Below are 72,089 nucleotides of genomic sequence, written 5' to 3'. Positions count from 1 at the left end.
GTACCTAGACAGCGGGTGTTCAAGGCATATGACAGGAGAGAAAGCTTTGTTCCTTACCCTTACCATGAAAGATGGAGGAGAAGTGAAGTTTGGTGGCAACCAAACTGGAAAAATCATTGGTACAGGTACTATAGGTAATTCCTCCATCTCAATAAATAATGTGTGGCTTGTAGATGGTCTGAAGCATAACCTATTGAGCATTAGTCAATTTTGTGACAATGGGTATGATGTCATGTTCAGTAAGACCAACTGCACACTAGTCAACAAGGATGACAAATCCATTACATTTAAGGGAAAGAGAGTTGAGAATGTCTATAAGATTAATTTCTCTGATTTGGCTGATCAGAAGGTGGTTTGCCTTCTGTCAATGAATGATAAAAAATGGGTATGGAATAGAAGGTTGGGACATGCTAATTGGAGATTAATTTCTAAAATTAGCAAGTTACAACTTGTCAAAGGATTGCCTACCATTGATTATCATTCAGATGCACTTTGTGGTGCATGTCAGAAAGGGAAAATTGTGAAAAGTACTTTCAAATCCAAAGACATTGTATCAACCTCCAGACCCTTAGAATTACTCCATATTGATCTTTTTGGACCAGTTAACACTGCATCCTTATATGGAAGTAAATATGGATTAGTCATTGTTGATGATTACAGCAGATGGACTTGGGTAAAATTCATGTAAAGATTATGCATGTGAAGTGTTTTGCATCCCATTTTTGCCTGGATCGCCCTTTCGGGTTTTCGATCCACCGGGGAAATAAATTCTTTTCATTGCCCCATTTTTGCCTGAACTGCCCTTTCGGGTTGTCAATCCAGCGGGGTGCTCATTTTTGCCTAAGCCGCCCTTTCGGGTTTTCAACTTAGCGAGCCTATTCATTTTCATGCATTTTCATTCTGTTTTTTTTTCATTCTTGCCATTGACCACAAACTATCCTGGAGGAGAACCTGCTTGTAACATATATTGAAATAGACACCAATCATACCCTCGCTCATGCATGTTCGTTTGAATGTACCCTGTTGCTCAGGTTTGCTTTCAAAAACTTTTTCAATTTTCAAGATGTTTGTTTCGAGCATTTGTCATTATTAAAAATAGAAGGAAAATGTTTTTGTACATAACTTTGAAAGTAAAAAGAAAATAGAGTTTCAAACAAAAGCACAGGCTCAAATTGATGTATAAGAGTGGTGGTCAGCCGAAGGCGTGACTCCACGGATTTACAAAGCTTGGAAAATGGTAATTTTTATCGGTTGGTGGTACATTGAACACATCAATCATTACATTTCCTAGAAACTTTGAATTCACAAGCATAGGAGCTTTTGATGAAGATGGTCATGAACAGCTGCAGATGTCCCAAGGGAACGGTGGTTGGCCAGATATAGTTACTTGCCTCTTGTTTCAATCTCATTTTTGCATGAACCGCCCTTCCGGGTTTTCAGCTCATCGAGACGCTCATTCTTGCCTGAGTTGCGTACAATCTCAGCGAGCTCTTTCATATATATTTTTTTGTCCCTTATTTTTGCCTGGACCGCCCTTTCGGGTTTTCGATCCATCGGGAAGCGATTTTTTGCCTAGGCCGCCCTTTCGGGTTTTCGACCTACCACGCTGTTCTTTTCATATATCTAGGCAAAGTATTTCTTGACTATATCAGCATTCACAGGATTTGGAAGTTCTACACCATCCATGTGTGTAAGAATTAAAGCACCACCGGAGAAAGCCTTCTTGACAACATATGGACCTTCATAGTTAGGCGTCCACTTGCCCCTTGGGTCGGGTTGCTGGCTTATCCTCCTTTTCAATACAAGTTCCCCTACCTTGAATTCTCAAGGATGGACTTTCTTGTCAAAGGCAGTCTTCATTCTTGCTTGATATGACTGTCCACAAGCCATGGCATCCATACGTTTTTCCTCAACCAAATTCAACTGATCGTACCGGCTTTGACACCATTCAGCCTCAGATAACTTTGCTTCCATGATTACACGGAGAGATGGGATCTCCACTTCCAAAGGAAGAACTGCTTCCATGCCATATACAAGAGAGAAAGGGGTTGCCCCGGTTGAACTACGCACGGTAGTACGGTAGCCATGTAGAGCATAGGGTAACATCTCATGCCAGTCCTTGTAAGTGGTTACCATTCTCTGAACAATCCTCTTGATATTCTTGTTGGCGGCCTCAACAACACCATTCATCTGAGGTCTATAGGGAGAAGAGTTATGATGCTCAATTTTGAATTCTTCACAAAGAGCTTGCACCACATTGTTGTTCAGGTTAGTACCATTGTCGGTAATAATCTTGCTGGGAACACCATATCGACAGATGATATTGTTCTTGATGAACTTAGCTACCACTTGCTTGGTATAAGATGCTGCTTCAACCCACTTGGTGAAGTAGTCAATTGCCACTAAGATGAAACGATGACCATTTGAAGCCTTCGGTTCAATTCTTCCAATCATGTCGATGCCCCACATTGAGAACGACCATGGGGATGAAATAACATTGAGAGCGTGCGGAGGCACATGAATCTTATCAGCATAGATTTGACATTTGTGGCACTTTCTGGCGTGCTGGTAGCAATCATGCTCCATGGTCATCCAGTAGTAACCTACTCGTAACAACTTCCTTGACATAGTATGCCCTGTAGCATGGGTCCCGAAGGTACCGTCATGTACATCACGTATTAACTGCTCCGCTTCGTGTTCATCAACACATCTTAACAATACCATGTCATAGTTTCTCTTGTACAGAATATCTCCATCTAATAGGAATCTACTGGCCAATCTTCTCAGGGTCTTCTTGTCTTTGTTGGAAGCACCCGGCGGATACTCACGGCTTAGCAAGAACTGTTTGATGTCGTGGTACCACGGTTCATTGTCAACCACATTTTCACCAGCCTGATCGATCACATCCCCAATAGCGAACACATGCGAAGGCCTTTCAAGGCGTTGCACTTTGATTATTGGCACATCATTCCAATGATTTACTCGAAACATGGAAGATAGAGTAGCAAGAGCATCAGCCATTTGGTTCTCATCACGAGGGATATGGTGCAGCTCAACCTTTGTAAAATATGTCAGCAAACGCCTTGCATAATCACGATAAGGAATCAACTTGGCATGGTGAGTCTCCCATTCACCCTTTATTTGGTTGATGACGAGCGCAGAATCTCCATAGATGTCGAGGTGTTTGATTCTCATGTCAATTGCTTCCTCGATCCCAAAGATACATGCTTCATACTCGGCCATATTGTTTGTACATTTGAACAGAATCCGGGCGGTAAAAGGAATGTGATGCCCCTGCGGGGATACAATGACTGACCCGATTCCTTTACCATAAGCATTGACAGCACCATCAAAGACTAAACCCCACTTGCTATTGGGATCTGGACCTTCACCAATCAACGGTTCTTCGCAGTCTTTTGATTTCAAATACATGATCTCTTCATCGGGGAAATCGAACTCAATTGGTTGATAATCATCAAGAGGTTGGTAGGCAAGATGATCGGCAAGGATGATACCTTTGATTGCCTTTTGAGTTTTGAACACAATATCATATTCAGACAAGAGCATCTGCCAGCGTGCAATCTTCCCAGTAACAGCAGCTTTCTCAAAGATATACTTTATCGGATCCATTCTGGATATCAACCAAGTTGTATGATTCACCAAATAATGACGCATGCGTTTAGCGGCCCAGGCCAGAGCACAACAAGTCTTCTCAAGCATTGTATACCGAGTTTCACAATCGGTGAACTTCTTGCTTAGATAGTAGATAGCATGTTCTTTCTTTCCAGTCTCATCTTGTTGACCAAGTACGCATCCCATGGATTCATCAAATACTGCCAAATACATAATCAAAGGCCTTCCTTCCACGGGTGGGACAAGGATAGGTGGTTCCAGCAGGTAATTCTTGATGCTATCAAAAGCTTCTTGGCATTCATCGTTCCATACAATAGGCTGATTCTTTCTGAGTAGCTTGAAGATTGGCCCGCAGGTTGCGGTCATGTGAGATATGAATCGGGAGATGTAATTCAATCGTCCGAGGAAACCTCTGACTTGTTTCTCGGTCCTTGGAGCTGGCATTTCTTGGATGGTCCGGACTTTATCAGGATCGACTTCAATGCCCTTCTGGCTGACAATGAAGCCTAGTAACTTTCCGGATCTGACGCCGAACGTACATTTGTTAGGGTTCAATCGAAGCTTGTACTTTCTCAACCTTTTGAACATCTTTGTCAAGTATTCAACATGTTGCTCCTCATCTGTTGACTTTACAATCATGTCGTCCACATATACCTCGACTTCTTTGTGAATCATGTCATGAAACAGAGTAGTCATCCCTCTTTGGTAGGTAGCACCAGCATTTATTAGGCCGAACGGCATCACTTTGTAGCAGAAAGTACCCCATGGAGTGATAAAAGACGTTTTTTCTCTATCTTCAGGGGACATTTTGATCTGATTGTAACCGAAGAAACCATCCATGAAGGAGAACACCTTGGACTGAGCAGTATTGTCAACAAGCACATCAATATGAGGTAATGGGAAGTTGTCTTTTGGACTGGCCTTGTTCAGGTCTCTGAAGTCAACACACATCCGGACTTTACCATCCTTCTTTGGCACAGGTACAATATTGGCAACCCATTCAGGATACTCAACCGTCATGAGGAAACCCGCATCAATCTGCTTTTGAACCTCACTCTTAATCTTGAGAGCCATATCTGGATGAGTCCTTCTCAATTTCTGCCTGACGGGGGGACATTCAGGCTCTGTGGGGATCCGATGCTCCACAATCTTAGGATCTAGACCTGGCATATCTTCATACGACCATGCAAAAATATCCGGGTATTCTCGGAGGAGCTGGATGATCTTCTTTTTAACCCCTTCCTCTAGAGCAGCACCGATCTTGATTTCTCGCTTGTTCTCCTCGGTACCTATGTTGATGAGCTCAATCTCTTCCTGGTGAGGCTGAATGGCTTTCTTTTCTTGCTCAAGTAGTCGAGTGATCTCATACGGTATGTCATCACCTTCCTCATCTTCGGCTTCATACACCGGGAATTCAAAATTCGGAGGGAATGTAGGGTTACTGTGCCCAACGGGTTTATTATAGTTCAATCTGCGTAAAATGGTTGGATGATTTTAGAAAGAGGTTTTTATGCAGATTTTTGAAATTAATAAGAAAATACAGATGTTTTGGTTTTTTCTGGCATTACCATTATTTCCAAGGAAAAAAAAAAGCACTAAAAAAATAAAAGTCGTGAAAGAAACGACAATTTTTATTAATAACGGCGATGCCGAAACAAACATGCCCCTACAGAAAATATCACTTTCGCTTCGGGCCGAGCGAGATGATTGTTATTTTGAAACAAACAAAACACTTAAGCAACAAGACACATTACTCGGAAACATGCATGATTGAAGGAATGATGATGGCATCCCAATTTCTCGCAATGCCTCCTGGTATAACAAACATAGGCCTAGGACCAAATCCAGTCGCCTTTTCAGTAATTGCATTAACAAACCCAGCACTATGGAAGGTTCCTGTGGAGACTCCTGAAGTTGGGGAATATCCGTCAAGACTAGGAACTTCTTCATAAGTCTCGATCATGTTCACAGCAGCGTGATTCGGAAGAGGATTGTCAAGGACATGAGGAACATTGTTCTCAAAAGTTAACTTTCCTTGATCAATGAGCTTCTTCACAATGTATTTCAAAGCGTAGCATCCTTCAACATCATGACCCAGAGCACCTTGATGGAAATCACACTTGAGATCAGTACGGAACCTGGGAGGTAACGGATCAGGTGGAGGCTTGCCCTGTCTGGTTGTGCAGTGCCCTCTGAGAAGTAGAGTCGGGAGTAATTCAGCATATAACATTGGTATTGGAGGAAAAGTAGGTCTAGCTTGTTGATGCTGTTGCTGTTGAACTGGTGGTTGTTGTTGCATTTGTTGAGCAATTGCATTAACGGGTACCTGAGGTTGACCCGATGGCAAAGGATACTGATGATAGAATGGTGGAAAGAAAGGATGCTGAGAGTACGGTGCATATGGGTACGACGGAGGCATTTGGGCAGCATTAATAGGAGCAACAGTAGCCATGGATTGACCGGCTCCGGCAGATACCATCCCTACTTCCGTTTCTTTCTTCTTATGATGTCCGTTACCATACCTCTTTGATGCATTCACGGAGGATTCAACTTTCTCGAATACAATAATTCCTTCTCTGACAGCTTCTTCCAGACGAGTCCCCATGGTGACCATCTCCGAGAAGTTATTTGGAGCAGCAATGATCATTCTTTCAACATAATCCTTTTTCAAAGTCTTCAGGAATGTCTGAGTCATCTCTTCTTCATCAAGAGCGGGAGTAATGCGGGCAGCTGCCCCCCTCCATCTCTGTACATATTCGCGGAAGCTTTCATCCTTCTTTTGGGAGAGAGATCTGAGAAATTCCCTGTTTGGCTTCAATCTGGTATTAAACCCATAGTGGCTTTTGAAAGCAGCGGCTAATTCATCAAAGGTATGAACGTCATTTTTGCTCAAGCTAGTATACCATTCTGCAGCATCTTCCATTAAGCTATCTTGGAAGCAGTGAATCATGAGTGAATCATTGTCTTTGTAGTTACCCATCTTTCGGACATACTTGATGATGTGGTTCTGGGGACAAGTCAGCCCATTGTATCGGTCGAAATCCGGGATCTTGAACTTCTTGGGGACATCCACCTTTGGTACCAAGCAGAGATCATGAGTCTTAAAAGAGTCCCCGTTCCCTCGGTTAGCTTTGATTTCATGACGGAGTTCTTTAGCAAGTTCCTCCATCCTTTCTTCCATGGTTTTGATCACGGGGATGCTTCCGTGATGTGCGTTGATGTTAACACCTTGAGATATGGCATGCACAAGAGGCTCAGTGACAGTTGTCGTTGTCTGAGGCAAAGTAGTATTGATGGAGACAGCGTTTGTTGCAGGAATCGGACCATTGTTAGCAGTACCAGAAGTGCCTGCTGCAGTACTAGGAGTGAAAAACGGTGGAAGTCCATACGGAAACCCAGTTGGCATAACGAAGCGAGCATCAGTGGATGCAGTTGGGATCACACTTGTAGTTATAGGGATAGCTGCGGCTATAGGAATAGCTGTGGCTGATTGTTCCTGGGCGGCTAGCAGAGCAGTCATGGTATCATTGGCCTTAGCCAATTCTTCCCTCAGAGAAGCTAACTCGGTACGGAGCTGAGCATTTTCCTCTTCCATAGCTACCAAATTCTTCTTTCTGTATAGTCTAGTCTGATGTATTCTGTCAGGTTCATAGACTTTCCGAGCACGAGCCACCTTTCAAACTGTGGCAGAAGAACCAGGAGGCAGTGAGCACTTGGAAACCTTTTGTGACTTGATGAATGATGCACATGATGCATGATATGTACAAATGCAAATGCAAAAAAGTTTCTTTTTTGGACATCGAAGGATTTTTAGACAAATTAGGAGCTTTATAAACAATATCTAAACGAGCAAAGCAAAACGAAGTGTTTACAAGGCGAATCCCTTTGAAATACTAAGCCAAGGGAAGACTTTGAAATATAAACAAATAAAAACTCTCAAGCATAGGAAGTGGTGGTATGATCCTCAGACTCAGACTCCGAATCCGAACCGCAGTATCTATCATAGAAGTTGCGTCGTCCTCTAGCTCTCTTGGAGTCCCGCATAAGTAACTCATCTTTTTCTTCAAGTTCCCTTCGGACCTTAACCAATTCCTTCTTCAACATCAGGTTCTCATGAGTCTTCTGCTCATCCTTGCCATCCAAAGTCATGATTAGATTCTCAGCTTCATTGTATCGGGCTTTCCACATCTGTCTCTCACGACTCTCCATGGCTAGATGCTCCTGATACATCTCCTGAGTTGTGGGAGGTAGAGGTAAAGGTATAGATGGAGCAGATGCAGACACATATCTCATAGCAGGGTAAGGCATACCAATCTCTTCAGCTCGATTTATTACCCACTGAGTATAGGCCTCATGAGCAATACCGGATCTCACACCCAAATGCTTCACACTCTTCCTACGGACCTTAGACCAAGCCCCTATGAAAGCCTCCCTTTGTCCGGTGGGGGCGTTCGAATAGTAGAAGAACTCTGGAGATGTAGCAAGATTGATGGGCTTTGCCTTCATTGGAAACCCAAACTGTCTCATAGCAAGCTCAGGATTGTAGTTGATTCCCCCACTGGTACCAAGAAGAGGTACATTGAGAAAATCTCCACAACCGGTAATAATTTCCTTAACCTGAGCGGCGGGAGTGATCCAGACCTCCTCGTTAGGAGTGAGAGCCATAATCCGCTGTGAGTAGGACCAATTCTCCGAGTTGTCATGGAAAGAGCTCGGAAGGTGAGAAATAAACCACCTATATAGGAGAGGCACGCAGCAAAGGATATACCCGCGACCTTTGAGAGTCCGGTCATGGATAGCATGGTATGTGTCAGCTAGCAAGGTAGGAACCGGATTCTTGGAATGGAAGATCTCAATAGCATTCATATCCACAAAGTTGTCGAGATTCGGAAAGAGAATGAGCCCATAGATAAGCAATGCAAGAATAGCCTCGAGCGTGTCCTGACAAGTAGTTTTGAGATTAGCCTGTTCAAGTAGATACTTCGAAGTGAACCCTTGGATGTGAGACTTGGTAGTAAGATGATTGGAGACATCGGAAGTCTTGAGATAGAGATCCTTAGCAATAACCAAAGGAGTAAGAGAAGTCCCGGGACCGGTGAAAGGCGTCTTCTCGGCTATAGGTGAATCCAACAAGTGGGAATAAGCCTCAAGAGTAGGGACTAACTGGAAATCCGGGAAAGTGAAGCAACGGAAACTCGGGTCATAGAATTGCACTAGAGTGTGCACTAGCTTCTCTTCAACATTAGTCCTGAGGATAGTAAGCAAACCACCATATCGGAGTCGGAAACCTGTTTGATTCTTGACCTTGAGTGCCAAATCTCTCAAACTAACCAAATCAACCTCCTTGAACTTGTAGGATTTAGTCTTCTTCATACCTGTAATGTTTACAAAGTTTTTAATTTGTCCAATCCTTCGATGAATGCATGAGAAAAAATTTATGCATGAATGCATGTATGCATGATTGCTTTTTTCAATTACAGAGAAAACATGGAGGGTTGAGATTAAAGTCGAGGAGCCACGGGCGGACACGGTGCCCGGTAAACTAAGGCTTAGGATAATAGTAACTAAGGTTCTAATCAAGTTCCCAAACTGCAACCTCTCTTACGTATATCATGGTAGCACGGGACAACGTCCGTTCCATGTTTATTCGTAAGAAGGTCTAGTTTGAGTGTAGTATCGCGTGACGACTAAAACTCGAGACAACACTCGGCTTAGCCACCGCACTACGTCCTAAAAAGGCCAGGGATGGGTTTGGTAACTACGGTCCATAGCATCGTCGAACAATTGAAAGCAAAGTGCCTAAGCATGACAACACACGCCGACAATATTACTTCCAAAATGCCTCAGCTATGTGAGATTGATCGCATAACCCAATACACGAGGCAACCCTCGGATCGAATTGTCGATTATATCTCTACCTATTCATAAGTTCACTCAGCCCGGGTATAGGACTTTTGATATTCTCACCCCACACGTCAAATGAAAATAAACAAATATTCACATATGTAAACAATAAAACAAAGCGTAAACATAAACTACGAAAAACTAGGCGTGACCCGCTTAAAAAAAAGTCCCCAGTGAAGTCGCCATTTCTGTTATCGCGATTTTCGGGTGTCAAGTCATTAATTAGGCTTGAACCTTTCAATCTTTGATATTCTCTATTTTTTCTTGGGAAGGGCAAAATTGAGAAAAAACCCTTTAGAGTCTAAGTTCGGGGGTCGTTTTCGCTACGGGAAGGTGTTAGGCACCCGGAACGATTATGGTATTCCATAAGAACCGTTCTCCTAAGTTTATTCTTACGCTTTATTTTTATTGCCTACTTATTGAAAAAAGAAGTTTTATTTGAGTGAAGAATGGGGGAAAGAAGATGATTGAGATTTTATTTTACTTGGCTTGGAGGAGTTTTAACTCATTGCCTACGTACCCTTTTAAGGGATCAAAACCAAACGTAGTTCATTCTCGAAAATTGTTTTTTCGTTTTTATTGGTTGATTTTAAGTTTGAAAAGAGAAAGAGGAATTTTGAAGAATGGAGATGAGAGGCCTCAAGGGCATGAGATTTGGAAAATGTGAGGTGGAATTAGCTATTTTTGCAAAATAAAGTCTGAGTATGATTAAAATTCATTAAGATTTTTACTTAAGAAAATAAAAGGAAAATGAGGAGTTTTGACTCCTATTTTGGAAAAAAAGGTTTTCAAGTGAGGTTATTCACATTTTTTTTGGGAAAATGATTTTTGTCTAAGCGTTGTAAAACCTAAGCATACATCTAAACATACATTCCCTAATCATGCATCTAGAATATCCATGTGGGGTGTGTGCATGTGTCGGTGCTTGTGTCGGTGTACATCACTTATAGTGTCCATAGTCCTTTACATCGAGTCCTAAATACATGCTATGGTCTTGCAAGAATTTAAAAGATGAATTTAAACTAGCCTAAAACATTACATAACCATCTTAACATAGAAATTAAGAAGAAAAGAAAAAAAGAGATAATGCCTAAACTATGAGAAATTGAGATGAAAGAGGTGAGATGCTCATGGGATGAATGAAACATGAAATGAAATGGTTAGTGATATAAGGCATAAAAATGGTAAAAAAGGTAAACAAAATTGAATAGGATAGCAAAAAAGAAAAGAGCAATGAAATGAAATAAAATGGCAAAATATACCTAGAATTGGTTATAACACTTAGACATGCACATGGCCTATAATTCTCTCATCATAGCAATGTTAAAGAGGTTTGATTTTGAGCTATAATGTGAGCAGTGGCGGATCTTGGTGGGGACCTGCAGGTGCCACTGCATCCCCTAACTTTACTATAATTATCATATTATGCATGATAATTCAAACGGAGCATTGTTGTTGCAGTGGATTGGTGAGTTTCGAAACCCCCCAGCTGCGTGGGTTCGATCCTCGTTAGCTGTTTTCTTTATATTTTCAATTGTATTATTACAATTTTAATACTTTACTCAAAAAAAGAGGTCCTAATGGGAATCGAACCACCATTCCCTATAGTTGTTCCAGGAAAATAAACCACTAGGCTAATTCATTATTTCATTAATTTTTTAAAACTGATATATATATATTCTAAAAATATTTGGCACCCCCAGAAAAAAAGTTCAAGATCCGCCACTGAATGTGAGGATAATAAGGACACATACAAGCCAAGCATTATAACACAATTATAGGAATATTTTATACTTTATTTCTTGACAAAAAAGCACATATTTTTATCAATTTTAACATGAAAAAGAAAAAGAAACAATCAAAAAGAAAAAGAAAAAAAAAATACATCAAGAAACATATAGGAATTTTTAGGAACTTTTCTAAACACAAAAATGTCAAAAAGGTGTAAAAACAGTATTTAAAAATAAAAAAGAAAAAACAGTTAAAAAAAGAAATAAAAAAAATAAAAAAAATTTTTTTGGCTCAGCAGGGTTTAATCTGGACCATTGGATGAATCCAGAAGTCCAGATTTGAACCTCAAGATCTCATCACAGCCATAAGATCTAAGATCCAACGGTTTAAAAAAGAAAAGGAAAAAGGAAGGATGCACTGGAAGCACAGTGACCGTCAGATCAACGATCTGACGGTTCAACAGCAGGCACGCAGTACTCCCACGCAAAGAAACAAGCACTCAACCACATACGGGATGCATCATTGGCCGTTAGATCTAACGGCCTAGCTTTAACCGTACATGATAACACCATGGAAAACACACATGGAATTAAAATAAATAAAAAGAGGCTATATAAAGCACTTCACAAAAAAAACACACACAACACAAAAACCTTCTCTCTCTAAGTCACACTTAGAGAGAGAAGCTCTCTTCTCTTTCCTTTGATGCTGGCCGGAGAAGAAGGAGGAGGAAGCTCCGGCGCGGCGCCACCGCGCCGGAAAACTCAAACTACACTTTTTTTATATTTTTTTTTTGTGGATCTAGTTCTTCTCCTTCTTCTTCATCCGAATCTACACTCAAATTTTTGAAAACAGTTCACATAAGCCCTAGATCTAGAAAAAACCTCACCAACACAAACTTTTTACAAACATCACTTCATCTTCAAACATGAACACGAAACGAAAGAGATCGAGGAAAAGAGAAAGTAAGGAAGCGTTACCTCAGTGTTTTGATCTGAGAACAATAACTTGTTGACGGAAAATTTTTTGCTGCTTGGCTCGTGAATCCGATTCCGTTCTTTGCACCACCGCGGCTCCGTTTCTTGCGTCGTCGCGGTTCCGCTTCTTGCACTGTTGCGGTTCCGTTTCTTGCACTGTTGCGGTTCCGTTTCTGCTTTTTCACCTCCTTGATTTTTCTTTCCCTCTTCTTTTTCCTCAAAAGAGTCTCTGCGATCGTGCTTGAGTTTGCCGCTTTCAGTGGTGAATTCGCACTCGAATTGCAGAGCAACGATTCAATGATGATGATTCCGTGATGAATCTCTGAGAATCGAAGCCATTTCAATGGTTTTGGTTCTGGAAATTTCTAGGGTTTTTGGTTTGTTCTTGGTGATTTTTCTGTTTTGATCTAACAGAAAAGAGAGAGAAAATTGAAATCTGTTTTTGGTGATGTGTCAATGATTGTTTTTTTGGATCTGTGCAGATTAATGCTATTTATAGGCTGCCATGTGTATTCCTGGACCAATGGGGGAATGCCACCTGTTTTGGACTTAGGGGCTTTCCTGCAAAAATAAGAAAATTGGAGGACTGGACTGCAATTAAAAAAAGGACTTAAAAAATGCAATTTTAAAAGTTTTGGACTAAAAAAAATGCAATTAAAATAAAATCGGACTAAAATTGGTAATTTGAAAAAAACGTAAAGTGAAACCAAAAATAAAATCGACAAAAGGACTAAAATGAATCAGTTACAAAAATGAGGTATTTTAAAATACCTCCCTACTGAAATTTTGACAGGAAAAGACCAAAATGCCCCTAGGGACTAAACTGACCCAAACTGACTCAAATGCAATTTTTGAAATGATTTTTAAACAAAGAATCAACAATGATTTGTACAGACAAGTTGAAAAGACTCAGAGGCAAACACAGGGACTAAAATGGGTTCCACTGCAGGAAATGACCAAAATACCCTTTTTGTATGATTTTTGAGATAAAATGCGATGAAAGTAATGCAATGATTCAGAAAGTTTTTCAAATGACTTGTAATGCAAGAAAAGACACTTTGAATAGTTTTATGCAAGAAAATCGAGCTTGAACGTACTCTGAGACAGAGATAGTAAAATATGCAGATGAAAAGAGAGTAAAGATTTAGAGTAAAACAACAGCGAATTGACAAATATCAGTGTTAAAAAAAGAAATTTGAATGAGTATTTTTAGGTCCAAAATCAGGGTATAACAGTCATGGTACCTAGACAGCGGGTGTTCAAGGCATATGACAGGAGAGAAAGCTTTGTTCCTTACCCTTACCATGAAAGATGGAGGAGAAGTGAAGTTTGGTGGCAACCAAACTGGAAAAATCATTGGTACAGGTACTATAGGTAATTCCTCCATCTCAATAAATAATGTGTGGCTTGTAGATGGTCTGAAGCATAACCTATTGAGCATTAGTCAATTTTGTGACAATGGGTATGATGTCATGTTCAGTAAGACCAACTGCACACTAGTCAACAAGGATGACAAATCCATTACATTTAAGGGAAAGAGAGTTGAGAATGTCTATAAGATTAATTTCTCTGATTTGGCTGATCAGAAGGTGGTTTGCCTTCTGTCAATGAATGATAAAAAATGGGTATGGAATAGAAGGTTGGGACATGCTAATTGGAGATTAATTTCTAAAATTAGCAAGTTACAACTTGTCAAAGGATTGCCTACCATTGATTATCATTCAGATGCACTTTGTGGTGCATGTCAGAAAGGGAAAATTGTGAAAAGTACTTTCAAATCCAAAGACATTGTATCAACCTCCAGACCCTTAGAATTACTCCATATTGATCTTTTTGGACCAGTTAACACTGCATCCTTATATGGAAGTAAATATGGATTAGTCATTGTTGATGATTACAGCAGATGGACTTGGGTAAAATTCATGTAAAGATTATGCATGTGAAGTGTTTTGCATCCCATTTTTGCCTGGATCGCCCTTTCGGGTTTTCGATCCACCGGGGAAATAAATTCTTTTCATTGCCCCATTTTTGCCTGAACTGCCCTTTCGGGTTGTCAATCCAGCGGGGTGCTCATTTTTGCCTAAGCCGCCCTTTCGGGTTTTCAACTTAGCGAGCCTATTCATTTTCATGCATTTTCATTCTGTTTTTTTTTCATTCTTGCCATTGACCACAAACTATCCTGGAGGAGAACCTGCTTGTAACATATATTGAAATAAACACCAATCATACCCTCGCTCATGCATGTTCGTTTGAATGTACCCTGTTGCTCAGGTTTGCTTTCAAAAACTTTTTCAATTTTCAAGATGTTTGTTTCGAGCATTTGTCATTATTAAAAATAGAAGGAAAATGTTTTTGTACATAACTTTGAAAGTAAAAAGAAAATAGAGTTTCAAACAAAAGCACAGGCTCAAATTGATGTATAAGAGTGGTGGTCAGCCGAAGGCGTGACTCCACGGATTTACAAAGAAGGAGTATATGTTCATCAGACAAAATATACAAAGGAGCTTCTGAAGAAGTTCAAGCTAGAAGATTGTAAAGTGATGAACACTCCAATGCATCCAACCTGCACCTTAAGCAAAGAAGATACTGGAACTATAGTAGACCAGAAGCTATACAGAGGTATGATTGGTTCTCTGTTATACCTCACTGCATCTAGACCTGATATTTTATTCAGTGTATTCTTGTGTGCAAGATTTCAATCAGATCCTAGAGAATCTCATTTAACTACAGTTAAAAGAATCTTCAGGTATCTGAAAGGAACAACTAATCTTGGACTCCTGTATAGGAAATCCCTAGATTACAAGTTGATTGGATTCTGTGATGCTGATTATGCTGGTGACAGGATTGAAAGAAAATCAACCAGTGGAAATTGTCAATTCCTGGGAGAGAATCTGATATCCTGGGCAAGCAAAAGACAAGCAACTATTGCTATGTCTACAGCAGAAGCAGAATACATTTCAGCTGTAAGTTGTTGTACACAACTACTTTGGATGAAACATCAATTGGAAGATTATCAGATTAATGCTAACAGTATTCCCATCTTTTGTGATAATACTGCTGCTATTTGTTTGTCAAATAATCAAATTCTACATTCTAGAGCCAAGCATATTGAGATCAAACACCACTTTATCAGAGACTATGTTCAAAAAGGAATTTTAGATATACAATTCATTGATATTGAGCATCAATGGGTTGATATATTTACAAAGCCTTTATCCGTTGAAAGATTTGATTTTATAAAGAAAAATTTGAACATGCACTTTGTGTCTGATTAAAAAATTTGCTTGTCTTTGAATAAGAAGTTTGGTTCTGAAGTCTATTCAGAAGCATCTGGTCCATCAGAAGCTCTTAACTGAGGTTCTGAGGAAAATGTGCTTCTGAAGATAACGTCAGCACTAAAACTTCAGAAGCTGTATTCTTTGCTTCTCAATAGCAAGGCTAGTGGAATCGTTGGCAGTTACTTTTAGTAATAGCTGTCCCATTAACCAAAGGTTAGTTTTCTGAAAAGTTTCTGACGTGGTCTATTTGTATTGGAGTATAACAAAAAGGGCAATGATGTTTTATAGGCTTTTAAATGTACTAACACGCGCCCTCAATTTGTCATTAATGCTATGTTTGTTTGTCTCTTTTGAATTGCAAACGTTTTGATAAAAACACTTAAACAAACACACACAACTCACTTCACAACTCACACTTTCATTTCATCTTAACCTTCTCTGCTAAGAAACTCTCAAACCCTAGAAACCCTTTTCGTCTTCAATCAATCAAAATGGCTTCATCTAGTTCTGCACCTGGATCATCTTCAAACATGCAACAACAAGAGGCTCCTGCCTACGAGATTAAAGGAAGAACCATGTCCTTGGAGGAATGGGAACTGAATGTACAGTCAGAATGTCTGGTTGATTTCAACTCTTTGGCTGCTCACAACTGTGACGTTGGAAAATTCTATGAAACACAAGGCCTGGGAAGCTACTTCAACTTTTTGAACGGTCCAACTTATCAAGCGCTGGTACGACACTTCTGGGTCAGAGCCAGCATTCATGATAGAGAAGCTTCAAAAATTGAAGAATCTGAGAAAGTGCTCCTCAATCCATAACTTATAGGAAAATCCAGAAAAGAAATGGGATTGGAACCTTTCTCTCAAACAGAGATTAGGTCAAGCATCATGGGGATTCCTGTATGCATTACAGAGGAAGTTATAGCTTTTATTCTCAGAAGGCCAGTAAAAGGAGAATACAAAGCTGGTATCACTAAGCCCAAGGATAGCCCCTGGACTGATATTGTGAATCACACACTCTACAACAAGCTCAAAAACTATTCTTATTCTGATATGTCACCTCACACTAAAGTGATGCTGAATATTCAGAACGAAAATCTGCTACCAAAAGGTGGTGGTAGTGATCAACCCTCTCTGGAGCACAAGATCCTCCTTCATTACTTCATCACTAGTGTAGAAGCAAATGTGCCCAGATACATTTTCAGGCACATGGTTTAACAGCTCAGAGAGAGCCAGCAGAAGAATAGGTGCTGGGTGCCCTATAGGAGGCTTCTCTCTGAAATCTTCCACCAAGGAGGGATTATCAAATTGCTGAAGGAAGTGGACTTCTTCACTGATAAACAGTTGGGAACTGTTAGAGGGAAGATCATAAATGCAGAAACTCTGAGGTCCATGCATCTGATTAAGGCAAAGGATCTTAAGAAGCTGAGCACAGATTTGAAAGAATCTGATGTCAAATCAGCTTTGATGCCTAACTTTCCCCCCATCTGCAAACAAGACCCCCTAGATGTTCAGATGAACTACATCAGGGAGCATTTTGAAAGGACAAAGGAGAAAATCAGCTTGAAGGATGTGCCTGAGGAAATGTATGGAGGAGTTCTTCCTGTTGCCAAGAGCAGGAAGACAAAAAGCAAAGCACTGTCCAAAGAAGAATACCTGGAAGAAGAAGTGCCAAGAAAACCTTCCAAGAGGTCAAGAAAAGCTGATCAGGTTGAGGTTGCAGCACCAAAACCCAAGAAAGTTAAATCTGCCAAAACTGAAAGCTCAAATGTTCCTGCTTCTGAAGAAGTTGTTCTGAAGAAAAGAAACAAAGAGCCTGAGGTTCAAGCTGATGCTACCAAAAGGAAAGCTGCTCCTGATGCAATCAGAAGCAATAGAGCAAAGGGAGAGAGAAGCGTTCAGGAGCGTATGAAAGAAGCTGCTGAACAGCTCAGAACTGAGGACAAGGAACCAAGCCCTAAGAAAGCTAAGAATGCTGAGCCTATGGAGATGCCTTGTTTCAGACTCACTCCTGAACAAGAGCAAGAGGCTAGGGATTATGCTGCTGCTGAGATAGCAAGGAGGAAGGAAATGAGGAAACAGTATGAGAAGCAAAGAGATGAACAGCTCAAGGCAGCAGGGTATGAGCTTGCTCCTGAGAAAGCTGCAGAAATTGCTTCATTGGCTGCTGAGATTGCAGAAGAAACTGTCAAGGAAGGAGCAGCCTTGTTAAGACAAGCCTTGAAAGGAAAGCATGCTTCTGAAGCTGCTCAACCAGAAGCTTATTCTTCGGGTATTCCTTCTCAGCCTAAAGCTAAAATCAATATTCAGATTCCTGACCTTCCATCTTCACCATCATCATCCTCTACTGACTCAGATGATGTTCCTCTAAGTCAGCACCTTAGTAAATTTCTTACAGGCTTCAAACCTACCAAATCTAAAATTTCTGGTACCATAGATTTTGAGCAGACGCAAATCAATTTCTCTGAGCAGAGGATAAAAATCTGTGAAAAATTGAATTTGCCTGCTGATCATTTCTTTCAACCTCCCTTGATTGAACCCGTTAGTATCCAACACCCAGAAACCAATCAAGAAACCAACCCACAAAATAACCAAACTCCACAAAGAGCCTCTGAAGTAGCTCCAGAAGTAACTACTTCAGAAGACCCCCAACAACAAGAAACCTCAACACTTCACAATCTAGAAAAACATTTAGGAGGAGAAATGCAACCAACCCCCACAAAGACCTCTAAAACAGTTCCTGAAAAGACTGTTTTGGAAAACCAACAAACAAACACCCAACTAGAAACTCAAACCATTCCTGAGCAAACTGTTCCTGAACCTACTGTTCCTGAACAAGTTGCTTCTGACCAAGAGCAAAGTGTTCCTGAACAAACTGTTCCTGAACACATTGTTTCTGACCAACCAGAACAAGAACAACAACCAGAATCACCAACCATCAATCTAACTTCTCTAGAACAACAAACAGCTTCTGACCAACCTTCTACATCTCAAACAAACATTCCTGAACCTACACCTATCCCAGACACCATCCTGGAATCTGAATATATTGATGAAGAGCTTATAAGGTTAAGTGATGAGATTCAGAGACTGATTCTTCTCAGAACAGTTCCTGTACCCCCAATTCACTATCTTGATCAATGGATGGATCTGAAGAAGGATTTTAATGAGTTGCTGGATCAACTTAGTACAAAATGCATCTCAACTCATTCTGAATGTTGAAGAAAATGTTGGATGAACTTCATGAAGCTGCAAGAGTGAAAGAACTTGATTATGTGCCTCTGTTAGCCAATACTCCTTTCTATCCAGAGAGTGACTACATCTCAAGGGCTGACAGAATTCGTGAAGGGCTGAGAAGAAGACTGAGAGCCAAGGAAGAAATGGTAAACAAGCAACAAGAAGAACTCAAGAAGCAGTCTGAGCAGATTAAGTACTTAATGGAACAAGTGTCTAAGCTAGCCAAACCTTAGTTGCACACCAATTTTTCTTGTTTAGATTTTGTTTTAAGTATTATATTGCTTTGACTTGTACTTTGACTTGTCTATCATTACTTCTGAATCAATTGATAATTTCTCATGCTAATTACAATTTTATGCTCTGATTATAATTGCTGTATTTTTTATTTGTTTTTGCTCTCATACGTATGTTAATTACAGTTTTACACAAACTCTTTCTTTTGTTTTATTTACTTTTTGTTGATGACAAAAGGGGGAGTAGTTGTATAGTATTTTTAGGCTCTGAGCCCCATTAAATTAACTTGATTAAGTTAACTTTTTGATGAGCTTTGCTCTGAACCATTTTTGTGCTCTGAATTTTTTTTTTAAATACTTCTGATATTTCATTATCCTGTGCGTATTTTATTGAAATTTAATTAATGAGTATAGAACTCAGGGGGAGCTTACAAACCTCACCTTAAAGATCTATTAGAATCAGGGGGAGAGCTTACAAACCTCTATCCCAGTAGTCAACTTATTAATTAGATCAACAACAATTGAATATTTTAAATACTATTGTTTGTCATCATCAAAAAGGGGGAGATTGTTGGAACAAAATGTGTTTCACAATAAACCTTAATAAGTTTTGATGATAACAAGGTATTAAAAATTGTCAATTGGTTATTGCTAATAATTGTTCAAGTGTACAGGACCAAAGGCAAGTCAATAAATTTCAATAGGTCTTGGAAGAACAATGAAGAGCAAAGGAATTCGAAGCATCTGAAGAAAACTGCGTCTGAAGCTAAAGTGCTTCTGAAGCTGAAGTGCTTCTGAAGCTGAAGTGCTTCTGAAGTGATGACGTCATCAGAAGCAAAAGCTCATCAGAAGCAGATGGTCATCAGAAGCAAGGTTTTCATCAGAAGCGAAATCATCACCAGAAGTTACATTTGATCAGTAAAATTCAAACTGAAGATTCAAAGTAGCTGTTTAACATTTCAACCTTGTCTAAGAAGAACGAAGAATTGAAAGGGAGGCATCAACGGTCATTTGGAGAACACTGAGTACTTGTCCTTCGTTAACAGAGTTGACAAAGTACAAGGGTACAACCACTACCTCCACTACTCTGTTTTTGTCTACGCTACAAGACAAGACAACAGCCATGCCTGCAGAATTGTTCCTTCAAGATGGGAATGAATTTGAAGCTAATTCTTCAAAGGACTACACCCAAATCAGGCAAAGGATTACTGGTGGATGATCAAAGGAACTCAACGACTCTTTAGACGGGCTAATCATCTCAACGTCTCTTTCACGCCTCTATATAAAGGAGTGAAGACTTGAAGATTGAAAATAGACACATACAAGTTAAAAAGCGCCAAAACTCTGTCAATTTGATTCTACAAAGCACATTGAATTTCTGCACTTATTTGATACATCTTAGAAATTCACAAAGTCTAGAGTCTTTATTGTATTGTATTGTGAACACCACTGATTGTATATCAAGTGTTCAAGTCAAACATTTTTCCCTGTATTTTTTGTTTGATCAGAAGACTCTTGCCTGCGTGCTTGAGCATTAGAAGACTCTTGCTTAGTGCTTGAGCATTGGAAGACTCTTGCCTGTGTGCTTGAGCATTTTGAGAAGTCTCATACTTAGAGAGTATTGAGCATTTGTAATCTTTGTGATTATAGTGAAATCTCCTTTGAAGTGCAAGGGGGACTGGACTACTTCCGATTTGTGGAAGGAACCAGGATAACTGCTTGTGTCTTATTCTTCTTTTCTCTGCTTTGATCTTTTCCGCTCCATATCTGATTCTGGTCATTAGATCAGAAGCATTCCCAAACTTCTTCTGAAGTATTATCAGAAGAAGTAATTTTTTGAGAGAAAAAGAAAACACAATTCAACCCCCCCCCCCCCCCCCCCCGTCTTGTGTTTTTCTCACCTTCATTAACTGCCGAAGAAAACCTCGGTAGTTAACTGCCGAGGAAAACTGAACATCCAAAACTTCACAAAATTCTCAATTTCTCTCCAATCTTCGCCAAATCTTCTTTCATGAATTGCAAGCAAATCAACGGGACACTTATATTATATAGTAGTGTTCAGGTTTGACTAGACAACTAAAACTTTGTCGTTAGTAATAAAATACTACTACTACACTCTAGAAAAAAAGTAACGATCACGTCTCATTGAAAATTGCTTATTATCAATACATGAAGTTACAAGAACAAACTTTAATTTTCATGCCGATTAAATCTTCATCATTCTAAAAAACATTTCAATATCATTCTAAATTATTTTGAAAGCCGGATTTTTACACAAACGTTTAAAATTCATCATAACGGTTCAAATAGCAAAAAAATATTGGTGCAAATGCACAACTTAATTAAACCAACATTTTTGTACATTAAACAAAGTAAAAAAAAGCCCATGAAATTAAAAATAATGTCATCAAAGTAGAAATATACAAATATACATAACTCAATGTGATCAAAAGACTAAAACTAAAAAATAAGTCATAAAAAAGAAAAATAGTATTACTGGTCCTGATCCTGCTGATGGTGCCTCCTCCTCGGCCTCTGGGCTCTCCTCCTGGTCAAAATCGGCGCGATCTGCTCCCTCATATGGGTCATGGCCTCAAACCACTGCTGAGGGGTCATGCTCATGACCTCCTCCTGGCCTAACTGCGCATCAGCGTAGGCAACAGCGCCACTAACCATGTCATAGGTGTCAGGCGAGCTTCTCGCCTCATACCGCTCCCACTGATCTGCAATGATCTGCTCTTCATTTGCAGGCCTCGGAAGATCTCCTGGAAGAGGTGGCAAGATCTGAGGGTGAGACACCCTAGTGTACCACAGGACATAGCCATCCGCCATCCGCCATGTATCCTCTCCTGCCTGCTCACCCCGATCGTCCGCCCTAAGCGTGTGAGTGCGGAAGTCGACGAACATCTGCACAATGGAAGGCGGTGGGAAGTCCCTAACATCAGTCGGATGTCTGGGGATGGTCTGCACGTATCCGTACTGCCTCAAAATCCTCTCGGGCAAGTGACGGTACACCCTACGGACACCGCACATAATCCACCCAGAAAACCTCCTCGAAGTCCTGGATCTCTCTGTTCTCCTCGTACGGCCTCCAGCATACATCATCTAACTGTATACGATCGAGCAGTGACCGATACGTGATCCCCTCCCCATGACCCTTCTGGAGCTTCCACCTCGCTGCAACCGGATAGTTTTCCAGGTAGTCAGTGTTGAGATCAACACTGAAAAACCCTGGAAAATGCGCCAAAAACCATGCCTGCACAAACCAAACAAATAACATTTATAAATTATTACGCACGGAAAAATATAACAAAAAAATAAAGTTAACATAAATATAAAATTTAAGTTTTCTTACAGTGAGCAGTGTCACGCTCCCCCAAGAGCTCTGTGTCCAGGCCTACATGCATCAGCCAACTCGCCGTATAGATAGGCGAGGGTCATACCTCCCCAGGAATAATTACGCATCCCTGCGTAGCCGTCCGCCATGGTCGTCAAATATATCAGCTCGATGCGCTTGTTGCTTCTATCGCCAAACAACAAGCATCCGACCAAGTACAGAAGGTAACACCGGACGCAGTATGTCCTAACCCTCGCCAGCTCCTCAAGCTCCTCAGGATCCTCCGTACCCGCCAATACGTTGGCCCTACCAAGGTACGAGGTATAGAAGTCCCTCAGCCTCGGGTAGCTAATGTACCCACCGTACTCCTGGTTGCAGATCTTTTCAGCCTCCTGCTGGGACACACCCAGATACCTCATCAGCAGTGCCGCTCCCTCATGCTTGGGCATCTTCTTCCCATGATCCAACATCCGCCCCTCAATAGGAAGATGCGTGAGACATGCGACATCATCCAATGTCACAGTCATCTCCCCCATCGGCATGTGGAAGGTGCTGGTCTCCGGATGCCACCTCTCGCATAAAGTCAGCAGCAGGGCATGAGGCACGGTGGAGTACCCCAAGTAAACCAAATCATGTAGCCCGCTCTGCTTAAGCGGATCCCAAAACCAATTCTCATTCCCGTTAGGGCGACCGAGAGTGAGAATCTTGGCCCCATGATTAATCGGTTTAAGCACGCGGATCTTACGAACCTGAAATAATAGAAAAATAAATATGGTTTAAACAAAAACACATATAAAGAAAACAATTAAACATAAAAAATAGAATTAAAAAAATATTTATATAACAGTGTATATAATAATTAAACAAACACACATTTAAAGAAAAGAATTAAATATACAAAATAGAATTAAAAAAAAAAACACATATAAAACTGGATATAATAATTAAACAAACACACATTTAAAGAAAATAATTAAACATAAAAAATAGAATTAAAAAAAAACACATATAAAAGTGGATATAATAATTAAACAAACACACATTTAAATTAAAGAAAATATTTTAACATAAACAAAAAACATTTAAAAAAAATACACTTACATTATTTGAATTATACCAGAGTGGCAACGCCACATGACCGGCATAAGAGTGGAGCAAAGACAAGTCAGTCGGTCCACCAGGAAAGGGAGGGTCCACAGGTAACACCTCCGGTGCAGCAGCTGCTGCAATGTCATCCTCGTCTCCTGCATCCTGCTGCTGTGGTATATGATCCTGGTCATATCCACCATCCGTCACATCATGCTGTACCTGATCCTGATAGTTCAGGTACTCCACCCCAGTCTGGTCAACAGGCTGTGACGGGTCAACAACCTGTGACTCCTCAGGCTGTGTAGCCTGAGAGCTTCCTGAGTCATCTCCCCTCCGACCTCTACCCCTCTTTGGGATGTGGCCGCTCTGCCTCTCCCTGCGGTGGCTCTGAGTCATGGCACGCCTACCACCAATCATCTTCGATGGATCAATGGGGTCCTGATCGGCCATATCTACAAAAAATAAAAATAAAAAATTAATATCATTCAACCACTTTATCAAAAACACTAAACCTAAACAAAATCTAGACTTTCACATTCAACCTAAACATAACCACTTTCACATTAAACCACTTTACCAAAATAAAGACATTGATTGAACCTATACATTATCATACACATTATCATTAACATTCAAACGTAAAAAATCAAATGCATTATCATACACATTCAACCTAAACTAAACATAATTCAATATACACATTCAACCTAATTCAATATACACTTTTTCAATATGCATTCAACTTAATTCAACATACACTTTTTCGAATTACAATCAAGATCGTATCCAATACCTAAACTAACTAAATAATCAATAAAATTGTCATTGACACATTTTATCAAACACTTTGTGTGCAAAGTATCAAACATACTCAAAATGTGTTCTTTTGCCACCATTCAAAACCACATTATACTCTAACATCATTCAATCATCAATTAAACCAACTACATTCAATTATAAACTACATGCACTCATAAAAAATTCAATTCCTACATCAACCCTAACCACATGAAAACTACCATTTTTTTTTAAAAAAACCTACCCAAACTAACATTATGATTAAAAATGAGTCAAGATACTTACTTGTGATTAAATGGAGATGATGCACTTGATTTTGTTGAAAAATAGAATTTGGAGAAGTTGGATGGTTAGGAAGAATTTTGAAGAATGAAGCAATACTAGAAAACTGAGTTTCTGCGTTCTGGTTATGTTCAGTTTTCCTCGGCAGTTAACTGCCGAGGAAATCCTCGGTAGTAAGCTGCCGCCGGTTTACTAAAAACTTCGGCAGTTAACTGCCGAAGGGCATTTAGGTAATTTACTCGTGTGGCACAGCCAAACCAAATGTGGGAACAACAATTCTCATTTCCATTAGCGGTGATGGAAAGTCTAGCCAACTCCAAAATGGTCTATTTAACCATTTTTACTATATCCACCAATATATCTCAACAATTACAACATAAAAATCCTTCATGTGGTAGAACCATATAAACTGACTCCCTACTAATCAAAACCATCTAATAAACTAGATTGAGACTTGTACATGATTAAAATTGTATGAAATTATCCCTTTTCATCAAAATATTCGTTAGAGTTGTGTCAAATCTACGTGGTTATCAGTAATTTTAGGGATGGCAATTGGACCCACGTTCAATGGGTATCCGCAAAAAATATCCACAATGGGTAAGGTAAAACCCCGCTTTCATGGGTCTGGACACGGGTCCGAGTAATACCCACAAATTTTAATGGGTATGAACACAGGTAAGGGTACTATACCCTGCATATATATATTTATATAATATCATAAATAATTTATTTATTTTTGGTGTATAATTAATTAATTTATTTTCCTTCAAAAAAAAAAATTATTTATTTATTTAGCTATTTAAGCGTAAACCTAAACTTAAACCAAAATACTACTTAATACAATAACAACTCCATCGTGCCGTTGTACACTTTTTTAAGGATTTTTTTGGATGTTTTTTATTTCACTAAATACTACTATTGGAACTACTTTGAGTTAATTTTAAAAAAATTGGACGGTAGTTTTATTTCAATTGTGATGTTTTTATTGTCTTTTCATAATTAAAGTGTGGGTAATAAGTGCGGGTATGGACACTTAGGTACCCATAGGTATGGGGAAGGACACTAAAGTTGTTCCCACGAGGGTACAAACACGGGTACGGGTATTTTTTACAAATACGGGTATGAGGATGGGCACTGTAGTACCCTACCCATAGGGTGCCCATTGCCATCCCTACGTATCACCACCTTTACATCGACATCTATAACAGGAGAATTGGCGGTCCTCAAATGTCAACCATGATGATTGTCCTCGTAATCTTATCATAGTATCAATAAAGAAAGATCATTTTGAAACAACAAATTGTTAGAAACGGGTACCAAAATACATTTTAATAGTAGAAATTGATTTTTACTGATTGCAGAAACGTTTAAAACAAACAAAATTAAACACACTATAGATAATATAGAATTCACACGTAAAATAAGGAAAGAGATATTATACACAATTACTATCCAAGAAATTCAAGAGTCTGTCTCTCCCTTCAAGAATTCGAGAGCTTGGTCTTTACCTCTCAAAACCATTCAAAAACTATCCCATGATAATTTTCTTCTTTCCTTTCTATATTTTTTCTAAAACAGAAACACACAACCCATAACTTCTATACATAACTGACACATAATAAAAACATAACAGCCCATACCCGCCATCATAAGAAGTCTTACACAGTCTATTTTAAAACACATAACTTTCAAGCCTGTAAATTGAATCATTCCCCATTTTTTGAAAGACCAAGAACAATTGGTATCAATATTCCCTCACAAGAGAAAATCATTATGTAAAGTCTTCCAAAATAACTTCAGCTTCTCCCGACGCTCTTTTGAACCGAATTAGTCCTCTCATCAACTCCGGTATGAAGTTTTCAACAGGCTTCACAGTCATCTTTTCTAGCACAGGAGAATATAGAAGTAGAAATTTGATAAAATCTAATTCCAATTTGTTACCAAAGATGCCATCTATCGTCACATGTCGCACTCGAATGGGCATGGCTGGCGCCGAAAAGATTTTTTCCCAACAATAGGCAGCAGGTGTCAAAGGGACAGTGTGCACCTCAATCTCTTTCTACATGCAATTGTTACAAATCCATGGATCAAAGCGGGAAAGATAGTATGCATAAGAAGGCATAGAGCATATTAAAACTCTAAGGGGTCAATTTGAAATTTTTGAAAAAATTGAGGACCAAAATGCAAAATTTGAAAATTATAACAATCAAGAAATTTGAAATTCTTAACTTTTAGGTGTCATTTGAAATTCTCTAAATTTAACTTAAACAAAATACTTCATAAATTTCAATCATTTTGAAAATTCTTCAAATTATCATCCAAACAATGGAATTCACATCAAAGTATTTGAATTCCCTCAAAACATTCCCCATCCAAACACACTCTAAAGGTACACTAGTCTCTCTTTATTTTATTTTTTTTGAAGGAGGTACACTAGTCTCTTATTTTACAGGAATCTACTGCACTGACAATGTAGCTAACTATAGTTAAAATGCAACTGATTCATAACTTTTTGCTAGCAATATCACAACTCACAGCTACAAGTCTTAGAAACTAACTTCCAAATCTAAATGACAGACAAATATTTGAAGTAAAAAAGGTTTGCAAATTCTAGAGCTTAATAACTACAACAACCAAGTCTTATCACACTAAGTGGGGTCGGCTATCTAGAGCTTAATAACCACATAAAACAAAAAACATGATGTGCAAGTGCAACCACAAATCAGCAAGCAAAGTGAAACCAAGCTAAACTAAATGAGTACTCACAAATATTTCTAATTTTCGAAGATTAGGTGAGCTTCTGAGCAAGCAAAGAGCAGCCGAAATTTCCTTCAAGTCATCGAAGTTTATGCTCAAGGAAAGATGACTTAGATCCATACAAGGTGTAGGAAGCTTTTTTGGCAAAACACCTGCAGTCAGATACTGAAGCGAAACAGAAAAATGGCATTAATTCAGAATATTAAGTTTTTAATACATACAGATCAGAAGTTGCTTACACATGAATGATTCATATTAAATAGTATTAGGTGAGTCAGTCCTAAAGTCAAATTCAATATTCAGATGTTCGAGCTTTATACCTTTAAAAAACAAGAACGAATTACTAGGCATTGTATGTGAGGTCGATGATCGAAAAATTTGAGCATGTTGCTAGAGTGTCCGCGCGATCTACCTTGATTGCTGTTTTCAAAGTTAAAATCCCACCATAAATCAATGACTAACGTAGCTAATTGGAAAGTGTTGTTAAAGTTAATACCCTCATATTCGCCATGGATTTCCAAAAACTTGAGATTTGGTGCACAGATATCAATTTGGGCGAAGCCACCAACTTCGGTCAATTTCAATTTTTCAAGCAGGGGGCAGCCAGATATCAAGTTTTCAAAAGCATCTTGAGCCACTGCTACATGATTCAGATCAAGACTTTTCAAGCTCCTAAAGCCTTTAAACAACGTTGGAGGTTTAAGACAACAGAAATGTAATTTCAAATGATGTAAACTTTGACAAGAGAATAAGCACCAAGGTATCTTGTAGAGTTCCTCTGTACAAACATCCAGCACAAGCTCTTTAATAGACTTCCTACTTAGATATAGAATCCACTGATCAACATCGGACACAAGACTCTCATCAATGGGAGCACACATAGAGAACTTGAATATGTTGATTGGCCCAGAATGATGTAAAAGTACACTATTAACAATTTTCAAAAATTTCATCTGAATAACTAACGTGTCTTCGTAAGCTGCAGCAGAGAGACATTGTCTATCAAACACAAGATTTGGGAGTGTGTACCATTTGTTCCTCCATTTTTTAGATAAAACACTTGTTCTCACTGCTTCCCTAATTGGCAAGTAAGTCAGAATCTGGTCTATTACATGACCTGGTAAGCAACTTATTCTATCAGGATCCGGTTCCGGTTCTGGTTCCACATCAATCACTTTTCGGGGAGTAGACTTTGTTTGTTTTCTTCCCTGGAGATAGATATATTCATATTCAAACAAAGGTAAGTACACAATTCAGAAAACAAACTAGGTTAGTGCATATAGGTATCTATGTATGCATACAAGAATCAGGTCCACTATGAGAGAACCTTGAAACTCAAACTAAGGTACCTTCAGTAAATAAATAAATAAAAACACCACAATAATTTACTCTTACGAGTTTAAATTATAAAATGGCGTGGTTACACTTGCAATACAAGAATGTTTTACAATAATGTCATACTCATATATAGGGCATGTTTGGATTTTCTTATTTGAGCTTATCTATTAGCAGAAGTTTTGTTATTTGGGAGAACTTATGAAAACAGTTTATGACAATTTTCATAAGTTTTCCAATATAGCTTAGAAAAACAACTTAGAGCATATATAGAAGCAATTTAACATTATTTTATCTTTTGTTGTAAAAATAGATTATGCAAGCCTATACATAAGTGCTTATGATAAAAACTACAAATAAGGTGTTTATCCAAACAGACCCATAGTGTCATAATTTGGCACGAGAACAAATATAATGTTGTGTGATAGGTCAGTCCATACAGAATTAACACATGAAATGCAAATTGAACTCAGAAAGAAATTAGAGAGTTACCATGTGAAGTTACCGATTGAGTAGTTCCAGGAAAATAATATGCAATAATATTCTGAATGTGTTACGCCTACGACAAACAAAAACATTAATTAATTTGAAAACATAATAATAAAGAAGTAAGGAATTGAAATGAACGAGAAGTAGTGGAAGAAAGAAATAATGAAGAACCAAAAATCTTCTTACCGAAAAATGGAATGGGAATAAGGAGTGGTTCCAATTTAGGGTTTACACAGTAACTGTACGGTCAACGAGTCAACAGTAGGGAACAACTCAAAACTAGACATATATTTGTAGAATTATTCTTTAATGGCTTGAATATCTCTTTGGTCGACGCACTTTCACCTTATTTTGACTCTGGTCCTTGCACTTTTTAACTCACGTTCACTGTGTGCAACATGCTAGAATAGGAAAAAACATCTATTTTCCTTAATTTTTTTCATTCCCTCATTCATTCATACATTCATTGAGTCAATTGCGTACATTTTTTATCATTCACTCAAGCATTCATTCATTCAATCAAGCAATCACTCATAATTAAAATAACGAAAAATAAAGCAATCATTGATACTGTGTCGAGTCCACTGTCTGGAATAGACTCGTTTGTGACAATGATCCCCCACAACATCAACTCTACCAAGTCTCGTTCCCCCTCGACCTCGACGAGCCAAAGGAGGGCGTAGTGCATCCTTTTTCCTCCGTGCACCTACTAGTAGAGGACTGCACTCTCCCTAACCTAAGTCTGTCACTCCTCTTCTCAAGCCTCTGAGACATATTCCTCCGAGACATATCTACACAACATTTCAAAAAGCAAAAAATCAATGAGACATTTTCATACGGACATTGTATCATTTCTAACAATTTAACAACAACACTTATATTTCAGCAATGTCATTTCAATCCGTAAACTAGAGCTGTCAAAACGGGTCGGCCCGTTTAACCCGAATAAATATAAGGCTTGGGCCTAAAATATTGAGCCCGAATTTGAATAGGGCTTTTTAGCCCAGCCCCGGTATCCGTTAGGGCTAGCCCGAATGGGCCGCGGGTAGCCCGTTAGCCCGCATAACAAAAAAAAATTCTATAAATTATATATATTTTTCAAATAATTATTTACTTAGTTGATTATCTAAGTAAAAAACAAAAGTGAAAATTCAATGAATTAACACAAATATAAATGTAATATAAAATTATATTTATTCATTTCGTTATTTATAGTTTTAAAGATCAAATATATAAATATCTATAACCATAACATATCTAATTTATTTAAAATCATTTTCCTCGTCGTTTTAGTTTACGACGTTTGTACGAAAATGTTTACAATTTACTTTTGTGCTAGACATTATTTAAACATATTAAAAATATTATTTATAAAAAAATTATAGTAGTGTTTTATAGTACTTTTTAAAATAAAAAATATAATTTTTAATACGGGCCGACCCGTTTAGCCTGCGGCCCGTGTAGGACCGGGCTCGGGTAGTATATTTCAAGCCCGTTTTGTCAACCGAGCTTTTTGGCCCGGCCCGCTAAAGCCCGAAGCACGCTAGGGCCGGGTCGCCCGTTTTAACAGCTCTACTGTAAACTACCACATTGCAATCAAACATACTATAATCAACATTAACAAACCATATTCTAACTAATTTTATCATTAGTAATCCAAAAAACAAAAACAAAAAATTCATTGAGACATTTTACCAAACACATAGAGTGCAATTTTCAAACAACTAAGAAATCTAACGATTTCTAATCCCTAAACTACCACATTGTACTCTTTTTTTAGAAGAATAAAAAATGGAATATATTAACACCGACGATAGTTTCTCTAGAGCACAAGGTGTACTAAAGAGGTCACCCCAAAAAACAAACAGTCACTGTATAATTACAAAGCAAAGGTCAGTCGATACCCAAAAAGCTCAAAAAACAAAACATCGGAAATCTCGACCTAAAAATCGAATTTTGAGGGGATTTTTTTGCAAATACATTTATAAAAATACATAAAAGATTTCTGCAAAGTTATTGGAAGATGTTTCGATTTATTTTAATTTTTCAACCAAAACGTGCAAAATTAGAGAAAGTGTATACTCACGAGTTAAATTTTGTAGGCATGATTATAACATCATAAGAACTGTCATAATGAATTTTTGGATTAATTATGAATTGTTTGAGAAATCCATAATTACAGTGAATAAAAATTCATAGTTAATCTATCCTTAGTTAAAAAAAAAAAAAAAATCTAATTTTGTGTTAATATTTTAAAAAAATCATGAAAATCTTGAACGTCAAAATAACTTGTTGAACTATGCGTACATCTGAGGATGTTCAAAATCGAACCAACCCAAAACAAAAATCGCAAACCTAATCAATTCAAACCGAACCAATCATTTTTTCAACATTGCCTATAATATCGTGATGTGAATTGTGAAGTTGATAAACCAAAACCCTTAAACCCTCCCCTTTTCCTTTTCGTTTGGAGCAGAAAAGAAAATGCTGAAGTTAATTGGGTCGTCAAGATCAAGATGGAACCATTACAACACCACCCTTTTGCGTTTCTTACATTCCTCTTCGACCCCTACTGATACCCTCTTCCTTCGAATTTCCAGAGCCGGTGACCCAATCATTCCCATCACTTCTATCCTCAATCAGTGGATTCAAGAAGGCAGAGATGTCAGCCATTCTGATATACACTTTTTCATCAAACAACTCAGAATCCGTCGTCGCTTCAAACAAGCCCTCCAGGTCCAATCACATTCATGATTCAATGCTTTCATTTTATAATAGTTTATGATATGATAATGTTATTTAATTTCCCTCTATGATTCAATAGTTTAGACTTTAGAATGAGCGGAGCGGAATAGAGTGGAATACATCAGTCATAAGGTTTTGAATAACTGTCGCGGTCAGGGTTTCGCGATTTCGTGCCATTTGGCTGTTACTTTACGAGTGCTGCGATACAGATCGCGGTTGTCGCGGTGTGAATTAATCACAACAATGCACATAATGTAAATAAAATAAACTAAATAACAGTGCCGTCCGCTACCTATACCTTTTTGGCGCGACCTTTTTCTTGGTAACGGACTGTTTTTTAAAACCTTATGACTGGAATGGAACAAAATTCTCACTTCAGTGTTTGAAAAGTGAACGCAGCAGAATAAATTATAATTGTTTATTCCTCTTTTATCCTTTACTTATGAAACATGCTACCTATTTGTAGAAAATAATTTGCTTGCTTTGTTTCTCGAAAGTGAATTGCAGTCGTAGCATCGGTAAATAAGGATGATTGTTGAATATTAGCTAACAACATGAATGATTTGTCACTCTCTGATTTGTTACTCTTTTTTAACTATACTGTTTATGGCTTCCTATGCTTGCTTGTTTCTAAGCTTGTTCTAAGATCAAAGATCCTTTTTTAAACAATTGTTTGTTTTGCTTGTGGTAGATATCAGAATGGATGAGCAATGAAAGAAACCTTCATTTATTATCAGGAGATATTGCGACACGTCTCGACTTGATAGCTAAAGTCCACGGTCTAGATCAAGCAGAGAAATATTTTAACAGTGTTCCACACACTTCAAAAGATTTCAAGGTCTATGGTGCTATGTTGAATTGCTATGCGCAATACAACTCTGTTGAGAAGGTAGAATACATCATGAAGAAATTAAAAGAGTCTTCTTCCGATGATAATGCACAAGACTATCCTGTTCTGTTAAAGCTCTATTATCGGACAGGTCAACGAGAGAAGTTGGTTGCTCTGATGAAAGAAATGAAAGACAAGAAAATTTACGACAGTTCTACACTTAATAGTTGGCTCAATGCTTATGCGATTACTGGAAACATAGACGAGATGGAGAAATTATTGGCGAAGATCGAAGTTGATCACAGCATAACTTTGAACTGGCGAACGTATTCTGCTGTTGCTGATGGATATATTAAAGCTGGCCAATTTGACAAGTCGTTGATAGTGTTGAAAAAATCTGAACAGTTGATTAGAGGAAAGTCGAAGAGAGCTGCGTATCAATCTCTTCTAACTAAGTATGCTGCTACTGGGAAAAAGGACGATGTGTATAGAATTTGGAATATCTGCAAAAGCTTAAATGGTTCCCAAAATTCAACCTACATTTCTATGTTAATGTCATTATCCAATCTAAATGACATTGATGGTGCTGAGACGATTCTAGAGGAATGGGAATCTGGGAATACATGCTTCGATGTCAGAATTCCAAGTGCGATGGTGGGTGCTTACTGTAAGAATGGTCTGTTGGAAAAGGCTGAAGCATATGTTGAGAAGCTTTTGAAAAGAGGAGGGGGTAAATTAGATGGAAGAATATGGGATCGTTTGTCGTGTGGCTATTATATGTATAACGATACGGATAAAGCAGTTCATACAATGAAGAAAGCAATATTGGCAAGTCCACAAGGATGGAAACCTTACCCATTTACTTTTGCTGCATGTATTGAGCACATGAAAGAAAAGAGAGATTTCGGGTTGGCATTGGAGATTCTTGGGACATGTAGGGAACAAGGTCATTTTTCTCAAGCTACCTGTGACGAGTTGATAAGTTATGTGCAAGGTGAAAACTCAGAAACAAATGCATGGAAACTACTGAAAGAACATTATCATCTGAGGACTGACGAAGTGCCGGTGGATGGAGAGAAGCAGCATGAAATGTAGCGCCTGGGAAAGATCGGCTACTAATTTTTTTATTTATTTAACAATTAACAATAATAATAAATTCCTCTCCCTCCACCAAAACAAAGTTCTTTATGTCTGATATAATTTGTTTTGTTATATCTTAGGAGTTTATATCATCATTATCCTATAATATAATTTTTGTATCTGAGCTCATTCTAATGTCCAATTTAGCATTATTTTCCATCTATATGTATCTATGAAGTATGGACAGTAACATGGATGTGATAATTGATAACTACAGAAAAGACCCAAGTGTTGGGAATAAAGTTTGTAGGGAGTAAAGTGAGGAAAAACAAGAGAAAGAAAGGGAATGCTGAGGTGGCTAGTGGTAAAACAGAATTGCCAAAGTTGCCAGGGTGATAAGGGAAATCTGTTAAAAGGAGACAAGTGAGATGTGAGACAAAATAGAATGAATTCTGCTCTTTACCCAACAAAATTCACCTGCGCCCAACTGAATTTACATATTTACCCCTGCGCTACTTAAGTCACACAGAGTTACTGTTTTTGTACAAAGCCCACCAGTCCATACTCCAAGCACCATTTTCTTTCCCTCCACCTTCAAAAACCCAAAAAGTGCAAAATTTTAGGTCAAAATCTTCATTCCAAATCATTGCAAATCGTCAGGAAGCAAGTTTCTACGCTCATCAAGCATCAAATATCAGGTAATGTATCATCTAAACTCATAATTGGAAAGTATTTTCAAAGTTAATATCCTCATATTCACCATTGATTTTCAAAAACTTGAGATTTGGTGCACGGATATTAACTTGGGTGAAGCCATCAACTTCTGTGAATTTAAATTTTTCAAGCAGGGGGCAGCCAGATATCAAATTTTCGAAATCATTTTGAGCCACTGTTACTAGATTCAGATCAAGACTCTTCAAACTCTTAAAGCTTTCAAACGTCGTTGGAGGTTTAAGACAACACCAATGTAATTTTAAATGATGTAAACTTTGACAAGAGAATAAGCACCAAGGTATCTTGGAGTATCCCTCTATCCAAACTTCCAGCACAAGCTCTTTAATAGAGCTTCTAGTTAGATGAAGAATCCACTGATCAACATCAGACACAAGACTCTCATCAATGAGAGCACACTCAGAGAACTTGAACATGTTGATTGGCCCATAATGAAGTAAAAGGACATGATCAGCAAATTTCAAAAACTTCCTAGCGATAACTAACAGGTCTTTGGAAGCTGCAGCAGAGACACATTGACTATCAAAGACAAGATTTGGTAGTGTGTACCCTTTGTTCCTCCATTTTTTTAGATAAAACACTTGTTCTCGCTGCTTCCCTAATTGGCACGTAAGTTAGAATCTGATCTATTACATGATCAGGTAAGCAACTAATTCTATCCGGATCCGGTTCCACATCAATCATTTTTCTGGGAGAAGACTTTGTTTGTTTTCTTCCCTGTTCAAACAAAGGTACATACACGAATCAGAAAACAAACTAGGTTAGTGTATAGAGGTATCTATGTGTACATACAAGAATCATAGCTAGCTAGGTCCACTAAGATAATGGTGTGGTTACAATTACAATTACAAGAATGTTCTACAATAGTCCAAAAGTTTTGTTAGACTATTTAAGAGAACTTATGAAATAGTTTATGACAATTTTCATTAGCTTTTTTCAACTTATTTTCATAAGTTCTCTAATATAGCTTATACAAGGGCAATTCAACACAAATACACATAATTCTACCCAAGGAGGGTTCTAAGCTAATAGGAACTGACCAAAATTTACTTATTACAGCTTTGCAAACAGCTTATTCTCAGCTTACAGCTTCTTCCTTTTGCGAAGCCTCAGCTTCTCTACTCAACTCTTGCTTATATCAACTCAGCATGCCTAAAACAGCTTATTACCACACTTAACTTGTTAGCCACTTTAAATAAGTTAGAAAAGTACAAATCACTAAAAAAGTGAATGTCTAAGTTATTAGATAGTATAACTATTATATATTCCATACATCAAATATTCTTTACATTCTAAACACAAGAAAGTTATATGTCAATAGTATTAAAAAATATTCATGTCAAATATGGAAAAAATGGTAGCAAGAGACATTGTATCAACATTCTAGTCATTGGTAGAGGTAGTAATGGAATAAAGCGATATATAAATGGAATAAAGCGATATAGAAATGTATCAACATTCTAGTTATAAAATTTGTGAAACTAGGCACTTGGTTCACAAGCTGGGATATACTCCCTCAGTCCCAAATTGTACGTCACTTTGGGAAAAAAAATTATCCCAAATTGTATGTCGCTTTACAATACCAATGAATCATTAACGTTATTTTTCCTATTATATTCTTAACTATTTATTACTTTCTCTCATTCCAAATCATTCATTTATTTTTCCCATGTCATTTATTAATTACAATTTTGTAAAACAACTCATAATATTTCTTTCCCACACAAAATTAATTACATTTCTTAATACGTATGAAATACCCAAAACGTCGTACAATTTGGGACGGAAGGAGTATTTCCTTACTAATATAAAACAAAAAGAGTGAATGGCATTGGGGGGGGGGGGGATACTGATACAGAGTAAGAGCAGCCCACCCTACTATTGACAATAAGGCCAACAAGCCACCATGTTTGACATTTACTAGATTGTGTTTCCATTGATGTATTAATTATCAGCACTATTTCAGCTACCATATGGCCTCTAGGATTGCTATAAATAAGGCCACTTCTTCATGTATTACCACAATTTGAAATATATAAAACTTGAGTTTCTCATTTGAGAGTTAGAGAGTGGATTCTCTCTTGGTTTCTGAGCCAGATACATTACAACTTCATTTCTTTTTTTAATGTGTATAATTAATTGCATTTTCTTTGGCATAAACTATCTTTTTTAAATGCTTTCTATTTTATTTCATTTTGTAGGGTGACTTGTTTCATTGAATTCTCTATAGAAAATAATAAAGTGAGTATAAGGGGTAAAAAAAAAAAGGCCATTAAAATTTACAGAGAAAAAATTTTGAACACTTTTTTTTTTCTTGGTAAAATTTGAAACACTTTATAGACAAGAAAGTGGATTATTACACCTATCCAAATAGTTGTTACAAAAGATAAATTTTGATTGTATTTTGCTCCACAAGATATGAATAATTTTTTGTTTATATTTAAATCTAAACATTGTTAGAGTAATCAAAATAGTTTCAACTCATTGATACATACTACAAATTCATACATAATGAGTTATTGTTAAAAGTATTAGGATGTAAAATCTAGCTAGTGAACACATTTCATAATAATTTTGTCGTAGAAAGATTTAGGATTTTATTAACTAAAGATAAGTGATATTGTATAAAATGAATCCACTTAAAAACACAAATAACAGTTGGAATGAGATGCTCTTATAGTTTTGGGTGAGGGGGCCAATATTTCTTTGAAGTACAAATTCAGAAGAGCTAGATAGGTGTTGAATAAGAAACATTATCAAGAATCCTTTGCTTTGTAAATAACTTCAGCTTGTTCGGACGCTCTCCTGAACCGGATTAGTTCTGTTATCAACTCCGGTTTGACGTTTTCAACAGGCTCCACAATCATCTTTTTGAGCACAGGTGAATAGAGAAGTAGAAATCTGATAAAATCTAATTCAGATTTGGTACCAGAGATGTCTTGTATCTCCACATGTTGCAATTTGAGGAGCATATCTGGCTCCGAAAAGATATCTTCCCAACAATAGGAGGTGTGTGTTAAAAGGTCTGTCTCCTCCTTAAGTCGTGCCTACATGCAATTGTTACAAATTCATGGTTCAGCATAGGGAAAATATCATATGCATATGATAGATATACATCATATCAAAATTTTGAATGATTACTCACAAACATTTTGAATGTTTGAAGATTAGGCGAGCTTTTGAGCAAGCAAAGAACAGCCGAAATTTCCGTCAAGTCGTTGAAGTTTAGGCATATGGAAAGAAATGTTAGATTAATACAAAGTGTAGGAAGCTTTACTGGCACCACACCTGCAGCCAAATACTGAAGCAAAACAGAAGAGTGACTCTAAATCAGAATATAATGTTTCTAATACTTACAGTTACAGATCAAGAGTTGCATACACATGATCACACTCATACAGTCAAATTCAACATTCATATGCTTGAGCAGTATACCTTTATAGAATAGGAAGCAATCAGTAGGCTCTGGATGTTGTGTAGATGATCGAAAAATTTAAGCAAGTTGCTAGAGCATCCATGGAACATACTTTGACCGGTTTCAGAGTTCAAATACGAACTTAAATTAACAAACACCTTAGCTAGTTGGGAGGTGTTGTCAAAGCTAATACCCTCAAAATTACCCCTAATGTCAACATACTTGATACTTGGTGAATGAATGTTAATTTGAGTGAATCCATCAACTTTTTTCAAAACCAATTTTTCAAGCAAAGGGGAGCCAGATATCAAGTTTTCAAAAGCATCTTTAGCCACTGTAACTTGTTCCAATTGAAGACTTTTCAAGTTCATGAAGCCTTCAAACATCGCTGGAGGTTTAAGCGAAGAACAAAACAAATTTAAATGATGTAAACTTTGACAAGAGAATAAGCACCAAGGTATGTTATAGCGTTGCTCGAACCAAATGTCCAGCTCAAGATTTTTAATAGACCTTCTTGTTAGATGAAGAATCCACCGATCAACATCTGCCACAGATATCATACCAATGAAATCACAACCGAAATCAGAGATCTTGAACTTGTTGATTGGCCCAGAATGAAGTAAAAGTACATGGTCAACAGTCCTCACAAACTTGTTCTCGATAACAGAAGGATCTTCGGAAACTGCAGCAGATACACATTGTTTATCGAACACAAGATCCGGTTGTGTGGACCATTTTTTCCTCCATTTGTTAGATAAAACACTTGTTCTCCCTGCTTCCTTGATTGACAAGCGTGAAAGAAAATGGTCTATTATATGATCTGGTAAGCAACTAATTCTATCGGACTCCTTGTCTGTCATTTTTAAGCTTTGACGGTTTTCTTCGCTTTGGATAGAAATATCCAAATTCAATGAAATGGTATATGCAAGTATCAAAAAACAAAATAGGTTAGTGTGTGTGTATATGTATCTCAAGTATGCATACAAGAATTATACTCTAATGAATTCAAAAAAAAATTATACAGTATTATGATTAATGTATAAAGAATGGTTTATATATGAAGCACAAATACAGACACTGACACGACACAAGCTCATTTTTTTAGAAAATCACATAATTTAGTGTAATTATATGTGTCTGTGTCGGACACGGGGACATGTCTAATCCGAAGAGTAGAGCTGTCAAAATTGGCCGGGCCGTACGGGCCGGTCCGAAAGCCCGAATAAAATGCAGAGTCTGTGCCGAATAATTGCAGCCCGAATTTTTTCAGGGCTTTTTAGCCCGGCCCGAAAAAGCCCGTAGCCCGTTCAGGCTACGAGCAGCCCGCCAAAAAATACCAGTTTTTTTGCTTTTTTGTTTTTTTGTGTGGTCTGTGTATGATGAAACCCATGTATCACGAAGCATAGGAACAATTAGGAACTTCGAAGTTACACAGGAAGTTGAATAGTGTTAGGTTTCTTTCTCCATTTTATCGATTCATTTTATAGATGATAATTTTGTTACATAGAAGATAGAACCTATATCTGATATTGTCAATACTAAACTCCAATTTCGATGTTTAATATTTGAGTGGCAGCACATACTTCTTCCTTTACTTATGATGTCATGTGTCTCTCTAATAAGCCCCACTGTTTCTAATCTCGTTAATTTAATTAATCATTATTTCATAAAAAAAAAATACTTGGGAATCCGAATTACACATTGCAGAAACAAGTTTTAGTAGAGTAATCTTATTTTTGATTTAGACACTGGCTCATTCGTTAATCGCTCTACATGAGTAGCAATTGATATATGTCCAAGGACAACATATAGTTTCAACTTTCAACATGCGTTAGTTGCTTCTTTGTTGTGTGTGAATAATTGCTTGCTTCTCTCGTAATTGTATATATGTTATACATTAGCTATGTTCTTGAATTTGTTTGAATGTAATGTGCTACGTGCTATGGTTGATCAACTGGTACCATCAACACATGATCCATTATTATTTATTACATTGCAGTCCTTAAAAAATGAAAGAAAAAAACAAAAAAAAAAACAGATACAGCCCGGGAGTCCGTATAGGGCCGCACTCGGGCTCAATTATTCCAGCCCATATTTAAACCGGGCTTTTTCAGCTCGGCCCAAAAAAGCTTGTTACCCAGTCAGGCCGGGCCTAAGCGAGTCTGGCCGCCCGTTTTGACAGCTCTACCGATTTTGAATGATGGTGGTGGTGTTAATTATAAATTTAAATGTTTGACTTTGTGATTTTTGTAAAAGTTGAAATGATGAATTTGTGAAAGAGCAAAAAAAAGTTGTTGAAGATGATGAAGATTGATAAAGGTTGTATGAAGATGAAGATGAAGGAAGAAGATGAAGAAAAAGAAAATAATTAGGTGTTGGTGATATACAGTTAGATATGATAGACCTCATTTATCCAACAGTCTCCTTTTTTTTTAGGGTTAAAATGAATAAAATAGGACCAAATTGAATGATGGAAAGAAGATCAAGGACCAATTTGAAACGTTTAATATTTAGGGGACCAATTTGAAACGTTTAATATTTAGGGGACCAAATTGAAAATTGAAAATAAATTAAAGGACCAAATGATATATTAAGCCTATATAAATCATATTAAACACAACACATTTAAGTCGTAATAAACCACCAGTAAGATCGGAAAGAGTAGTATGCAAAATAAGCAAATCAAAATAGGAACATAAGAGCAAGATCAGAAAGAGATATAATGAATTTATAAATTATAACAAATCAGCAAGATCAACAACAATCAAAGTAGGTACAAAATAGGTTGAAAATAGGAACATAACAGCAAGATCTGCAAGATCAAAGTAGGTATGCCGATGTTTATTTTGGATTTCTAAAACAAATTTGTAAAACTACCATCAACAAAATCAAACTTCTATAATACAAAGCAGCTTAGCCTTAGCATTTAGGAAATGGAAATTTGTAATATTAAAACTATATTTAGGGGATTAAGATTAACCCTTGTGCTCGTGATTTTCGGATATCAAACCATTAATTGATTTGAATCGTCAATCTTTGAACTCTCAATTTTTATTCGTGGGAAGGAAAACAATGAGTAAAAACCCTTAAGATTTTGGATTTGGGGGTTGGTTACGCGAAGGGAAGGTGCTAGCACCCTAAGCGTCTACGGTACTCCGTAGGAACCTCTTGCCTAATTTATCTTGTGCTAAATCAATTTGCTTATTTGAAAATTATTGCCTAAACATCTAAGTGAAAGAATGGAGGGAGAAGAAGTATGTTTTTGGTTATTTTTATTTGATTTGGAAGGACAAAAATCCTTTCCCTACATACCCTTAAAGAAAGGGATCAAAACCAATGTAGTTCGCCTAAAAAATTTCTTTTTGGTGGGTTAGATTGATTTTAATATTTTTTGAAAAAAGGTTTTAAGAAGAGATAAGAATAAGAGGCCTCAAGGCATAAGAGAAAAAAAAAAAAAGATGATGTTGGTCAAATTTTAATTACAAGAAATTTAAGTCTAATATGGATGTTAAATTGATTAAGCATTTGATTAAGAAAATAAAAGGAAAAACACTTGCTGCAAACCAAGGTTTATTAAGAAAATATTTTTGAAGTTTTGCATATTTGATTTTATTGGGAAAATGATTTTTCTAAGTTAAAAGCAAGCTAAAGAAACTAAACGCAACGACGTAACGTAATAAAAAAAAAAACGAGAAGTTTACAAAGGACATTGAATCCGAAGCAAACTCTCAAGTAAGTGAACCTAAAATTACTAGTGGTTTGATTTTAAGAAAATATTTGAAGTCCAATCATTAACCTAAGTGTCACTAATTCATTTCGGTCCTCGATCGCGGTTATGACATAATGCGGTAAAAATAAACTGTGATAGTGTCGGTGCATATTCTCATTTATGGATATTTACAAGGGACATAAATACATGCTAAAGTCTCAAGAAAAAATAAACGACAAGAACAGTAAAGTGCACTAATTAAATTACATCAATTCCTAAATACGCACTAAAATTTAATGACAATAAATGAGAACAAATTAAAAATATGCATGAAATGATTCTAAATAGGTGAGGCCTAGATTATCCTCTCTTGTTTAGGAGGTATTTACCCTTTCAAGATATCAACTAATCAAAATGTAATATACAAATGTAACATTAAATGTCAAATAAATGAGTCAATATTTTCTATAAATAAAAAATTAATTTTAATCCTAAGGTAACATTTAATTTAATTATATATTTAGGTATTCAATCTTAATTAATTTACACTATAGGTTTTGCAACAATTAAAATTTCACATCAAATTCAACCCATCATATAACGCTAAATGTCTTTTTTTTTTTTTTTTTTGGTTTAGTAGCCTAGTGGCTAGAGCTCACATAATTAAATGTGGAGAAGTGGGGTGTCCGGGGTTCGAACCCCGGCCCCAGCATAAATTATGCAATGTCCCTACCAACTGAGCTAAGCTCACGGGGACACGCTAAATGTCATTTATCTTATGGGTTTGGTAAAATTAGGGTTTATGAAATTTGGGGATTTTGAATTTTGTGTTTAGAAGATGGAAGTGAAAATATTTAAGGAATTTGAAGGTTTATTTAGATGGACAATTTTTTTGATTTAAGGAAGAGGATGAAATGATGAATATGAGGATGAAATGTTTATAGGGTTTATGAATTTATTTGTTAAAAAATATTTTATTAAACAAAGTTAGTAATAAAATTAATATTTTCATGTTTTTTTAATAGAAAAATGAAGAAAAGGATTAACTTGTGCACATTTTATTAGATAAAGGACCGAAATGAGACAAAAAAAAAAAAGGAATAATGTGTTACAAATAAATAAGATAAATGACATTTAGTGTAATTTTGCCTAAAATAAATTGACTCATTTATTTGACATTTAATGTTATATTTTGTATATTACATTTTGATTGATTGATATCTTAAAGAGGTAAATACCCTCTAAACAAGAGAGGTAATGTAGAAAAAACCTTCTAAATAAAATGCAAATGTAGGATATATAATAAAAACAGTAAATAAAACAATTAAACAAAGCAACATATTTTTTAAAAGAAAGGAAACAAAGAGAAAATAAATTTTTGAGAGAAAAAAGGTTTAAAAAAATTAAAAAAACAGTAGTGAAAATTAAAACAATTGGCACAGACTGGATAGATCTGGACCGTCTGAAGAATCACAAGGTCCAGATTTAATCACAGTAACTTCCCATCACAGCCACATAATCTCAGTTGATCATGATCAAAGAGTTGAAAACAAAGGAACACAGTGAACAAGAAAAAGCAGACGCGCATACGAACAAAAGCAGAGGGAGTAACAGCAGCCGTTAGATCACACGCGAGGCACATGGCCGGCCACCCTAGGGTGGCTGCGCCGTTGCCGGTAAACCTCCAAACATCTCCGATTCAAAAAAAATAACAGATCCACCCATCTTTTTCGTCCTAAAGACAAATCTCTACTCAAAAACTTCAGCAAACACACACAAAAGCCTAGATCTATGGAATGAGTTTCGAATTTTTTTCACATAACACACACAAAACACTCACAGATCTACATCAAGAAACGAAAGAGACGAGGATTACCTCAGTTAGATCGGAGATAAGCAAACGCGACGGAAAAACTTCGATTCTTCTGCTTGCTATAGGCTCGGCTCTATCTCCTTCTTGCTTGATTCCTTTCGTTGTTGTTACTGGAGCTCGTCGGATTTTGCGTTGTAGCTGCACTTTAATCCGGTTTGATTCTGTTGATGTTGGATTCGAAACCGGTTTGATGATTAACGGTGGAGGTTTGGATCGAAATTCTTGTTGTGGTTTTTAGTTTGTTGATTTTTTTGTGTTACTTGTGTGGGGTTTCAGTGTTGATTATATGTGAGATTGTGTAATCTGGAAATTTTGTTGATGAATGTTCATATCACATTCATATTTTTTTTTTGTGATTTGATCTGAAAAGTTGGTGAGAGAAAATTGGGAAGTGTTTGTAATGAAAGTAGTTGAAATTTCTGACAAATTTTGGCTCTGACCGCAATAAATGACTGGCTTTAAATAGGCCCCGGATTGAAACTTGAGAAAAAGACTGCAAGGACCAATGGACACATGGACTGGACTTAAAAATAACAATATTTCCTCCGTCCCTTAACTGACTTTGACCGTATTTTTCAACTAATATACAAAGATAAATAACATCATATAAGATGTCGTTACATTCGTCTCGATGAGTATTTTCAAAACATCAAATTTTAATAATTTTTTCCAATATATTATTCAAGATATTTAAACTCAAAATTACGCATTGATATGCGTAATTGGATCAACTAGGTCATTTATTAAGGGACGGAGGGAGTAATAAAATAGAAAAAAGGAAAAAAAGAAGATTGTCACTTCTCGTGACTTTTTCTAAAAGGTTGGTAATAAAAATAATATTAAAAAAAGGAAATAATAATAAAGAAAGTAATCTCCTTGACGAGATTTCGTTAAAATAAAATTTTCGAATTTAAAGGTAGGAATAAAATGAATAAAAATAGAGAAAAGTGGTCAAAATTTAGAGTATGACAACCCTGAACTATGATTTCACAATATATAAACAAATAATGTTAAAAGTGATATTCTAAGTTTAAAACTCAGCCTCGCTTCTAAAATTTCTACAGGTTATATGAGTGAAGTCGCATTCCTCTTTTTTTACTTCATGATATTCAAATCTTTCCTAAACCACACAACCATCTTGATCTCATGACCTTTGAAAATATTACTGATTAACTAGTTTTGTCTGATAATCAAACATATTGATTTTGTTATGATGGAATTTGAAATAAAGTGTTTTACATTTGGACGAACTTATTCTCAAAGCAAGTTTGGAATAATAGCTATTATGATTTTTTAATCCAATGCAAAGGTTACATTGTATGACTCTAGTCAAAGTGATAATCAAAAGCAATTAGCAAAGACAAAAATCAACAAATCAAACTTCAATTTCACATTACCTAATTTACCTTACACAATTTACAAGAACTAAGGTTTGTGGAGAGAGATGGAGATAGCTCTTTAAACACAACACAAAAGATGGAGGAGGAGGAGGAGGAGGAGTAGGCGAGTGGTCGCGGCGGGTGACCGGTGTAACGCCCTATTTTATTATTTGAATATTTTATTGAGTTTAGAGTCTATTTTTATGACTTGTGTGATTTATATGATTATTGTGATGTGTTGTTGATTTATTAAGTGGCTTATTTTATTATTTAATAGAATAGGATTTGAAAATAAAATAAGATTAAGTTGTGGGGCTGTTTTGGAAATTAGATGTGTGATATTTTGTTATGATATATGTTGGTATTTATTAGTATAATATATTTGTTATTTGGTGTAGAAATATACATGTTATCTGCTGTAGAAATATTATGTTATTTGGTGTAGAAATATATTTGTTATAGAGATATATTTGATATATATATATATATATATATATATATATATATATATATATATATATATTAGAATAGAATATTGAGACTTGGAGGGCAGATTTGGAAATAAGAGAAAATAAATAGGTTAATGATTTATATAAAAGGGGAGAGTTAGAATTAGAAAATAAGGATTTACGTGAAACCTGTTTTTGGAGAAAAAGAGAGAAAACCAAGAGAAGAGAGAAGTCAGAGAAGAGAGGAATCTTATGAGAAGAGGAGCAATCTTGTAGAGCTCGATCATCTAATTTAAAGTAAGGGTGGAACTAACCTTCAATAATTCTGAGTATGTGATTTTGAAGATGAATTTAACATGGTTGTAGGTTGATGTTTTAGAATTTGAGAGATTAGAATTAAAAGATGAAATTGAAAGCTGAGAATTAAGGAAAACTAGTTTAGGTTTCGAATTGAGTCTCTAGTCTTAAAAGAGTGGATAATACAGTAGGTTGATGAATAATTAGTGTTATAATGATAGATTAATCATAGGGTAATGATTAGGGTCAGGTTTGGAGAGTATTGGATCGAAAACGGATTCGAAAAGATTTCCCCAAAGGCGAAATCGCAGCTGAACTGCGATTTTGCTGTCAGTGTGCAAAACGCATTTTTATTGTCTCAGTTTGACAAGTTTAAGTTTCGAACTGGGTTTAGGTGCCTTCACAAAAGTTGTAGATATGGATGTTATGTGTCACTCGGCTTTGCAGGCACTCGATTTAAGCACATAGAACTCAAGATATGATCAAATTACTACATAGGGGTCAGCAGGGATCAGCACAGTCGTCCTCTTTTCCCGAGCATAGGAAAATCAACTTTTCTGGAATTTTATGTTCTGAATTAGGTTTGGGAGTCTTCATGAAAGATTTAGATAATTTTGTTAGTTTTCCAATTGCTTTGGTTTGACTTGAAAATGATTCTTATTTTTTGAGATATGATGAAAATACTCCAATGATATCTTAGTGAAATCTTATGAAAATTCAGCATAACCATTTCCAAGTTAATCCAAAACTTATGGGATAATTCCAAACCTCAAAACTAGAAGTACTATGAGTTCAATTAAGCTGTTTAAGAGTATTTAACCTATGCTATGATGTTATATGTTGTTCATGATTGATGAATTATTATATGAATGTATATGTTGATGTATATGATGTTATATGAATTTGAATTCCTATATGAATGTACCTGTTGATAACTATGATGTTATATGATGTTATTAAGATGATTAATGTTGTTAGCAATGTGATATAGTTATTTATGCATTATGTGGAATATGTATGATGTTGAAGTTGTTATTGTTTATTCATTAACGTTGTTATGTTGTGAGCTGTTTATGTGCTGCCTCTGTTGTTGTTGAATATTAATTAAGTTGCAAGTGTTGGTCTAAGTTACAAAGTTGTAAGATGTTGTTCTAAAGTATTGGAGTCATATGAGATGTCTAAGTTGTTAAGTCGTAAGATGTTGAATCCATTGCATGCTCATTTAAGTTGAGGGCTTGATGTTGTAACACCCCGTTATCCCAAACAATTAAATAATAAATAATTAATCAGAGTTTATCAACAAACGGGCATGTCACACTGTTTTTCAAAATTTCTTAAATAGAATATAAAACTATTTAATACACATCAATAAATTGCAGCGGAATATTTTTCATTAAATAACAACAACATCAAATGTTTAATTTTCCACTAAACAATCCTGGCATAAAAGCCTCATCAAATAATTCAACAACCAATAAAAGGGCTACATCAGCATGTTCCAAAAATTGATACATAAGGAATGAAAACTATAACAATTATTCTCATCCCGTTACGTATCAGAGCCCTAGACACTTGAGCCACCTCCTACTACTCAGGATCACCTGCAAGTTACCCATAGGAAGGGCAACATTTCCAAGCAGAAGGGGTGAGATTCACAACAATAATAATAGATATAAAATTCATCAATTGAATCTAACACCCTAACATAATAATAATTATTCAATATACATATATATTTCATAATTAACAACATCATCAATAAGTGGTAATTTCAACCAACAACAACGACTCATGCAACTACTTGACAAACCGCTAAGACTCCTCAACAATGCGACTATGCACATGCATGTGGTACCAATTTACAGGGCAGAAGCCCTCACCGAATTTTGAATGGTTAAAGCATTCTTCAGGGCATAAGCCCTCACCAATTTGAACAACAAGGTGTTCCAGGGCATGAGCCCTCCCGCTTTGAACGACAAGGCGTTCCAGGGCATGAGCCCTCCCACTTTATATGTTTATGCAATGGACTTCACTTGTGTATATCTACATACAACTCAACAATGCATATATATAATATGACTTACAACCCCACAATTTAACAACATGTATGATTTAATTAAATAAAAACATACATCACAGTCATCAACAAATCATCATAATCAATCCAACAATCCCAGAAAATACACCATTAATCATAATCATGCTCATACATCAAGCTCATTCATCATTATTCAATTAAAGAACAAACATCTCAAATATTGGGCAACTCGCCTCGCAAGTGCATCTGCTCGCCACGGCGAGCTCAGGAAAAAGGTTACTCGCCGTGGAGAGTGCAAGGCGAACGAGAAAAAGGATGATCTCGGAAGTTTTGACATTTTTCTCACTAAATCTTCATTTTTAAGCTCCCTATTCATCTTTTTAATCTAAAAATTGTCTCAGTCCTCTCTAAAATCATTCAGGCACTCAAAACTAACCAATTTACACCTTATAACAACAATCTGAAAATCATGATCTCTCACTCACTAACTCGCCATGGCGAGTGGTTCTGCTCGCGAGGCGAGCCATGAAGTTGCTCACTCGCGAGGCGAGACAGACTACTCGCCGGGGCGAGCGATGAACATCAGTACGGGCAGAATGCAGGTTTTTTTCCAAAAATCCCAATTTCTTCAATTTCACTCCCCAAATCAGTTTACAGATATGAAATGAAATGTTGTATGCAATCATAACCTATTTCTAACATCAAACCAGTGATTCCTACACTCAATTCACCCATAAACCAAAGAATTCAACTTAAACCCAAAATCCCCAAATTTCATACATAACAATGTTAAACCAAAATCAGAATTTAAAATCTATACTACTGAAGTAAACCTCACCCTTACCTTAAATCAGATGAACAATCTCTAACAAAATCCGGGTCTCTTGGCTCTTCTCCCATCAATTTTCTCTTTCATCAAGTGAGAACAAAGAAACGCGTTCTCTTCTTCTCCCTCAACAAAGCAAATCGTGATCCTATCCACAGACAACCACCACACCACCGCCGATTATAACACCCTGTTTTCCCAACGTAAAAATTTTATAAAAATAATCAGAGTAATTCACTTAAACGGAATGTCACACATCTTATTCATCTTAGACCATCTCGACAAAATGCAACTACGACCTCTTAATCATGTATGTGGTATCAACCAGGGCATCAAGCCCTCAACGTATAAGCGTAAATAGGCTCACAGGGCATCAAACCCTCAACTTACAGGGCATCAAGCCCTCAACATAATATGTATAAATATACATTACAGGGCATCTGTAACGCCCTAGTATTATTTTTAATTGGCCACAATTAAAAAAATATTTCCACATCAGATTTTACTTTTAAAATATTTGAAAATAAATTTTAAAAAATAAAAAAAATCATTAAAATATTCAGTTTTTTTTTCCAAAAATTTAAAAATCGAAATTTTTTTTTTAAAAAAAATTCAGAAAAAATATTAAGATTTTTTCCGAAAAATAAAAAAACAGAAAAATAGTCATAGTTTTTGGAAAAATCGAATTCAAAAATTAGAAAAAAAACTATTAAGATTTTTTTCGATTAAAAATATTTTAAAAAATTCTGGAATTTAATTTTCAAAATTAAAAAAGGTCAGATTTTTAAAAAAAAAAATTAATTTTTAAAAATCTGGATACAAATTTAGAGGGTTTTAATAAAGTCGTGGAAATTTCATTTTTCCTAGAATTAAGCTTTTCGTTAGAGGAGGTAGAAATCTTAAATCTTATATTTGTGGAATGAAATGATTTTTTTCCCAATATTTTATTAAAATTTTCGAATAAAAAATCTGAATTTTTTCTATATTTGTATACAGGTTTTTAAAAAAATTCCAGAATTTTTTAAAATATTTTTAATTTTAAAAAAATCTGATTACATTATCTGTTTTTCTTATAAATTTTTGAAAAAAAAAATCTAATTTTTAAATTTTTTGGAAACAAATATGACTATTTTTTGTTTTTTTATATTTCGGAAAAAATCTTAATATTTTTTTTTTAAATTTTTAAAAAAATTAATTTTCGACATTTTAAATTTTTGGGAAAAAACTGAATATTTTTATGATTTTTTTATTTTTTAAAATTTATTTTCAAATATTTTAAAAATAAAATATGATGTGGATATATTTTTTACACGTGGCCAATTAAAAAAAATAAAAAATGAAAAAAAAATGCCAAATCAGCGCCACGTAAGTGAATTTGTTGAGTTGGATGGGGGAGGAGTGTTTATCTGGAAAAAAATACTTTTACAATGATGCAATTCAAACCGAAAATTTTGTAGGGGCGAAAACCGAAAATGACCTATATTACAGGGGTGAAAAGCACTATTAACCCTATTTATTTCAACAATCAATTTAGTTGACAGCTGATATGACAACCATATTTTACAAAGAAAAAATAGATATTTGCACGGAAACCAAAGCAATAGAGAGATAAAGTAAAAAAATAATTTGAGTATGAGAGAGAAATTATCACAAAAGTTGTTACCAAATGAATGTTCAAATATCATTTCTCGTTTTTTAAATATTCCTAATAAAATAAAAAACTTCAATTTCTAATGCAATAAATATACAAAATATTTCAAAATTTTTACCATTTTAGGTGTTTGAAGAGTATTTCATAAGCACTCGTTAACATTTTTTTTTTAAATAAAGGTTCAATCTTCTTTTCAATTTTTTTTCCAACCGAACTTAATTTAGGACAAAAACATTAATGATTTGAGTTTAAACTTCTGTTTTACGATATTGTCATTTCATCTATTTAAGAAAAAAGTAAATTGTAAATTAATGTATTTTTTTAATGGCTTAAATATGTCTTTCGTCCCTGTAAATATAGGTCATTTGAATTTTTGTCCCTGAAGTTACTAATCATTCCAATCTGTCCTGCAAATATTAATCATTTGACTTTTGGTCATAATTAGATTTTTTTGCTGAGATGGGCTGTCATTAGCGACGTGGTGCCCATGTGGCAAGTGATGATTGGGCGAGGTGGTTTGCTTAAATAGGACTTTTATCCCTGCAAATATAGGTCATTTGAATTTTCGTCCCTGAAGTTACTAATCAGATGTAATTATGACCAAAAGTCAAATGATTAATATTTGCAGGGGCAGATTGGAAGGATTAGTAACTTCAGGGACGAAAATTCAAATGACCTATATTTGCAGGGACGAAAGACCTATTTAAGCCTTTTTAATTTATGTTAATCTCGTACTCATAATTTTTTCGTGACACAATTTTAAACGTATAACAAAAATAATACACATTAGCTCTTAATATTTTTATATATCTTATTAATTAGAATGTTATGAATAAGTTAGTGAGAATAAGATTTAATTTTGATCTTGAAGAAAAAGATTTAATTTTGTTGTTCACAAGATTGGGCTTATAGAAAATGTTAGTACAAAATTGTATCTTCACTTTTTTTAAACAATTTATTTATATTTATAAAAAAATGTTTATCCACTTTAATTTTCGTTATTTTGTTGAAATTCAAATTTTAAGAAACAAAAAGTTAATCATATAATTATTTTAATACATTTTGTTAATTCTCACAGAGTTAATTATAGTCCCCGTGAACTAACCTCAGTTGGTAAGGACAATGTTCAATTGGTAAAATTGTCCTCGTGAGCTGAGCTGTCCTCGGTCACCAAATAAAAAGTAAAACTCAATTTAAAAAAAAAAAAAAAAACACTTAATTTTGAATGTATGAAATTAATCTTTTATTTCATAAAATTTAGGCAAAATTACTCATTATTTATCGGTGTTTTTGGTAAACAAAAAAGCTAATTTTAAGAGTTGCTTACAGGATCAAACTAGTAATCCTCGAACCAAACTAGTAATCCTCGAACATGTTGTGCATTATTTCTAGAAAACTTTAAATGGTCATGGTGTTTATGGTTTTTTTATATGAAAAAGATGACGATAATTCTCTGAATACTTTGAGTTTGAAGAACTTTTGATAAGTGATTTGTGACCATTTTTTCCTATTAAAAACTAGTATATATACATAAGAAAATAACTGACAGATCAATGGTCCTAAACTATATCTATTCGTCAGACTTGGTTTTTGCTTCCACGTTTCTTGAACCTTTGATCTTGCCTCTTCAAAGAGGATTTGAATTCTTCTAGTCCAACTAAAAGACTTGGAATTCTTCAAGGCTTGAATGATTGTCGAATCCTTTTATTGAACTCTTGTTCAATCAAGTTGTTCCTTAACTTGCATATGAAAACCTTTTTCTTTGACTACCATCTTTTATGTCGAAATAAGCACTTTGAAAATACAGACTAACACTTATGGAGTCCTTTATCTTATTTTTCTCCTCGTTTTTTCACTCAATTCTTCAAATCCATTTATGCATTTCGCGTTTTCTTATCATGTACCTCCTTTTCTCTTTTTCTTCCTGAAATTTTCCACTATTGATTCGGTTTCATTTCTATCTATAATTGATTTTTAGTTTTGATATGTTAATTAATGTTTTTCATTTTTAGGATGAATTACTTTAAAGCTTTCAATTTGATTTTGATTATGAGCTGAATTTTGGGGATTTGGTAATTGTTTGAGTAGTGAGGAAAACAGAATTAGACATAACTTAGAAATATTTTGATTAAGTTATTTTTTATCAGTTTTTAATTTGTTTTTGAGTTATTTACAAATTGTTGATTACGGCATGATTGGTGAAGAACGTGCGGTTGCTTCAATGCTATATTTTTGGTCCTAAGGGGTGGTTTTTTTTTATGTTTTCTTTCTTTTTAATCTTTAACCAATGCAATTTGGAGATTAAGAAATTTGATAATAAGCTTTTTGTGGTTTGAAGACAGTGAATAACGTGATGAACACATGAAGAAGGTTGTTGTTTTTTTTTGGATTTTTTTGGTTTGAAGAAAGAGAGGTTGATGAAGAAGATGTACATCACTTTCATATGTGGCATGCCAACTCAGCCTTTTTTGAATAAAAAAAATGAAAAAAAGGGTTTATTTGTACATATTTTGAAAGATAAAGGACATGAATGGTTAAAAAAGAAATGAAGGACGTAAGTGTCACAAATAAATAAGATAAATAAACTTAGGAGTAATTTTGCCTAAAATTTAATTTAACTTTTGACAAAATAGAGTTTCGTTTTATAAAAACTACAATAACAATAACAACCAAACGTTATCACATTAAGTGCAATCAACAATTTGTATAAAATAATGCCCTAATGTTTTATCATAAATCATATTGGATCCAACTTATTAATCTCGTAGAATTTAAAATACATTTATTTTCCGCATAATTTGATTTATAGCTTTGAAGGGTACTTTGTTTTTTTTGTAAAATTAAATGAGTAAAAGATAAGGTAGCTAAAAGTGAAAAATAAAATTGTGATAAAGTAATTTTAAAAAGGTGTTGTGGTGAGAAGACCAAGTTTTTTTTTTTTTGGCTAAATTGTATTTTTGGTCCCTTAACTATTTAGGTAGTATCGCTTTGGTCCTCTAATTAAAATTCGATTTATTTTGGTCCTTTAACTTCTTTCTGTTACACATTTTGGTCATTTCTGTTAGTTTTAATTCAAAAACTTTAGGTTTTCTTCATCTTCTTTTCCTCTTTTTCATTTTCATATGATCTCCATCAACCTTCAACAACAAGAATCCCATAAAAGTTTCAAAAGAAAATGAAGAAAACCTAACGTTTTTGAATTAAAACTAACGGAAAGGACCAAAATGTGTAACGGGAAGAAGTTAAGGAACTAAAATAAATCGAATTTTAGTTAAAGGACCAAAGCGATACTACCTAAATAATTAAGGGACCAAAAATACAATTTAGCCTTTTTTTTTTTTTTTTTTTATATAAAGAAAGTAATCGTATATTCATGTTTATAAAGAAAAAAGTAAATAAATGTAATAGTGGGATGGGACTACTTTCCCTCCATTAGCCTGAGGTTTGTTTGTACAATCACACATTGCACAGGGAAGGAAGAAAAACAAAGTGAGTTCATATATTCAAACAATTTGTAATGAAATGAGACAATATAATTGATCACCAATAGGCAATAGCATTTTGTGCCATAGTTTTAAAACCCGGCTCGAACCGGTTGTATAGCCGGTTCGAGTTGAAAGTTGGATCAATTATGTCATCAAACCATAAACCGGTAAAAACCGATAACTCGGCCGGTTTACAAAACCGGACCGAGCTGGACCGAGTCAGTCAGTATTTAAAAAAAAAAAAAAAAAAAATCAGGCAGAGCAACCGGTTTAACATCCCATCGTCTTCAGTTAGCCACCATCCTCCGCTTTGCTTTGAAGGTATCAGTCACTACATTTCTTTTCTAGTAGGTAGAAGATAATTAGTTGATACAGAAATAGGAGGAAAGAGCAGGATGAAAAAGGCATCACTGTTATTTAGAAGAGAAAATTAAGGGCAAATGATAGTTTGTTTATTTTATAGAAATTAAGTAGTACCGATAAAAGTGAATTGAAATCTTGAAAAATTGGATAATAAGTGAGAGATATGGTGAAGTGGTGGTTGGTGCTTGAATGACATTGGATACTGGATGGCATAAATGATGTGCAATAGAAGAAGAAGAGTCTAAAGTTATGATGTTGTTAGTTGTACATGACAGAATAACTTAAGTTATGATGTGCAATGGATAGGCATACCTGATATTTTTGTACTCACCAAACCACAGAACAATTTTTTGTCCTATGTACAAATTGTATAAAATACTAAAATAACATTTTATCCCCCAAAAATCGTACAAAACAAAAAATTATTCAATGACATAAAAATTTGTCATATGTTGTTCTCCCTTGTGTTGTTCTTTCTTGTACTGTTCTATACGGTACCTGCTATTTTGCAAACCAAACACACTATTATATACAATACCCGTTATTTTGCAAACCAAACGCACCCTTAGTGTAGGACATTTAAGAATAGTAAAAAATATTTTAAATTGGACGAACTCGTATACCAAAGAGTTCTAGAAATTTATATTGTGATTTGTCACTATATATTCTAAAATATTTTCTTTTTATTTACGACATTGAGGAAATTAATAGTTGTTACTATGTTTCTTTACCAAGTCGTCTGATTTAACCCATATAAATACAAAAACATAGTATTTTTAGAGACCGAGTTGTACAACCGAGTCATCCGATTTATTCCAGTCCAGTCATGCGGTTCTACCAATGACTCAATGGTTCGACCAGTAACTCAGTGATCCGGTAGCATCGTCGAGTCGATTACCGTGCCGGTTTTTAAAACTATGTTTTGTGCTAAGCACCCAACAACATGTTCTTTTGAGCTCGATTAGATAAGTTTGACCCAGCTTCAAAAATGGGAACCTAGCAATTCTTGCTCCAAAAGAACATGTGTCTAGGAAGGTGATTGGTGCGGAAACAAACACGCTATATTGCAAAAAGACGGATTTATTTTGGTAATTAAAAAAAGGACAAGATTGATAATGTATAATTGCACCAATTGAATATCTATAATTGTTTAAAATCAACTTTTCTATGTAAAAATGCAATTTGAACACCACACATCGATCCACTGATCATGCTTACCAAGTCACCAAAACATAAACATCAAAACCTCATCCAGGACTTGTAATTTGAGACAAATCAAAATGAACCTATGGATTTGGATGTAGATGCAAAATGAGGCAAAAAAGTAGCAAATCACAAAATTGAAAAGCTTTCTGCACTTTCTCACATTTCAAACCTTGTATAATGCATATAAATACATGAAACTTTGAACGGAGAAGAGTCTAGACTTCAATTCAATCATTGCAGGCCTCAACATCACATAAACCAACAACATTTTAAAGCATCAGCAATCATTTCTTCTCTGTTGTAACGCCCACGACAACATTGCTTACCTGTGCCAGTTCACATTCTTAAAATTAAATCTTGTTTTGCTCAAATATCACCGAAAAAAAATAAAATCAGTTGATCAGTGAACCAGTAGAAAATGCAGGATAAAGTAACCATACAACGGAAACTTTTAATTAAGATTCCTGTAAAATATTTTATAGTTTTCATCACTCTAAAATCTGAAATTATTGAGTTGGTCCCTAGCATCATTCATTTGAGGGAAGAAAGAATTCATTTTAGGGGAATCACGTGCTAAAGTTACGGTAGAGTATAGAAATTAGTTGGTGCTATTAGAGATGACATGACATATCAGTAGTGATTAGACACGGGCAGTTAAAGAATGTCACGTGTCGGTAGGGACCAATAATAGTCATCTCATATTATGAAGGAATAAAAATCAAAGGATTTTTTTTCAGGGGACCAGAACCAAAATTCACTTATTCTATAGGGATTAAACATATTTACTCAAAAATATATATCCAAAACTAACAAAAAAAGAAAAGAGATGGTAATTACCAATTTCCCACTTGAATCAACGGACATAGGATTTTCTACTACTACAGTTTGGCTCTCAAAGCGGGGTCTTGACTGCAGGGTATTAAGATCACATGTATACTTGTTAGATATCAATGTCATAACAATAATTTGACATGTTATATGAATAATCACCAAAAGAAAGAAAGAAAGTCAAAAGCATAGTGATGTAGTAGAAGATACCGTTTCGGAGCTGGTTGTTTCATTAGGTGTCCGTACAGGAGTTGGCGGCCTTCCATTGGTCATCTACAGTACAGAATAGCACAATCCAGGAAAGGGTACAAGATATCAGCTCAAAACAAAACCACATAAAATGCAAAAGGTTGACAACTGATATCAAGTAAATTGCAGGCATAGAGGAATTTGAACCCGTGCTCATGACAGTCGCGTGTTATGGAGACAGTAATCCCCATACAAGTACCATAAGCCTAAAATATATTTGAAGTAATGTATATAACTACTATAAATGCAATCTTTTTCTATTAAAATAACATTTATGTACCCATCTATATAAAGCTTTATAGTTCTTTCCTATGATCCTGTCTTTCTTTTCTTACATACTTAAATATCCAGTTTCCACGTAGTGCAGATAATTCTAATAACTGCAGAAACTACCCAACAAATTGAAGCCCGAACCAAATGACGTAATGTGACCAATTATTTTCTGATTTTCAACAAGTTAATCATAAAACGGAATCAATTAGCTACAACTTTACTTCTTATTCTTCAAATCCAATCAGTCTAAAATCTTCAGCTACAAGCTTATCAAAATAGAATCTTGATTGGCACGACTAATTAAGTTTGCAACAAAATGAACTCCAGATCAACAGAATTAATTTACTGAAAATAGAAAGTGAAATAACAGATTAATATAATTCCATCAATGTACACTTACATCGACATTAGTAATATAGTGACAAACTGCACATTTGACTGAGGGAGCTCCATGAGGATACATGAGTGTTGTCCGGCAGTTCCCACAACGGATATGGTTCATTTGATTGGAATCTTTAAAGGCAAATCCAACAATAAGTCAGTAAACAACTTAGCATGTATGATTGGCAACATTAATTATTACAATAAAATAAAATATCCATTGATGAAGAAAATGGAACTAACTAAATGAAACTTCATGAACACCAAACATCCTGAAACTTCATTAATGAGCTATGTGGATAATAATGACAGCATTTTCAATACAAACTTTCATCAAGCATAGAAAACTAATCAAGTTATTTAAAACTAATCTGAATTTAGGGTTATGCTCATATCCAAATGAACCAAGATTCTATCTTGTTTTTGTAGTTTATAGATAAGGAATTACTGCAAGTGGATGATATTGATTAGGAAAAAAAAAATCATAGGCTGGTTTATTCGACTTTTATATCGATATGCTCATATGAGTCATATCCAACTGTTCCAAATACTTCAATAGTTAGGAACAAGAATGGCTTTACGTATAACAAAAACTATACCATCTTTGTGCCACTTCAATTCCCAAAAGAAATAAACAGGGTTTGCCAAAACCTTTGGTCTAAAAATGGGGGAAAATGTTTATTTAACCAGAATTATATGTCATGGTCATCACCCAAACGATAATATGACAACAATTGGCCAATAGCTGGATGGAGGAATAGTTTAGGGACCCTTCAGTAGGTTTTAATAGTTTAGGGACCAATTTGGGCAAAGAGAGTGAGAGAGAGCTAGTTCAGGGATCAAATTAATTGTTTATTCACTAAAAAGAAATGGAGAGGGCCATAGCCAATAGTTGGGTGGTTGTTAGCTTTGAAGCACGTTCTCCCCTGAGATTGTGTGTGTCCTTGTCTCCGACGCTTGTACGACAACTCACTAAAAAGAAAACTTTTTTTTTCTTTTGCTTCAACACACCTTAGCACTCCTTGGACATATCTCAGACAAATCTATGATACGAGAGTTAAAGATCTGTCGAAACAATGATGATTGTGGAGTTGTGAAGGAGAAGTCCAGACTTCTCGAAAGTAACTTGGAATTGAAACAGATCAAGGGAAGTTTTATTTTATCTTTTAGCATTAGAATTCAATTCCCTTTACTGTCTTGATACCAGTTCTATCATAATATCATTCATACACAATAAAATAGATGAGGCCCCAAGGCGTGTAGCACTTAGCAGTAGAAGGTTAAATTTATTCAAAATAATATCAAATTGTGGAATAACAAACTGAACCTATGAAACCATTCTTGAAGAGACTGTTTTATGCCATATAAAGACCTGGGGATGCAAAAAATTAGGATAGAAGACTCAATCAACACAGTATGGGTGAAAACAAGGGTCTCTACCATCATTGTGTCTACAAAAACCCAAAAGTGAAACTTCAAGGTATCAAAGTGGCTTTGGGCAAGTGCTGGCCAGCTAAGGGCCTAAATAAGGCCGGACGAAAATTATCGAGTTGAATGGAACGACATCCCTTGACAACCAGATAGAAACCAGGTGCACCGAGCAAAGAAACAGAAACCTTGCAGGATGTGGTGGCACACAACACCGTCATTTTCAGCACACCATGGTGCATGGGACACGCTCAGGATATTAAGGATGACAGTGGGCTAGGCCAGTGAAGATAATGCTCAGCAACAGTAACTCTACAGCCCCACCAACCAATGCAGAGGAAAGAGAAAAGTCTACATCGAGGTGTACACTTAGCACAGTAGATAGGGCAGGGGATCGAAGTTGAAACACAGTCAGTTAACTACAAAAATATTGCATGGTCCATCAAGTATGCATCCGAATACCATGTTGGGAAAGATATGCCAAAACCTATGTCTCAACTATACCACACACCTTGGTGATTTATAGTAAGGAATTATAATTAAAATTATGCTGTCCTTGGAATAAGCAGAAGATATTACGTTAAATAGATTTATTGCAGAATTTTTTAGTTATTAGAGACAAAAAAAAGCATTTTACCAAACATATTAAGCCTTTAGAAAGCTTGGCCGTGGGCATGGTATTAAAAACTATGACCAACCAATCGAAAGTCAACCCTTTTCGCTCCCATTCTTCTGAATGAAACTGAATTTCCCCACCACGTCCACATTTCAAACCCAAAGGGTTTTTGCACAAAGGGAATTGTGTGAGATATAAAAGTTATTCATGATCCTTCGCTAAACAGTACAATATTTTTGGAAAGTAGGTCACTGGAAGTAGTCAACAAATACTTGTTTGAGTATGATGTACATATAGTTGGCTTACATTCTTTAATTTCTCACGGACATATGCTTGAAATACACCACAAGGGGAAAGAAGAAAGGAAGGAAAGAATTATAAATTAAGTGTATACCAGGATTTGGTATACCATCGATGAATTAAGTGTATTTAATGATCAAGCAACAAGTAAATTAATCAACAAATTAGCATGCAGTGTAAAAGATGTACAAATCTGGCAACATATAATTGTAAATATATATCATACCTGGCACAAGATTTATAGTGTTACAGCAGGAACATCTCACGGTAGTAGCTCCACGTGCGTGCATTAGCAACGTTCTACAACCTCCACAATAAAGTTGTGACATTTCCATTCCTGCAGGCACATCACGAAATTTTAGATCCCCGGATGTAACCGTTTAGTTTATAGTTTAAATCTAAGAACAAGTGAACTTTTAATCTGGCTAGTTGCATACTTTCTTTCTACTTTATACTCACATATGCACCCCTTGTTAATAATCGGCTAAATAGAGAAAGATGGGATATAATTGAATATAGATATGAACTAATAACAATCAATATAGGGCACACCATAATTACCAACCTCTAGATCCTAATTTGGATCAGACAAGAGATGTAAATACGTAAATCACAGCATAAAAAAGAATATCCTGCCTTCAATACATAAACACGCACACACACGTGTGTGGATCCAATTACATCAACGCGCACACACACATACGTTTGTGGAACCAATTACTCCAAGGAGTTTTCAATTTAATGTATAACATATGTTTTGAAATATAACTAATTACAACTAAAAAAATTACAATATTTAGCGTCAACAAAGAGTTGTTAAGTGGGGCAAGTATGACAAAAGTTACTCCTTTGGTAAGTTGATGATATGCTACACCAAAAAGCATATGAAGATGGCGAAATGCTACACTAGTTTTCATCGGGAATGAGGAACCATGATAGCAATTGAACTATTTTATAGAACTTGAGTCCAATTATGTACAAAACTAGTATTATTGAGTTAATTTTTCTATTGGAATAACCAACAGCCAAAGTGGCATCCATTACTGCAAAAACTTACACTAAATCGCAGGGCCGGCCCAAAGATAGTGCAATCAGGCCCAGGGCCACAAAATTGAGGGCCCAAATTTAATGGTTGTTTTATGAGGGGGCCTTTTTTTAATGTATATATAATGTTTCCCACTAAATTGAGTATATGATTTCGGTGATGCAGTGGTAAATGCGTTTTAATTTTGTTGCCCGTGACCTGGGTTCGAAACTCATGTGTTGCAATATTACGTTTTCTGTTTAAAAAATATCAAAGGAAGGATCAAAGCCGGCCCAGCTTAGTCTAAGTATGCAATCAAATTAACTCAACACACTAAGCATGGAGCAAGAAAATTCTTGATATCTTGAAAACAAAAACAGTAAAAGGAAACATACCAGGAGGAAGAACAGGAATAACAGGGGTAATTGTGCTGCACACTGCACAGCAAACATTGCTTGCTCCTCTAGGGTAAAGCAAGATGTTTCTACACCCAGTACACATAATGTGGCTCCGCATAGCTGCAAAATTAACCATAATGAAAGTGAATCAAAACATGAAACGAAAATTTGTCGCAAGATATACGATAACAAAATCTTATCCCATTAGGTGAAATCTGCTACATAGATAAAATGACACTATAATACTCTCTCATATTTAATAGCCGCATGTGTTAAACGTTGCCTTGAGCCACACGTAAAAAGCGTTAGATGTTTCTAACTACACAAAAAACACCACCACTACCATCCACGTAAGTACCATATGTCATAGTCTAAGACAAATTTATTTGTAACACAATCAAATTATGAAACGAAAATTCATCACAAAAAGTACAATAACCAAAACAGATCAAATCAGCTACATATATGAAATGACGCTATAATACTCTACCGTATACTCCCTCCGTCCTATTTACAAGAGATAGTTAGGTCAACAAAAATTGACGTATCTGGTTCAAAATTTGGACAAGATACATCAACTTTTGCTGACCCAAATGTCTCTTATAAATAGAACCAGAGAGAGAGAGTATCACGACTCAAGTCAAACTATTGAACTTCACAATAACAACAATCAAGCCTTATCTAATTAAGTGAGGTCGGCTACATGGATCAAACTACGTCATAATACTCTATCACATGCTTAAACCATCCAACTCAATATTCATCCATCTTTTCTACAACAATCACAATCATCATAAGATGTAAAAAATTAAGAAAAAAAAAAATGAAAGTGATATGATATGAGAGAATTAAAACCCTAGAAATTGAGAAAGAAAGAATACCTGAGTGGGGATTGAGAAAACGCAGAGGAAGAATGATGTGCGGAGAAACCGAAAGAAAAGTGTATTATATATGGTTGGTGCGTTTGATTGATTGAGGAATGGGAAAAAGAAAAAAAGTAAAAATAAAAAAAAAAAAAAAAAAAAAAAGGTTCGATGAATTGCGATGATTTGGTTGTATATATGAATTTAAGGAAAGGTTTGATCGTTACTGATGAATTAAAATGATTTGGTTGAATTGAATGAATGAATGTTTCAAATTGAAATTTAGAATTAGAACACCGAAAAGGAAACTTGTTTTCTTTGTCGGGTCCGATCAGGAAACTTCTTCACCGTGCGTTTTCTTATGTTTTTTTTCACTTTTTATCCTAAAACTAGTAAAATAACCGGAGTAAGCATGGAATGACTTCGGGAATACAACAAAGTACTTCCAAATTACTTAGGTCAGCAATGAATCAAATCAGCTCACAAAGTTTTGTATTATTCGATAATTAATTCTGAGCTAAAATGTTGATTTGATCCCTTAATTTATTTTTTAGAATCGGTTTGGTCCTTGAGTAATAAAAAGTATGTTTAAGTTCCTTAAAGTTTTTTAATACTGTTTTGGTCATTTCCGTTAGGTTTAATAAAAAAACATTAACTTTTGGACATGTGTCACTTTGTCATTGACTCTCGGATTTTTTTTTAATTATTTATTATTTTAGAGTCAAAAGACAAAGTGACACGTGTCAACAAGTTAATGTTTTTTTATTAAAACCTAACGGAAAGGACCAAAACGATACTAAAAAAACTAGGGGACCAAAACAGACTTTTTATTACTTAAGGGACCAAACTGATACTAAAAAACAAGTTAAGGGATCAAAACAACATTTTAGCCTTAATTCTTTGAACTTAATTAATGAATCAAATGAGTTGAATATGACTTTAAATTAAGTTCGTAATATAATGAGTTAAACTTAAAATATATTAGTTTGACTCGTTTGATTTATAAGTTGATTCGATAATATGTATATGTGAATAAGTTCGTGTATATGTGAAATTACATGTTGTAGTTAATTATGTTGGACCTCTGATGGAGTTGAATGGTCTTTGGATAAAAGAGACTTTCAGTAATTGTTTCCTTATTCTCTATAGCCAATGACCTTCTTCTCCGAGCAAATGGGAGCTATATACCTACACGTGCTCTGACACCTAAGTTAGTGATAGACATGAGACGATATGTGTATTTGTAAAAAGTGAACTTAACTTACCCATGTATGAGATATGGAATTTTATATTGGAGGTTTATGGTTTTTTCTCTTGTATATTTGCTTGGACAACTGTTCTGGAAGAACAGGCGTGATCCTTTTAGGGACGGTTGTAGTCCTTTGAAGGACAACTGTGAGTGCCTCTTCCTTGGCAGATTTATGTCACAGACCATGCTGGTTGTTCACCTTTGGTTTGTGTTCTCCTATGCCATAAACCATGATGGTTGTTCACATTTGGTCAGTGTTTTCCCGTGTCGCGGGCTTCTTCGGTTCTTCTCTATTTGGTTTGTTCCATCTCATGCCATGACCCCGTCGACTCTTTTGTTAGGAAGCCCTTTTGAACTTATTAGTGGTTCGGCATTGGCCTATACCGGAACAGTTGCTCCCCAGGCTATTAGTTGAGGACTCAAGTGATAACTTGTACATAAAGTTGAATAGAAAGCCTTTTGTAGTTGGAATTTGTATGCACATTTTTTTTTTGTTTCTCAAGCCACCGGATCCGTTATTGCGAGTTGGGTCGTCGGTCTCATGGTTTCATGAGGTCGGGGCCTCTTTCCAACATAGGTGTTTTTGGTTCGACCAACTTGTGGTAGATTGTATTTCACTTTAGTCTTTTTATATTTGAGGGTTTTGGTTTGATCCCCCTCTTGTATATATGTTTTTCCCCTTTTTAATTTTTTTAAATAAGCCGCATAGGATAGAGGTCTCTTTTGTGGGTGTCAATCTAATTAAGATATTGATGTTTCTTCTTGATATCTGTCTTATCTCCCGACTTATTAAAAACAAAAAAGTAGATCACAAATATGACATTAAAAAATTGAGTTTAATAGTATTATATATGACGTGCATGTATTAGGAATTTTTTTTTTTTTTGAATAAAACATTTAAACACCATCAAGTAATCTCATATCATATAATTTGATTTTGATTCATGTGTTAAAACTTTTCTAATGACTTTGTATTGTATGCTTCAAATCAAATTCTACCATTATGTACTACACCGATAAAACATCTCAATAAATAGTCAAACACTCGGTTCCCGTGAACTTAACTCAGTTGGTAGGGGTATTGCATATTTTATGCAGAGGCGGAGGTTCGAACTCCTGACGCTCCACTTCCCCACACTTATTTATGTGAGCTCTAACCACTAGGCTAGTAGACAAAAAAAAAATAGTCAAATACTCGATCTAGAATATATAAAAAAACATTGAATTATAAAAACACCTCAACAAAGTCAAGGTTCAATTTACGTTTTTTTTTTTTTTGGTGGACAGGGTTTAAACCTCAGACCTTGCATATATTATACATTGTCCCTACCAGATGAGCTATGCAGGACAATTTAGATGAACTTTCACTACATTCTTTTTCTCTACAAATTTGACGTTTTTAAATAAACGCGCATCCAAACTTCTTTTCCTCTACAACTTTTTTAGCACTAACAATAACATTAAGCACTAACAATTTTGGTGCCTTAAAAAAAATGGGACCTTGGACGGTCGCCACCCTACACCCCTGAACTTGGCTATAGATACAAAATGAGGCAAAACAATAGGCTTTAGAATATCACTAGTGACAAGCTTTGTGGTCTTTTTCACATTTCAAACCTTGTAAGATACATATAAATACATGAAAAATCAATCTAAACCTTGGATGAAAATTGTTTTTCTAACATCAAAAACTTCATAAAAACACATGTAAAATACTTAAATGTCTTCAGCGGTAGTAAACTACTGCTGACTTATAATTAGAAAACCGACAGTATTTAACTACTGCTGGATTTTTTGATCATTTCCATGTGTTTCTAGAAAATATTGGATGTCAAAAAAGAAAGCTTCACCTTGGATAGAGAGGAGTCTAGACTTCAATTCAATCATTGCAGACCTCAACATCACATAAACCAAAAATATATTAAAGCATCAACAATCATTTATTCTCTATTGTAACGCCCACAACAACATTGCTTACATGTGCCAGTTCACCACATTCTTACAATTAAATCTTGTTTTGCTCAAAAATCACATAAAAACAAAACAGTGACACACATTAGAAGATGTAAGATATGGTAACTAAAAAAATGGAAACTTTCTTGGTAAAATATGTTATATTTTTCATCCCTCTAGAATATTAAGTTTTTGATTTGGTCCCTAACATTCATTTAAGAGAAGACATAATTCATTTTAAGGTTGAATGAGCTCTCATTACGACGAATCGAATTCGGGCGTCGTTCGAAAGAGCCTGAATTCGATTCCTTATTAAAACAATTATATGTCAGACTCTTTAATAAATCCCCTAATTCGATTAATAAGGCCCCTAATTTGACTCTTTAATTTGGTCCCTAACATTCATTTCGTATGAATGGAATTATGGCTACAATGTTGTCATTTTTCTGCAGAAATTATGACTAGAATATTGTTATTAACTAATATGATTAGCCAACACCCTCCTTATATGTTCAAACTTAGCAAAACACCTAAATTACATCAACACAGAAATGAAATGAACACTAAAGAACTACTCAAGTCTATAAATTGCAATGTTCATTATTATTTCTAATCTAATAGAGGTATATCCCAGCTGGTTCAAGGCTGCAAGCACACTGCGGAAATAGAATCTAAAAAGAATCCACTCTGCAAAATCATAAACAAAGGAAAAACATAAACAAAACAACAAATGCAAAACCATTCTGCAAAATCAGTCTGCAATCGTTAGTAACTATGTTGTCAACTGTGGATTGTGGAAAATAGTGTTTTCTTCAAATTCCACTCTGCTACATTTCTATAACTCTGCTATAGCCGCTATTTGATAAGACTTTGTATACAAAGCGTATCTTGGAACAATATCGATTTGTTCAACACTGATTGTATAGGAATAATACTTGAATTTTATTGATAAATTCTCTAGAGAATGGTTCTCAATCATAGAGTGTCTTACACGCAACAGTAAAATTCTTAACAAGTAGATTACAATGAAAGAAAACAAGGAGATGCTTCTTCCAAGATTGCAAGAATCGACAAACTATCCAATGTCTTTCCCAATATAAACAAACAAAACTAATTAAAATGAATCGACAAAATTAATTAACATAACTGCTCCTAATAACATAATAACTGTGAGATTATATTTTACTAACAAGAGGTATAATAACAACAGTATGCATACAAAACTAAATGAGAGGCCATATGTTTGAGAGCAATAGAAAAATCAAAACCAATAACAGTAAAATATAAACAAAATGCCAAACCAGTTATAACAAAACCACTATCTAGAAAGAGAGTTGAAACAAAATTCACAAAGAGAACAAAAAAGCAATGTAAGCAAAACCTTGAAGACTCCACTCCTCAAATGTGTATTCAAAATTTTGGTGATACGAGACTCTCGTGATAAATATGAGGATCAAACACATAACTACCTGGAAAGAGAGTTGAAACAAAATTCACAAAGAGAACAAAAAAGCAATGTAAGCAAAACCTTGAAGACTCCACTCCTCAAATGTGTATTCAAAATTTTGGTGATACGAGACTCTCGTGATAAATATGAGGATCAAACACATAACTACCTGGAAGGCAATCCAATCTACCATTATTTAAGTTATATAGGAAAAATTTGGTATATGTTCTCAGCAGGACAGAACTATTTTCAGACATGAACAAGGGTTGAATAAAAGAAGGTCGGAATTGTAAGCATTGCAATATCTTGTCAAGAGGGATCATCATCAATCTAGTCCATGACTCAGCAACTCCATATTTTTTCATTAACCAAAAATCCCAATGAGTATTATTGGAGTCAAAACATACACAAAGACAGTTACTCAAAACACCCAGCACACGGTTGCTGCGGACATTGACACCATCAGGTTCAGGCAGCAACACTTCCTTATAAGTCTCATTTGAAAGATCAAAAGAAAGAATCACGTCTCGGTTAGAACTGCAACGGTTATCTACCCAATTCAGAGGGCCACTCAGGATATCTACCCAATTCAGAGGGCCACTCAGGTAATCTACCCAATTCAGAGTGCCACTCACAAAACTCCCTGAGCATGAAACGCTACCGACAGGAAAAGGGAAATTCGGAATAGTTGTCCAAGAATTTTCACCAAAAGTATGAATTTGTGTCAATTTTCCACCAAATTCATTAGCCACAACTGCTAGCAACTTGTATTTGTCATGCACATGATCATAGCCAAAGCCATCATATGTGATCCATTTATGATCATCATAACAATCAAGGGTTGGAGATTTTTTGGATTTCCATTCGATAGAAGGGTTCAACAATGTAACATAACCTTCTTTGACAGAAAATAGACACAACAGCCCATTGCATGAACCAAGAATACGATACTTGTGTTCCATGCTGAACTCAATTTCTTTAGGAGGCTCTGGTAGGTTTTGGAATAATGGCTTCACAGGGATAGATGCGATTTTGCATGGTTTACTCTCTGGGGAATAGAAAAATCGTTGATGGTTTATGGTTGGATCCACGATTAAGTTCCAAAGGTGAGTTTGTGCAAATTGAGGATCGGAGATTAGGGCTTTCCATGATTTACACACGCACTTGTATTGGAGGAGGGTTTTCACCGGAAGCCTCGAGAGGATTTCAAAGACAAGTTCATCCGGCAAGAATGGTTGCCGGTGAAGTAAACTATCACCAGTAGGAGAAAGATGCCTTTGTCTCTGAGTGGTGTGGTTTTCTTCCTCACCCATTGAAATTAAGACTCGTGTAGAACACAATGATTATGCCTCCGCAGTTTTGAAGAGTTTTTAACTAGTATTTTGACCTAGAATTTTAGTAGTTTTTTTTTTTTGAGTAAATTACACGCCCCTCCCCTCAAAGATGCTTGAATTACACTCCCCTCCCCTCTTAAGTTAAAATATACACTCCCCTCCCCTCTTATTCAAAACATATTAGAAAAAATTTCACTCCCCTCCCCTAAGAGAAGCTTGAATTACATCTCCCTCCCCTCTTATGTTAAAATCTACACTTTACTCCCTCAATATTCTTTTTTATTATTTCTAATAATCTAGCAAAAAATAATAATTTAACACACTTAAAAAAAAATAGTATTGCGGGTCTATTTTAATATAATAAAAAATTGAATACATATTTTTCGCTATTTTTTATTCACAATTTCATTAAGATGTAGTTTTAAACTCTATTATTGTCTCAGATCACTTCATCCAGTTCTCTTATTCAGCAGGTGGAGTTCGTGCAAGAGCTCTCTCTTGCAGCTTGTTTGGTTGCTTACTGTGTGGATCATTTGGAATGACCACAATCAGAGGTTGTTTAATAACACCGGTAGCTCTATTGATCACATGATGGATAAAGTAAAGCAGACATCTCTTTGGTGGCTAAAAGCTCATAATGTTGTTTTTGGTTTTCATTTGTGGTGGTCAAGTCCCTTGGCTTGTTTGGGGCTAGGCTAATTTTTGCTTGATTATGTATATTTGTCAATACCTTTGAGCTTCCCTGGTACGTCTTGTACTAGGAAGTGTCCGTGTTTGTTAATATAAGTTCCATTTTTGCTTGTTCAAAAAAAAAACTCTATTATAAAATATGAAACAACCCAAAACAAAATTAAAATATGTGTAAAATTACTAACATCATTAAAGCATAATTATTTAAAAGTTAATTTTATACTCTAATTTATAAAATCAATAGCAATATATTTAAATTTAATTATCATTGACATTTAAACTATAAATAAATGAATTAATTTTTCTTAAATGGTGATTCAAAATTAATATATATTATAAGAATATTTATTTATGTTCAAATAGATTAAAGTGTAGTGCATATTTAATTATTAAGGGAGGGATTTGTAATTCAAGCATCTTATAAGGGAGGGGAGTATAAATTTTAACATAAAAAAAAAAAATATATTGAGGGAGTAAAGTGTATATTTTAACTTAAGAGGGGAGGGGATTGTAATTCAAGCATCTTTGAGAGGAGGGGAGTGTAATTTACTCTTTTTTTTTTCGTTTCTTGAGGGAATTTATAGTACTAGTTTCAAAAGTTTTGCGATCTGATTTGATTCATAGATTTTTTTAATTTTGGTTCTTGCGATCTGATTTGTTTTGATTCATAAAATTTTAAACTATTAATATATAAGGAGAAAACTTAGTATAATTCCTTAGGTGCTTTTCGTATGATTCTTAACTAAAAATACAATAATTTCATCAAATCCATAATTTTCTCAAAGTTTGTTATATCCATAAAAATATGTATTTTTAGTTAAGAACCATACGAAAAGCACCTAAGAAATTGTACCTAAGTTTTCTCCTGTATATAATGCACCATTTCCAAGTAATTATTTTTGGGTTAATTAAGTTTTTAGTCCCTATAAATATTCACTGTTTTGTTTTTAGTCGCTACAAAATAAAATCACACTTTTTAGTCCCTGTGACATTTTCCTTAAGCATTTTAGGGACCAAAATTGTTGATGAAATTTTTTTATAAGGATTAAAAGTGCTGATGGAAAAATTTATATAGGGACTAAAAATGTTGATGGAAAATTTTATAGGGACTAAAAAATGTGATTTTATTTTGCAAGGACTAAAAATAAAACTGTGAATATTTATAGAGACTAAAAACTTAATTAACCCATATTTTATTTATTTATTTTTTTATGATTTGAAGTTAAATTTTTAGTCCAACTTGTTCACCTACTTATAGTTGCCTCCACTCAATTCAATTTTGCAAAATTACTTTAAAATTTTTACTCCACGTGTGTCCAAAATTCTGTGTTGTTGTTCTTTCAAACTAATGCCCAAATGTCAAGTATTTATAGTGCATTATATGACTCTTCACACGAGAGAAAACACTCATTTGATTTGAATCAATGTTTGGTTCATTAAGCACCTTTTTGGCAAATGTTATGATCATATACACTTGAATCAATGTTATGGTTCATTAATCACTCACTTGCCAAATGTCATGATCATATACACTTGAATCAATACAAATGTTCCAATGTATATGAATGGTTCTCATGAAGAGTTACAACTCTTGGTGAAAAGATACAACTTTTGGTTTTAAAGTGATTCCATTATTTTGGTGAAAAGTTACAATGGAATCACTTTAGGGTCAAAAATTGTAACTCTCCATTGAGATATGCTCATGTGAGAATAAATACGTTTTTAATCCTTTAAATATATGAATATTCAATTCAACGCTCAAGAAATTTTCTTCAAACTTTAGTCCTTACATGTGTTCTGTTACCAATTTGAATGCCTAGCATTTTTCCTCTCAAAATTCACGTTTTATGTTTCAAATGATTTTTTTTAGGGTTAATAGTGTTTTTCATCCCTGTAATATATGTCATTTTCGGTCTTCGCCCCTATAAAATTTTCGGTTTGATTTGCACCCTCGTAAAATTTTTATTTTCCAGAAAACATCCTTAATAGGCCATTCAAAAACCAAAATTTCTTGAATTTTTTTTTGAAAATAGCCTATTAGGGGTGTTTTCCGGAAAATAATTTTTTTACGAGGGTGCAAATCAAACCGAAAATGACATATATTACAGGGGTGAAAAACACTATTAATCCATATTTTTATAACATGTGATTGCTAAGACGTTAAAATATCATTAACTAATCTTTAATTTAAGAATTTAAAGACAAATTAACAAAATTTAAATAATTAAAATATTAAAGTAATGATATTTTATAGTTTTTGCTTAAAAAGTTACTCCATCCGTTCCTTTTTAAGTTTTTTTTATGGTGAATTTTTCGTTCCTATTTAACTGTCGTTTTGATATTTTAAGGGTACAATTTATCAATTATATCATTTGTCAATTACTCTTGTATTTTCAATAAAACTAATTAATGTTATATTTGGAAAACTAAAGTTTGTTTTTTAAACAAAGCTTATGTGTTTTGTTTTAAAACAAAATTTGTTTTTAAGTTATCTTCATATGACTCCTCTAAATCAAATATATGTTGGTTTGTTAATGATGTTTCAATAGCAATATTTAAATATGGTAAATGAGCAATCTCAATATTCAAATCTATGTCACACGGTGTGAATTTAACATTGGTTGAAGTAATAGTTAAAGCCTTAATTTTGATTAATGTGAACTTGGAATAGTTTTGATATAGACGTAAAATAATTAAAGAGATACTAGACCATTGACGCATGCTAACGCACGGGTCATTTTAAGAAGTAAATAATCATGTAAAAATAAAACAATGTAGTTCGCTTGAATGTAAAAATTGTCGTGAATCAAACCATAATGTCAATTACGATAGATTTTGTTATTGTTCCATAATTCTAAGACGCAGTTTCTGTTACTTTAACATAACATATAATTTTAAAAGGGAAACTGAAGTTCGTTGACATGCAAATAGTTTCAATAAGTAAGAAAATGAATAGTACACAAAAATGTCCTACACATTACGGAAAACTTCTTTGTAGACCACATTTGATGCAACATCGGTATAATCGCCGTCCTCGTCATTAATCAATATTTTTAAACCACCCCTCGAACAATACGTGTGAGTAAGATATGATGGTTGAACAATAAAGAGTATTACTTATCACGATAAACACAAAATAGTGGAACAAAATTAGGAAATGCCCAACATTTTAGGATAAAGATTAATATGAATAAAATGAAATTAATATTTTTGATGAGGCATTTTTTTTTTTACTTAAGAATTGGCATGTAAAAAGGGAGGGCGCAGAACAAATGGATGCACTTGAAGTGGAATGAATTTAGGAAATGCCCAACATTTTAGGATAAAGATAAATACAAATAATATGAAATTAATATTCTTGATGGGGCAGTGTGTTTGACTTAAGAATTGACCTGTAAATAGGGTTTAGGGCGCAGAACAAATGATTACGATAGTTGACTCGGGTGAAATGTAGTAGTTACTTGAATGAGAGGAATTAGGATTTTTAGTTTGTTTCCACCCAAAACATATTTTCGAGATGTGGATGAAAACTCTTACTTATTTGAATGAGAGAAATAAGGATTTTAGTTTGCTTCCACCAAAAATTTACTTTAGAGATGTGGATGAAATCTCTTGGTTACTTGAATGAGTGAAATTAGGATTAGGATTTTAGTTTGTTTCCACCTAAAAAATATTTTAGAGATGTGGATGACATCTTTAGCAGTTACTTGAATGAGAGAAATTAGGATTTTGAGTTTGTTTCCACCCAAAACATATTTTAGAGATGTGGATGAAATCCCGTAATTATTTGAATGAGATAAATAAGGATTTTAGTTTGTTTCCACCAAAAAGTTATTTTAGAGATGTGGATGAAATTTCTTAGTTACTTGAATGAGAGAAATTAGGATTAGGATTTTA

General features: G+C 35.3%; 5 protein-coding genes across 9 annotated transcripts; 1 reads left to right on the top strand and 4 right to left on the bottom strand.

The window, feature by feature from the left end:
• Positions 1-25,899: 25,899 nt before the first annotated feature.
• Positions 25,900-29,374, bottom strand: LOC25486683 (F-box/FBD/LRR-repeat protein At1g13570). Of its 3 annotated transcripts, XM_024775990.2 has the most exons (5): positions 29,269-29,374; positions 29,086-29,152; positions 27,579-28,466; positions 27,268-27,423; positions 25,900-26,560 (listed from the first exon to the last, which is right to left on the bottom strand). In XM_024775990.2, the coding sequence occupies exons 2-5, from the start codon at positions 29,086-29,088 to the stop codon at positions 26,273-26,275; spliced, it is 1,335 nt and encodes a 444-aa protein (XP_024631758.1). In that variant the 5' UTR covers positions 29,089-29,152; positions 29,269-29,374; the 3' UTR covers positions 25,900-26,272. The 3 variants fall into 3 exon arrangements, with proteins under 3 accessions (XP_024631758.1, XP_039686471.1, XP_039686472.1); XM_039830537.1 differs by lacking the exon at positions 29,269-29,374 and having other exon boundaries at positions 29,086-29,255; XM_039830538.1 differs by lacking the exons at positions 29,086-29,152; positions 29,269-29,374 and having other exon boundaries at positions 27,579-27,937; positions 28,015-28,196.
• A 2,036-nt stretch (positions 29,375-31,410) lies between these two features.
• On the top strand, positions 31,411-33,925 carry LOC25486682 (pentatricopeptide repeat-containing protein At2g20710, mitochondrial). Its single transcript, XM_013608304.3, has 2 exons — positions 31,411-31,818; positions 32,519-33,925. Exons 1-2 carry the CDS (start codon positions 31,567-31,569, stop codon positions 33,749-33,751), a joined length of 1,485 nt encoding a protein of 494 aa, XP_013463758.1. The 5' UTR covers positions 31,411-31,566; the 3' UTR covers positions 33,752-33,925.
• Positions 33,926-37,037: 3,112 nt separating this feature from the next.
• LOC25486680 (F-box/FBD/LRR-repeat protein At1g13570) lies at positions 37,038-43,909 on the bottom strand. 3 transcript variants are annotated; one of them, XM_024776607.2, is made up of 4 exons: positions 43,469-43,909; positions 37,904-38,768; positions 37,614-37,769; positions 37,038-37,515 (listed from the first exon to the last, which is right to left on the bottom strand). In XM_024776607.2, exons 2-4 carry the CDS (start codon positions 38,741-38,743, stop codon positions 37,225-37,227), a joined length of 1,287 nt encoding a protein of 428 aa, XP_024632375.1. In that variant the 5' UTR covers positions 38,744-38,768; positions 43,469-43,909; the 3' UTR covers positions 37,038-37,224. The 3 variants fall into 3 exon arrangements, with proteins under 3 accessions (XP_024632375.1, XP_013463756.1, XP_024632376.1); XM_013608302.3 differs by having other exon boundaries at positions 37,904-38,763; XM_024776608.2 differs by lacking the exon at positions 43,469-43,909 and having other exon boundaries at positions 37,904-40,142.
• Positions 43,910-55,062: 11,153 nt separating this feature from the next.
• On the bottom strand, positions 55,063-61,890 carry LOC25486678 (protein LSD1). Its single transcript, XM_013608300.3, has 7 exons — positions 61,538-61,890; positions 60,654-60,776; positions 59,461-59,571; positions 56,910-57,022; positions 56,198-56,260; positions 55,997-56,068; positions 55,063-55,485 (listed from the first exon to the last, which is right to left on the bottom strand). The coding sequence occupies exons 2-7, from the start codon at positions 60,772-60,774 to the stop codon at positions 55,444-55,446; spliced, it is 522 nt and encodes a 173-aa protein (XP_013463754.1). The 5' UTR covers positions 60,775-60,776; positions 61,538-61,890; the 3' UTR covers positions 55,063-55,443.
• Positions 61,891-65,904: 4,014 nt separating this feature from the next.
• Positions 65,905-67,481, bottom strand: LOC25486677 (F-box/kelch-repeat protein At3g23880). The gene is made up of 3 exons (XM_039830993.1): positions 67,333-67,481; positions 67,106-67,178; positions 65,905-67,046 (listed from the first exon to the last, which is right to left on the bottom strand). Exons 1-3 carry the CDS (start codon positions 67,479-67,481, stop codon positions 66,279-66,281), a joined length of 990 nt encoding a protein of 329 aa, XP_039686927.1. The 3' UTR covers positions 65,905-66,278.
• Between the last annotated feature and the right edge of the window lie 4,608 nt (positions 67,482-72,089).

The sequence above is a fragment of the Medicago truncatula genome, chromosome 2 (assembly GCF_003473485.1).
Source record: "Medicago truncatula cultivar Jemalong A17 chromosome 2, MtrunA17r5.0-ANR, whole genome shotgun sequence".
Classification (NCBI taxonomy): Eukaryota; Viridiplantae; Streptophyta; class Magnoliopsida; order Fabales; family Fabaceae; genus Medicago; species Medicago truncatula.
The sequence above is the reverse complement of the archived record's forward strand: the minus strand, read 5'-3'. Positions and strand labels throughout refer to the sequence as shown.

Excerpts from the sequence above, each read along its gene's own strand:
- LOC25486680 (XM_024776607.2), bottom strand. The coding sequence starts at position 38,743 with ATGACAGACAAGGAGTCCGATAGAATTAGTTGCTTACCAGATCATATA. Across the intron at positions 37,770-37,903 it reads TTGCTTCCTATTCTATAAAG|TATTTGGCTGCAGGTGTGGT; the intron begins GTATACTGCTCA and ends GTTTTGCTTCAG. Across the intron at positions 37,516-37,613 it reads TTCAAACATTCAAAATGTTT|GCACGACTTAAGGAGGAGAC; the intron begins GTGAGTAATCAT and ends AATTGCATGTAG.
- LOC25486678 (XM_013608300.3), bottom strand. The coding sequence starts at position 60,774 with ATGCGGAGCCACATTATGTGTACTGGGTGTAGAAACATCTTGCTTTAC. Across the intron at positions 57,023-59,460 it reads CACTATAAATCTTGTGCCAG|ATTCCAATCAAATGAACCAT; the intron begins GTATGATATATA and ends TTGCCTTTAAAG. Across the intron at positions 55,486-55,996 it reads TTGATTCAAGTGGGAAATTG|GTAAGCAATGTTGTCGTGGG; the intron begins GTAATTACCATC and ends GAACTGGCACAG.
- LOC25486683 (XM_024775990.2), bottom strand. Across the intron at positions 27,424-27,578 it reads TTCGTTCTTGTTTTTTAAAG|TATCTGACTGCAGGTGTTTT; the intron begins GTATAAAGCTCG and ends GTTTCGCTTCAG. Across the intron at positions 26,561-27,267 it reads TTCGAAAATTAGAAATATTT|AAAGAGATTGAGGTGCACAC; the intron begins GTGAGTACTCAT and ends AATTGCATGTAG.
- LOC25486682 (XM_013608304.3), top strand. The coding sequence starts at position 31,567 with ATGCTGAAGTTAATTGGGTCGTCAAGATCAAGATGGAACCATTACAAC. Across the intron at positions 31,819-32,518 it reads GCTTCAAACAAGCCCTCCAG|ATATCAGAATGGATGAGCAA; the intron begins GTCCAATCACAT and ends TGCTTGTGGTAG.
- LOC25486677 (XM_039830993.1), bottom strand. The coding sequence starts at position 67,481 with ATGGGTGAGGAAGAAAACCACACCACTCAGAGACAAAGGCATCTTTCT. Across the intron at positions 67,179-67,332 it reads AAAACCCTCCTCCAATACAA|CCATTATTCCAAAACCTACC; the intron begins GTGCGTGTGTAA and ends ATCCCTGTGAAG. Across the intron at positions 67,047-67,105 it reads ACACAAGTATCGTATTCTTG|AACCCTTCTATCGAATGGAA; the intron begins GTTCATGCAATG and ends GTTACATTGTTG.